Source organism: Aethalodelphis obliquidens, unplaced genomic scaffold, assembly GCF_003676395.1.
Source record: "Aethalodelphis obliquidens isolate GAN/ISIS:26980383/991018 unplaced genomic scaffold, ASM367639v1 scaffold25, whole genome shotgun sequence".
Lineage (NCBI taxonomy): Eukaryota > Metazoa > Chordata > Mammalia > Artiodactyla > Delphinidae > Aethalodelphis > Aethalodelphis obliquidens.
In genome coordinates this window covers 25,472,047-25,544,135 of record NW_020837969.1, presented here as the reverse complement: position 1 = coordinate 25,544,135, position 72,089 = coordinate 25,472,047, and the positions used below count along the sequence as shown (strand labels likewise).

Here is a 72,089-nt window from a genome sequence, read left to right as displayed (position 1 = left end):
CAAAAATAAACAAATGGGACCTAATGAAACTTCAAAGCTTTTGCACAGCAAAGGGAACCATAAACAAGACGAAAAGACAACTCTCAGAATGGGAGAAAACATTTGCAAATGAAGCAACTGACAAAGGATTAATCTCCAAAATATACAAGCAGCTCACACAGCTCAATATCAAAAACCAAACAATCCAATCCAAAAATGGGCAGAAGACCTAAACAGACGTTTCTCCAAAAAAGATACACAGATTGCCAACAAACACATGAAAGGATGCCCAACATCACTAATCATTAGAGAAACACAAATCAAAACTACAGTGAGGTATCACCTCACACCGGTCAGAGTGACCATCATCAAAAAATCTAGAAACAATAAATGCTGGAGAGGGCGTGGAAAAAAGGGAACCCTCTTGCACTGTTGGTGGGAATGTAAGTTGATACAGTCACTATGGAGAACAGTATGAAGGTTCCTTAAAAACTACAAATAGAACTACCATATGACCCATCAATCCCACTCCTGGGCATATACCCTGAGGAAAACCATAATTCAAAGAGAGTCATGTACCACAATGTTCACTGTAGCACTATTTACAATAGCCAGGACATGGAAGCAACCTAAGTGTCCATTGACAGATGAATGGATAAAGAAGATGTGGCACATATATACAATGGAATATTCCTGAGCCATAAAAAGAAATGAAATTGAGTTATTTGTAGTGAAGTGGAGGGACCTAGAGTCTGTCATATACAGTGAAGTAAGTCAGAAAAAGAAAAACAAATACCATATACTAACACATATATATGGAATCTAAAAAAAAAAAAAAAGGTTCTGAATAACCTAGGGGCAGGACAGGAATAAAGATGCAGACATAGAGAATGGACTTGAGGACACAGGGAGGGGGAAGGGTAAGCTGGGATGAAGTGAGAGAGTGGCATGGATATATATACACTACCAAATGTAAAATAGATAGCTAGTGGGAAGCAGCTGCACAGCACAGGGAGATCAGCTTGGTGCTTTGTGATCACCTAGAGGGGTGGGATAGGGAGGGTGGGAGGGAGACTCAAGAGGGAAGGGATATGGGGATATATGTATACATACAGCTGATTCACTTTGTTATACAGCAGAAATGAACACAACATTGTAAAGCAATTATACTCCAATAAAGATGTTTAAAAAAAAAAAAGAGTGATCAAAGCAGAGTGGATAGTCTCAAAAGCAGACAGTGTGACAGAGCAGAAAGTGGGATGAGGAAGGAGACACTTGAACCAAATGGAAAACAATATTTTGGAGCCATTTAGCATAGTGTCAAGTAGCCTTACACTTGTCCACATCCCATAAACATATATTTGATTTTCATCATGTTATGATTTTTTTTTCAAAATGATATCATTAGAAATAGTTAACATATTTTTCTTAGTAATGAAGGAATTGTGTTATAAATTTTATAGTGTGCCAAAAACGATTAAACTGAAAAGCAAATGTTAGTGTTATGGTTTGGATTAAGCTATCTAGAATATTCAATAAATCAGAATCACTCCTTGCCTGGTGATAGTATATAAAGGAACTTTTATTATAGCTTAGTGGTAAATTTATTCGGGTTGTTAAGGCCCCTCTGAAGAGTAACTGGGACTGAATGGATGACAAACTTGGAAAGATTATGAAGTTAAAAGGAAAAGGAGATAAAGCAAAAGAAATAAATCCTTAATCCTTTGTTCAGGAAATGTTTAGTCTTATTGTGTCCAATAAATCAGGGAAACACAATCAAAATGTCAAGATTCAATAAGCATCATCCTCTCTTGTAACTTTTTCTCCCATTTTCTTTCTTAACAACAGTTCTTTGTATTTCTGATTTTAACCAGACCAAGCCTTTTTGCAACTGCATGCATTTTAAGTCTCATTTATATTAGGGGATGACTCTAGGTTAAAAAATAAGGGAAGGGGCTTCCCTGGTGGCACAGTGGTTAAGAATCCACCTGCCAATGCAGGGGACATGGGTTTAAGCCCTGGTCCAGGAATATCCCACATACCACGGAGCAACTAAGCCCATGCGCCACAACTACTGAGCCTGTGCTCTAGAGCCTGCGAGTCACATCTACTGAGCCCACGTGCCACAAGTACTGAAGCCCGCACACCTAGAGCCTGTGCTGCACAACAAGAGAAGCCACTGCAATGAGAAGCCTGCGCACCACAGCGAAGAGTAGTCTCCGCCCGTCGCAACTAGAGAAAGCCCGTGCACAGCAATGAAGACCAAATGCAGCCAAAAATAGATAAATAAAATAAATAATTTTTTTAAAAAAATAAGGGAAGGAATGAAGGTGGGAAATAAGAAAGGAGGATAAGAAACAAATAAGGAAGGAAGGGAAGAATAAAAAGAAGAGAAACAAGCAACGAAGTGTCAATTGAAAACAATAGCAGAAGGATGTGCAGCAAACTAAATAGACACCTCCAGTTCCCAAACTCTGATTTACCCTTTAAAAGCAATTTTTTTTGACCCAATAAGAGCACATGTTACTCTCTTACAGATTCACAATGTACATTAGCACATTAAGGACTTGGAGAGGGAATCAGTTTAACTTGTTTAACTCAACATTTCCCAAACGTATGTTCATGGTATGCACATGGCTCCTTGTGAAACAACTATTAATGCCATAGAAATTTAATTCCCATGGAGCACACTTCAGGAAAAACTGGAGCTCACAAATTCAATTGCATGTATTACTGAATTTTATTTTCTTCCTCTTAAGCACAACTTCTCTTTTTTTTCCAGCTTCGTTGAGACATAATTGACATGTAACATTGTGTAAGTTGAAGGTATACAATCAGTTAATTCAATACACTTATATATTGCAATAATGATCACCACCATAGCGTTAGCTAACATTTCCATTACATTACACAATTACTATTTCTTTTTTGCAATAAGAACATTTGAGATCTAGTCTCTCAGGAACTTTCAAGTATATAATGCAGTATAATTAACTATAATCATCATGCTGAATATTAGCTCCCCAGAACTTATTCATCCTATAATCAGAAGTTTGTATCTTTTGACAAATTTTCTTATCTTTGGCTGGATTATCATGCTGTATCAGTTGTGAAGCATGTCATTATACAATGCTCAATATCCACTATTCCAGGATATACTGTCCATTAGATATATGTATCACATGCTTTCTAAGCCATGGTTCTTTGGTCTTTGAAGATATGGTTTAAATAAAAGAAAAAATGAAATGGGCTGAGAGGTCCCCAGGCCTCTATTTTGAAAGATAGGTAGGTAGAATCATGGCCTCTAGAAAAGGTCCTGCCCTGATCCTTGGAATCTATGAATGTGACTTTACATGGCAAAAGGGACTTTACAGATGTGATTAGGAGAAGAATCTAGAGATGGAGAAGTTATTTTGGATTATTTAGGTGGCCTTAACCTGATTGATCACCTGAGTCCTTAAAAGTAGAGAATGTTTCCCTGGTGCAAGACAACCAGAGAGATGGTAGCATGAGAAGGACCATTGTTAGCTTAGAAGGTGGGGGAAGGGAACCATGAGCTATAGAATGTGGCAGCCTCTAGAAGCTGGAAAAGGCCTTTGGAAAGGAATACAGCCCTGTTGATATCTCAATTTTATCCCAGTAAGACCTGTGTCAGACTTCTGACCTATAGAACTGTAAGATAATATATTTGTAAAGTTTGAGTCATCAGTTTGGGGGAATTTATAATGGCAGCAATAAAAATCAAATTCCATAAATAAGTATGCAAGAAGGTAGGATAGAAAATATTTGGATTAAACAACCTCCTCTAGTAAAAAATGATTTTACACACTTGTATTCTGGCACTGTCATAGGCAGAATTCTAAGATAGCCTCCAAGATTCCTGGTATATACACAATTTTCCCAGTTATTCAACCAAACACAGGTCTGAGTGCTGCTGCAAAAGTGCAGATTAATTGAGGTCCCATAATTGTTGACCTGAAAATAGGAGATTATCCTTTATGGGCCTGACAGGTTATTACCTGACAGGTAATCAGGTGAGCCCTTAAAAAGGATGGGGTTCGGGCTTCCCTGGTGGTGCAGTGGTTGGGAGTCCGCCTGCTGATGCAGGGAACACGGGTTCCTGCCCCGGTCCGGGAAGATCCCACGTGCCGCGGAGCGGCTGGGCCCGTGAGCCATGGTCGCTGAGCCTGCGCGTCCGGAGCCTGTGCTCTGCAACGGGAGTGGCCACAACAGTGAGAGGCCCGCGTACCACAACAACAACAACAACAAACAAACAAACAAACAAAAAGGATGGGGTTCTTGCTAGCGGAAGAGATTCAAAGAATGAGAGAAATTTGACACAAGGGGGATTCTCCATTGCTAGCTCTGAAGATCTCCATTGTTTGTTGTAAAATTGTGGGCAGTCTCCAAGAGTTGAGTGGGCCCCAGCTGATAGCCAGCAAAGAAATAAGGACTTCAGTCCTACAACCACAAAGAACTGTACTCTGCCAACAATGTGAATGAGCTTGAAGAGCACCCATCGTTCCAGATGAGACCATAGTCAACATCTTGATTTCAGCTTCATAAAATCCTAGGCAGAAAGCCCAGTCTTACTGTGCCTTGACTGTTGACCTTCAGAACTATGACTTAATAAATGATCTTGTTTTAAGCTGCTAACTGTGTGGTAATCTGTTACACATCAATAGGAAACTAATTCAGGCACATAATGACATAATTTTTAAAAGTTATCTGAAACTCCATTTCAGTCAATGATAGCATTTTCATGGGGCCTGAGGGAAGCACTTTCCGTCAGATCATATACCTTTGAGGAAAATTATTTATCCACGTATGTGTCACAGAGCCCATCCCCATGCACTGTAGACTCGAACGAATAGGTTTTGATTTGAGTTAAAAAGATTCCACACCCCCTATCTTATTGGGGATCATTTTAAGGGATGTTCAACTTTAAACACCTCTACTCTCATGATGCCAATTTCCTATTTTCATTTGGCAAAACAAGCCTACTCTGTTTATTGAAAAGATGAACTATGCTTCTATCAAAAGACTAATAATGATCATGTCTCTCGAGTATGAGAATAGACTTCAAGGCATTGCATCCGGGGGAATTGAATGGAGAACACCAGGTCTGCTCCAGTGCCCAGTGACTGGTAATGCTCCAGGGTGCTTGCTGATGTTACTAATAGAAGTGACCAGGATTTGGTGAGGAAATGCCCAGAGGGCACTGCATCTGAGTCAGGGGTCCGCAGGTCTTAAAAGCACAAGTACTTACTGACTTTTGTCTTGATTGATTCTCTTGGCCTCCGTGCTAGAAGTTGAACGAACCATACTAAGACAAGGGACTCAAAAGGAGAGGGAGTAGGCAGACAATACTCAGGAATAAAAGAACAATGCCAATGCGGAAGTCAGGACCCAGGTCTAAGAATAATAGACCATGCCACAGTGGAAAGAACCTGGTTCTCATTTTGCTCATTTGTGAAATCAGGTTTGGCAAGGGAATGCGTTGCAATCCCATTTAATACAGACGAGCAAAATTTCTTTTTGGTGGACCTCAACCTGAATTCCAGGTTGTAGATAAACAGGGACCTGCAAAGGGAAGTATGTGGTGGAAGCAATTGGTGAAAGTCTCTCACAACTTTCTCTATCCCAATCAGAAGTAGAACACATGTAGAAAAATATATGTTGTGTTAACATTAAACCATAGTAATAAGAAAATATTTGGGTGGATGATAAGACTTAAAACACAGTTGTCTTTTATCATACATGAAATTAAAACAATTTGTATCTAACAAAATGAAGAACTCGTACACATAAGAGTTTTAAAGGAAAGCAATTCCTTGCTCATATAAATATGTCCGCTGTGGCAACAGGAATTTTAAATCTGTGAGGAACTAATATTAAGTGACAGGTTCTCTAGATCAGCTCTGTAAATGCAAGGCATTATTTGATTTAGGTATAAGATTTTCGTCACTTAATCATATAATTCAGTGAGATATCTTTATTCTAACCTGAACTTCTTTTCAGAAGACTTGAATCACAAAGAGAGATATTGGCAAGAGATAATGATTTGTTAAATGTATGAGACAATTATTTTAGGGATTAACATTGTGTATATAAAATCTACTGATTGGACACCCGATTTTATAGCAAGTATATTTTGAGTTAAAAAAGTGAGAAAAAATATTTTTGTATGCTTATGGCACACACTGTCTAACATTTTTTCTTTTAAGGGTGCTATGTAAAAAACATTATCACTATCAAAAAGTAAAAGTTATTAGTTATCCAGAATTTGTTCAGTGTAAAGGTTGGACCTATTGTAATCTTTTGAGTCAAAAGTGAGTTGCCTCTGTACTTCGATGGAGAAAAATCATTTTCCAGTTTGGGACAATGTTACTAAAGTGATTCTTAGAGACTGAAATGGAATAATTCTTTTATATAGATGCATAGTAATCTATTTAGAAAACATAAAAGCACTAAAGAATATATGCCCCACATTTAACCTTAGGGAAGTCCAATGACCTCTAAAAGATGCATTGGCTCTGTGTATACTGAGGGGGATGGAGGGATGCCCAATGTCAGGACGGGTGTCATTGTCCGTGCCCTCACTGGAGTTGTGGGCAGAACATGTATGGCAGTAATAATGCTAAGCTGTATCTAGAATAATCTGGAATCTTCCAATTGGACAAATTTTTGATCAAATAAATCAGATTTGGATGTTCTTAGTTATAATACCAATTGAATCTTTGATGTGCCTCAGTCTTCATGGATGTTATTAATTGCATTTCACTGCTGTTACTTTGCAGCTATGTGATAGTGTGATGCTTGAGCAACGTCAGATAGCAGGGTTTGTGGAGTAACCAGACAGCCACACTGGAAGCACCAGTTGTGCTCCTAATCTTTCCCCTGGGTTTAGCTTTAATTTTTAATGAGTTTGCCTCTGCTGAAGAGCCAAATCTCTAATACCCGGTATGGGGAATGATGCGTGAGTTATTAAAACATATAAGAGCTTAGACAATGAGAAGGGAAAGGGCTACACCCTCAGTTGTTGAATTGGTTGTAAAACAAATTCCTGGGGATTTAATGAATAAAATTTCTGTTGGCCTCACATTTGGAATTAATGAGGTGGAAAATATGAAATAACATGTAACAGCCTTGCAACACAGAGAACCAGACCTAGGAGAGTTTATTTTGGAGAAGGAACGTTTTCTAATCTTAGGTTCCTGTTTAGACTTATGACCACTAGCTGGCATGTGAATTCTAGTTAAACTCAGAAACTGTTTATTTTTGTAATTTTTGTCTGGGACTTTTCTCAATTTTTTGACTGTCAATAAAAAGGCTGACTGGCCGAGAGCTTAAACCAGGCCCCGCTGGAGTTCACTGAAGAACTTCAGTCAACAACTATTTGTCTGACACTGGTCTCAGGCTGGGGAGAAGGTTGGGAAAAAAAACCACATTCTGGGAAACTGGAGGCCTGGGGTTAGTTCTAGCTCTACCACTAGTTAGCTGCAGGTCTCAGGACAGTTATCTAACCTTCCTGGGCCTTGTCACCAGGTAAGTTCCCCAAAGTTTAACTTGAGAAACAGTAAGCTCCAGGTTGACAGATCTGGTTTTCCTAACAGTGCCTCCATCAGACTGCTGCCAAAGTTTAGGAAACAAAGAATGTTTGGTCATCTGGGACTCGGGGCAGTTTCCTAACACCTGCAGGACTCGCTGCTTTGGAACATCCTTGATGGTACGTAGCAAAACACATGACGTATATAGATAATTCCAATCCAATCCAAAGCGGTGCCTGGCAAAATGTTCCAGAGCGTTCGTGTGTCTTTCTGCAATGTGACAGACATTCTCATGAAATTCCTGCAGCATATCTCTTGGACAGTTATTGATGTATGACGTACATAGAGGAAAGTGCTCCAATCTGAAGGGTCCTGCTCTCCTAGTCTTCACAAACTGAACACATCTGACTAATCGATTTCCAAATCAAGAAATAGAACGTAAGCAGGGCCACAGAACCGTGCTTGCTTCCTCTTCAGTCATCTCCTCGCCCAAGGGTAGCCACTGTTTCTAATGGCATAGAGTGGTTTTAAAATGTCCAAAAAAACCCAGATGGAAAACGGAGATTGCCAGGTCCTAATTTAGAGATCTTGACATGTCATTCAGAAATCTAATCCTTTGCCTGTGCCTGGATGAATAGGTACTACCCTTTTGGAAAACAGTTTGGTACTGTGTCTCAAGATCTCTTAACACATTTATTCTATTCCATTCTTGGATTATCCAAGGAAATCCAAGATTTCCAGATTATCCAAGGAAAATCTGCTTAAAAAAGGATGACTTCAGGGCTTCCCTGGTGGTGCAGTGGTTGAGAATCTCCTGCCAATGCAGGGGACACGGGTTCGAGCCCTGGTCTGGGAGGATCCCACATGCCGCGGAGCAACTGGGCCCGTGAGCCACAATTACTGAGCCTGTGCATCTGGAGCCCGCGATCCACAACTACTGAGCACGTGTGCCACGAAGACCGTGCTCCGCACCAAGAGAGGCCGCGATAGGAAGAGGCCCGCGCACCGCGATGAAGAGCGGCCCCCGCTCGCCACACCTAGAGAAAGCCCTCGCACAGAAACGAAGACCCAACACAGCCATAAATAAATAAATTTTAAAAATTCACGACATATGTCAACATTTAGCTAGTGTTGATGAATTTATTCTATTAAAAAAAAGGATGACTTCATATTTATGAATATTTTCACTTCACAGTTATCTGTAATTATTAAACCAGAAGAGTAGCTCAGACATTCAACAATGGCTGAATCATTAATGAGTTCACAGATACAAACAATGAAACATTAAGCAGCTGTTAAAAGGGAAGACAGGGAAAGTACTTATCTTGTAATGTGTAGTAAAAAATTGAAAACAAAACAAACAAACAAACAAAAAATTGAAAGTGCGAAATTACACTATCCTAGAACCATATCTTTGTAAAACTGAAATATATATGGACAAGAACTGGAAAATATTTATGGAGAGATGTTGGTTGCTTTCTATATCTGTTAAGTTGTAAAATTGTTATTGTAATAAAAGTCTGATGGGGTAAAAAAAAAAAAAAAAATGACCGGTAGCTGTGAACGATTTTAGTTCCATGGTCAATTAAGCCTTCACAGAAATATAAAAATTTGAGTCTAAATTAAAGTGACAGTCTGAGACCTGCCATTCTTGATATTTCCAGGTATTCAAATTCTAATGTAGAATTCACAGGAATATTTTCCATAATGGACATCCCCAGAAGCAAACATTTTCTTTTAAAGGGATCATCACAACCCTCTGAATTGTTTGTTTATGGTTCAGGAATCTTTACTGGCCTGTTGGATTGGCAGAAGTCTCCTCTAAGGACCTCAAAATTTATCCCTGCTGGCACTGCTGATTTGACCAGATTATGTCTCACCCAGTCATTGGCTGAGCCTCATATAGGCCTGTTTTCACAGTTAACTGTCAGCACTGGGCTCTTCCCAATTAATATCAGACTAATGCCACTTCCAGCAGCTTGGCAACCTGCCCCTTGAGTTTACCATCTGTCACTGCTGCTGTTTTTAACTGATAAACCCCCCATCTCAGGCTTAACCCAATAAGTGTATTTCTTGCCCGTGTCATTCTTAAACAGGTGTTCTAATTGGCAGGCAGCATCTCCTAGGCAGTGATGCTTCATAGATCGGCAACATGTGGTTTCCAAGTTGGCTGTCCTTGCTGGAAGAGGTAAGAGAATGAAGGATTCATGGCGGAGGTTTTTATGGGTCAAGCCTAGAAGTGGTGCGCCTCCCCTCCACTCATATACCATTGACCCCAACTTAACCACATGGCCAGATCTAACTGCAAGAGATACTGGGAAGTACAGTCTGTCTTTGAGCCCAAGAAGAGGAGAAATGGGGTTTGATGAATAGCTAGTTTCTGACACACATACAACTGTACAACTATTTTCAGAGTATTTAAATTTTTAAAATTACTTTTCCCTTTGTTGCATTATTCGTGATTTCTCACATGTGAATGTTAAAAATGATTCCAATTTGTCTCTGAAACATCTATTATAATTATAATTTTGCTGTACATTTTTCAAGCTATATATATACATATATATATAGTACACATATATACATGTAAAATATGTGTGTGTATGCATAATGCAAGGTTACATAGTTACATAGGCCAGATCCAGAACTTGAGACCAGGATTTATAACTGTGAGTCCACTGAGTGGTTTCATTTTACTATACTTCAATATCAAATATATAGAGAAGATGACAAAAAGGTCCATGAGTCAATACTTTTGATTAACATCATCTCTACTTTAAATTCCAGTACTGAGTAGTAAATATCTAGATAACTATCTTACATTTTAGAGCCACTAGGGCATCAAATATTGGGATCTTTTTGTAATTACCTTTGCTACTTCTTCCATTCTTTTTCTCTTAGTATTAAATATTTCTTTATCAGTTTGACTCAGAGATTTATCATAATCACTCTGGCAATTGAGGAGTTAGAGCGAGGCATAGATAGGTAAATAGATATGGCGGAAGGCTGAGCTTTCTAAAAATTACAAAGGTACAGAGACCAAACTCACATCATTTGCCTACCCCCTTTCCCCATATCCAGTAAAGGGTATCCAATGGGAGGACAGCAGAAAAAAAACAATGGTCCCTTTAAAGTACAAAAACTGATATGGTGCTTGAATCAGAAATCTGACTACAAAAGCAACAAGAGGAGTGGGCTGAGCTAGGTGGGTATGACAAGCTTTGAGCCATGATGATGACACCAGTGTCTCTGTGTCACTGCCCAGGCCAGACAGCTGCTTCTCATTATCACTGCCAAGTAGGATGCCAGGAGAGAGTAGAAAATTGTGCATAAAGAAACAAACTAAAATTCAGATAAACTCAGAGAGGAATTAGCTAGTTAGTGAAAAACGCTAAAAAGCCAGAACCATCTGGTGTAGGAAAAACTACCCTAAAAGGGACTGTCAACATTACAAATAGCAAAAGAACAGATAGTCTTCCCAGGGTAGAATGAGGGGAGGTGTTTTATTGTGGTCTGATAAGGTGAGTAATATAGAAGGATTGTTTCCAGGCAGCTGCTGCCCATTAGATGAAGGTGGTGAGAGACTCCACCGAGAGCCTTTCAGACAAAGTTATGTGAAAGTATGCACACACCAGAAACTATTGAAGATATTAGATTGATCATGCTCCAAGTTCTATTGTGGCTAGAATGTTCTCTGGGCAAAGGGAAAAAGGCCAGGTTTGGATTGACAATACGTCTTAAACACTTAATAAAAAATTATATTATATTAATTCCTTTATATCCTCTGTTATTTGTCCAAGAGACGAAATATGATTCAGATTGTCTTCACAGGACCCTACTGATTGAAAAAGACATTGCCTTGCTTTCTTTTTCTCTTTCAATTCCTTAATTTTGTTTTTTTTTTTTTTTGTTTTTTTGAATTTCAACTTTAAACTCATCGAAGGTAGAACCAACATTTATTGATGGTTTACTGCTTCCCAGACCTTGTCTCAATACTTTACCTCTTGTAACCCTCCATACAACCCTGTAAAGGAAATAACTGTAAAAATCACATTTCACAAATGAGGAAACTGCTTTGCTTAAGGATACAATAATTGGCAGAACCAGAAAATTTATTGTATTTCTTAGTGCAAAGGTCATGCTCTTTTCCTAGAAGAGATGTAAGGATCCCCGACACTGGGTTTGAGCTTGACTGATTTTTCAGCGTTTTCTCTTACAGTTAACATAGCAGCTTCTTCAATTTTCCTCTACTTTCTGCTCTTGGAGGCAACACTGGAGCCTCGGTCACTGTGTTTCTTGTAATCTTGGGCAAGTCACTTCACTTTGTCCAGTAGTAAAATGATGAGATTGGACTAGAGGAAATCACAGATCTCAACCAGCTTTGACAAATCTCCAGTCCAAGGACCAGGATGTGCCAACCTTTCAGCCACGCTTCTTAACGCGATACCTATGAAGAATCTAGGAGCATTTTCCATTGCCAGGTAATGTCTCCCCTCACTTCTCCCCTCTTTGTAGGTAACTCTTTTTTAAAAGGTAAAAGTGGGGAAACTTCTCTGTTTGGCATCCACACTCAGAAAGCCTGGTGTGATGGTGAACATCAATTTGCAATTCATCAAGATGAATTCAAGCCGTCAGTCATTTCACCCATCTGTAATCATCAGGAAAATACCTAAGTCTCAGTTGGAAGACTCATGCATTTTTCCAGAAAGTAGAAAGTGTTTGCCTCTTTTCTAGACTGGCAGCTGGCTAAAAGTGCTTACTCAAAAGACTATTGCTGAGAGGGGTGATGTCTAACCATTATGGGAAATTGGTTGCATATGTAAATTTACACCTCTCTTTATCCTTACTGACTTAGTGTTTTTGTGATACTTGTATCATCACAGGAGCAAATGATAGGAAAGCATGGCAATTTCACTTACCCATGGAAGCAATTCACAAAAACAAAATAAAACAAGAACAGATCTCTTTCTCCACTGTGCTTGTGAACTTTTTTGGGCAGATGAAGCATATCTTTCCTTTAGTATAAAATCCCTTTATACCTCACACGAAGTGATCTATTTGCTCAGTTATTTACTCAATATCATTAAATATCTGTTTAACCCATCTAAGGGGCAAGTTACTTCTCCCATGAAACATTTTCTTACCTATAAAGTGGCCAAAAATAATATGAGCTTATAGAGTTATTACATGAAGTAATTAAGAAAATGCATGACAGTGCCTCCCTTCTCTGTGAAAAGTACTTGTCAGTCATTGTATAGAGTAAAAAAAGATGATTTTGTAAGGAAATGGATCAAGTCCTCAAGAAGTTGCAGTCTGCTAAGAAAAATAAGGTATGTTCATCAATCCCCCAAAGTTACAGAAGAAAGTGGCATGTATGAAAGAAAAATACAGAAAAAATGCCATAGGAGTTTGGAGAAGAGAGGATACTTCTAGGATTATAAGACAATATTTTGCACAAGGCATTTGAACTCCACTTTTAAGGATGGATAGGATTTGGACATAAACAAATGGAGGAGAGAGAATAGAGTTACTTCCTGAAGGTGCAGCGTGAGAATAGAACTAAGAAATAGATGTCATAAGAGAATAACCAATGGTTCGGTTTGGTTGGAGTATGTGGTTTATGGAGGGGGCAATGGTAAATAAGGTTGGAAATGTAAGTATGACTAGATTGAAGATGGGTTTCAGTGCTTTTATTCTGGAGGCCAAGATTGGGGGTGATAGTGAGAATAGAGAGGTTATGAGGTGGAATGGATATGTAATGAAAGAGGACAGAAAGTTCAGTGAGGGACATATTGGATTTGAGATGTACCAAGAGCCTTCTTGTTGGATTGCTAGGGAGAACTGAGAACTGGGACACTGGAGGAGAGGTACATGGTGGGGTACCTTGGCTGTACCTTTATAGCAAGCAACTTCCAATATAATTCAGTAGACTAGAACTGCCTCGTAAGACTTTTGTAAACACAGAGCCTCAGCAATTCCATCACTTATCTCAATCCCTAGCCACTGAAGGGAGTAGAGGTGACATAAGAAGTGAGAGTGAGTTTATTCAAATTTTAAAATAAAATTTGAAAAAGATCTACTGAAGGTGTTGAGGACCAAGAAGTACCATACTGCATACATTTTGGATTCAATTTATAGTGTATTCATGATGGTCTGGGGTGAAGGAACCTTAATAAGCCCTCAAACCAATTAACTGAAATAAGTTATTGATAAGGACAAAAAAAAAATAGAGCAAATAACACACCTTAACTACACAAGTGCCAAGAGTGATCCCAAGATAAAAAATGACTGATATGTGAAAGGCAATACAATCCAAAGGAAAAATGAATTACTAACAAGTTGCTTTTTTAAATATTTTAATGTGGTAAGTTGCCATTCACATGGAAGGATTTTCTGATACGAGGATCAAAAGGAAATTTCTGGCAGCAAAAATTATTGACATAGAAAATTCAAGGGAAGCAGTGAAAATCCCATTAGCATGTCAGGGAGCCTTATCTGTAGTTTATTTTCTGCAGCTTGATTTTGTTGATGGAGACTGGCTACAAAGATTAGGAGCCATAAAGATAAGAAAAGTTGACAGACAGAAAAGGTACCTTGAAAACAGTATAGGATGCAGAATAATATCTTAACACCCTATAACTCTGAAAATATCAAATAAAAGACTCCCTGCCATAAAACCTCAGGAAAATAACTCTGTGCAGTAATATAGGGAGAATATTTATTGGAAGGACCAATTTTCTTCATGGGCTTTGGGCCCATTTAGTAATATAATGCGTATCAGAAATCTCTGCTATGATTTCTCATAATTTTGTGTCTAACAGGAAGACTTCCTGTAAAATATAAGGGCTTAGGCAATACACGTAGAGTGAATTCTCCAGAAAGTCAGAAAATAAAGTCAACATGACTTGTTTTCTCACTATTTAGGGTCTGAAATCAGAAGACCTGGCTGACACCGACCTTTGAGTTGATCCTGTGAGTAAATAAATAGTGGGAACAGAGACTAGAAAGATCTGCAGAGACTTTGAAATTCAGGTTTAAAACTTTTGACTTATTTTAAATAAGAAACAACAGGCCCCGAATAGAGTCACTTGTGCTCAGCCCCACATCAGCAAACCAAGATTTAATACCTAACCTAATTACTGTTTCTGTATCTTCCAGGCTTGACATTTTAAACCGATTGGCCTGGAATTTCCTGATCCACACTAATGAGGTAATCTTCAGGTGACAAGGTGACCTTGCCTGAAATAATCCTTCCTTTTGTTTTTGACTTCCTTGTCTCACTCCCCTTTTGCCTTTAAAAACCTTCCATTTTGTACAGGTCCTCAGAGTGCCATTCTACTTGCTAGCTGGGATGCTGCCCAATTCATGAATCATTGTATAAAGTTGATTCGATCTTCAAAATTTACTCATTTGAAATTTGTTTTTTCACAGATTATATCCTTCTGTAAAAAAAAAAAAGAAAAAGGGTAGCTATTGTTAGACCTCTGCGGTCTCCTAGGAGTTTCGACTTGCCCAGGAAACAACAAGAGTCGGAAGCCGATGCAAAACGCAAGAGGTTTATTGAAGGCCGGTGCACCGAGGTTCCTTGGTCCTCCCGCAGGAGGCCGAAGAAGGAACCCCCCCAGGGCGTGAACATACATTTTTATAGGTCTCAATTTCCTGTTATGCAAAGTGTGGATTCAATTGTGATTTTTAATGATAGGTTCTTAGCTTCGGTTCGGACCAGAGGGGGAACCTGTCCCAGGCTTCCTGATTGGTTCTTTGACAGATACCTTTTTTACATTTTGTTTATCTCCCTCCTTCTCGGAAGGGGGCCGGACATCCTGGAAATTCACCCATTGTCTAAGAAGCCCCTATTGTCTGGAGAGTTCTTAATCATTAGCTGGAACAATGTCCCTCGAGTCCCACACTATGTGAGGTCTGGGCGGGGGGTAGGCAGTAATATGACCAAATCTGTATTTTATAAATAGTTGTCTGACAGGTGTAGAATAAGCGGAAATAAGAAGAGATTTGAACTAGGAAGAAAGGTTAAGAAGTTTTTTGTTTGTTTGTTTTGTTCTGTTTTTTTTGGCTGCACTGTGAGGCTTGCGGGATCTTAGTTCCCCAACCAGGGATTGAACCCATGCCCCCGTCAGTGAAAGTGCTGAGTCCTAACCACTGGACTGCCAAGGAATTCCCAGGCTCAGAAGTTCTTATAAAGCCTGATCTAGACAGTGGCAGACAGCATGGTCCAAGAAGTGTTTCTCAAGTAGAATGATAGGGTTAGAGGAAAAAAGATCACTGTTATATCTTTTAGTGAACGTCAAAATAAAGTTTTTTAGTCTTCACCTAAGATTTTGCTCTAAATATTAAAGAATAATGTGATTGAATGTAATATTCTAGATTGACAGTTATTTTCATGCACACTTGGAACATACTACTCTACTGCCTCTGGACTTCATTGTTGATGAGATGTTTGCTATCAGTCTATCAATAACTTTCCTTTGCTAATTTTTATGATTTTCTCTTTATTCTTTATTTTCACTATGTGACCAAGGTATGGATTTATTTTTATTGTATTTTTATTTCTTGCTTGATTCTAGAGGTAAATTTTTGATCTAAAAATTCAGTTTTTAATCAATATTCTGGAATATTCCTAGCAATTAATTCTCAAAGGTAGCCTACCACCATTCCTTCCTTTCTCTGCTTCTGCAGTTTTTATTAAACATTAGATATTAGGCTTCTCAATCTATCTTTCATGTCTCTTAACTTCTCAATATTTTTTTGCCTTTTACTTTCTAGACTGCATTCTGGGTAAGCATCTCAGTACCATTTCCAAACTCACTAATTAGCTCTTTTACAGATTTCAAGTTAGAATGTATCCCACCTACTGCAGTTTTAAAACTTCAAGGATTAATGTAAGTTTGATGTTCAAATTGTCTAATTGATTCTTGAAATCAATTGATCCACATGATTTTGTTTCATTTCTGTTTACGTTGTTTCAAGACTTTATGTTCTTTTCAAGATTGCAGTTATGCCTTGGTTTATTTCCTTAAACACAATGTACTTATTTTAAAGTTTTCACCAAACTGTTCAATGAAGAGAATTTCATATTGAGTATTTTGATTTTTGATTGCAATGGTTTTCTTAGCATTAGAATTCTTCAAGTGTTTGTAATATTGCCCTGCAGGCCTCTCTCTCTCTCTCTCTCTCTCTCTCTCTCTCTCTCTCTCTCTCTCCTCTCTCAGATACACACACACACACACACACACATACACACACACACACACACACAAAATCTCTTTAGAGTCTGGAGTCTCCAAAATGAATAAAAGAAAGAAGATGCATGGGAGTTACCAATTCAGGAGGACAAGTTTCTCTTACAAGGACTGACAGTTTGGTAGCAACCTTAGAAGTCTCTCACTACTGATAGTTCTGGGAAGTATGTAAAACTAATCTTTTATCAGCATCTTGTATAGCATTTACCTTGTGTATTATATTTATCAAATATGTATTAAATACATATTTTTGAACTCATTTCTTAGTAACCATGCTAAAGAAAATTGCAAAACCACTCAAAATCATACCTACAAAAGGAAACTAAAGCCCTATAATTATATAGAGGTCTTCTAGAAGCATTGAAAAGTTATACCATTTCCAGAAGGAAAAAAATAATAAAACGTTACTGCAACTATTAATCCAGGTCTGAAACTCCCATGTACTATATTAGGAAAGTAAGAGACCAGAGCAGATGTAGTCAGGATGTGCTCATTATCATAAAGTCTGGGAATGTGAGCCCCACAGAGAAAAGGTTGACAGCAAGAGAAGAAATGAGCAGAAAGGAAGAATTAAGGAGATGCTAAAGGGTTTAACATGAGGAGGGGTTTACAAAAGACGAGCTATGTTAATTGGAAATATAGAAGCGTTAATAAAAAATGAGACTGACTGAATGCCCATAGAAGATGTTAACCCAAGGTCTGGAGAGATTTAGGAAAGGAGGATACATCATAATAAGAACTATAATATATTATATTTGTACAGCAAATTACTTTTTATGAAGCATTTCTACAAACTTTATCTTATGTGAACTTTACAAGTACCCTATGAAGTAGAATAATTATTATTTAGGTTCACTGGTAGTAACATATATTGAGCAGCTTCTTTGTGCTAAGAAATTTCACCTGTTTATACAGTTTAATTGGAGTCAGAGAACCTGGATTCAAATATCAGCTCTTCTATTTATAAGCTAGGAGGCCTGGGGCAAGTTACTTAATATCTCTATTCTTCCATACCCATTTTTTCAGATGACACATGTATGTGTTAAGATACGATATTTGTTTTTCTCTTTCTGACTTACTTCACTCTGTCTGACAGTCTCTAGGTCCATCCATGTCTCTGCAAATGACCCAATTTCATTCCTTTTTATGGCTGAGTAATATTCAATTGTATATATATGTACCACATCTTCTTTATCCATTCCTCTGTTGATGGACATTTAGGTTGCTTCCATGTCCTGGCTATAGTAAATAGTGCTGCAATGCAGACAGAGAGAACAAACATATGGATACCAAGGGGTCAAAGGGAGGAGTGGGATGAATTGAGAGATTGGGATTGACATATATGCACTATTGATGCTATGTATAAGATAAGTAACTAATGAGAACCTACCATATAGCACAGGGAACTCTACTCAATGCTCTGTGGTGACCTAAATGAGAAGGAAATCCAAAAAAGAGGGGATATATGTATATGTATAGCTGATCCACTTTGCTGTACAGTAGAAACTAACACAATATTGTAGAGCAACTATACTCCAATAAAAAATTTATATATCTCTGGTCTTCCTTACATATAAGATGGATCTAATAAAAGTTCTTATTGAAAGGGTTGCTGTGAGGCCTCAATGACTTAAGACATTTAAAGTACTTACAACAGGGAATTCCCTGGTGGTTCTGTGGTTGGAACTCTGCGCTTTCACTGCTGAGGGCCCAGGTTCAATTCCTGATTGGGGAACTATGATCCCACAGGCTGTGCGGTGCAGCCAAAAATAAAGTACTTAAAACAGAGCCTGGCACATAGCAAGGGCCTTTTAAATGTTATATATAATCATAATGATGATAATAATCATTATTTTCTTTTCTGATGAAGACATGAGGTCCTGAAAAGTCATGTTCTTGATCAAGATCACATAATTACTCGTGTTAAAAACTCAAAGCTGGATTCTCACTCCAAATTCTATGCTTTTCTAGGAACATTGCATATTGCTTCAGTTGTAGTTTGTGACGATGTTGAGACAGAATATTAATATAAGAGATGAAAGAGTATGTGATGTATAAAAACAAGCTGGAGACATCCATTGGGAGAAGAGTCCTCAGGTCAAGTGAGTACGTCAAAGAATGTAGATGAAGAACCTTACAAAGAGCTGTTTTAGCTTTGTGTTCTTAGTGTTTGGTACAGTATGTGACACCCCCTAGGTGAAACTGAATTACTTTTTGGCCATCTAATAACCATTCTCCATTGAAAAGTAAGACTCCAAATGGCCTTTGGGAAACCACCTCTAACCCACTCTCAGTCATGGTATTTGGGTGAGAATGACTCCTAATCACCCCCTAGCTACAGGGGTGGATGGTAATGATTTGATTCATCTCCTCAGTATCCTATTTCCCTTGTCACAGCAAATGGTCATAAATGGGCATGTAAGTCAGTCCAAGCCAAAGAAAACCAAGGAGAAATTTGCTGGAATTTGGCAGGAGGAAATTTCATTTCCCCTTGGAAATACCAGTAGGCGCAGTTACACTTCTCTTAGATGGGGCCCTGTGAGAATGTGAGGGCTGGAACTACTGCAGCCATTTTGCAATTATTAAAAGAGCATGAAAGAGAATAGAGGGGGAGGAAAAGTCTTTGGTGACATCAGCTGCTTGTTGTGTGAGCCCATGAATTGAGTCTTGTCTGAAGCCAGTCTTACTTTTGGACTTTTCAGTTATACAGCTCCCACAAAGAAATACATACCAAAACAAATCATAATCAAACTTCTGAGCACTAAAGACAAAGAAAACTTTTGAAAGCAGCCAAAGAAAAATGACACCTTACCTGTAGGAGAAAAACAGTTCATTTGACAATTCAAGTTAGATTTCTTATCAGAAAACGTGGAGGCAGAAGGGAGTGGCACAATATTTTTCAAGTGATGAGAGAAAAGAACTGTCAACCCAGAATTCTATAGCCAGTGAAAACAACCTTCAGGAATAAAGGGGAAATCAAGACACTCTCAAGAGAAGGAAAGCTAAAAGAATTTGTTGTCAGCAGATCTACCCTCAAATAATGGCTTAAGGAAGTTCTGTAAACAGAAGGGAAATGAAAAAAGAAGAAAACTTGGAACATCAGGAAGGAAAGAAGAACAAGAGAGTAAAACTATGAATTAGAATAATTTGCTTTCCTTTAGTCTTTAGTCTTCTAAATTATATTTCATGATTGTGGCAAAATTAGAACAATTTCTGATATGGTTATCAATGTATGCAGGGGAAACTTTTTAGATAATTATATTATAAATGGGAGAGGGTAAAGAGAGGTAAGATTTCATTCATACTGGCAAAATGTTTGTGGTAGACTGTGACAGGGTGCATATATAATGTAATACCTAGAGTCTTTACTAAAAAGGTTATACAATGGGATATACTTAGAAACACTATAGATAAATCAAAATGGAAAAAAAAAAGTTCAATTAACCTACATGAATGCTGGAAAAAATCAACTAAAACTGAAACAAAAAGATGAAACAAACAGAAAATAAAAACCAAAATGACAGACACAATCTCTCACCTATCAGTGATATGTCAAAGGCATTACGCTGAGTGAAAAAAAAAAAAAAGCCTTTCTCCAAAGGTTGCATACTGTATAATTCATTTTTATAACATTTTCAAAATGAACAATTATACTGATGGACAAGAAATGAGCAGTTGCCAGGGGTTCAGGATGGGGGGTGGGGTGGGTGGGTGTAACTACAAAAGGGTAACATGAAGGAGATCATTGTGGTGATAGAACAGTTATGTAACTTGGCTGGGTGGTGGCTTCATGAGTCTACAGATGTCATAAAACAGCATAGAACTGTAAACACACATTGTACCAATGTCAATTTCCTATAGTTTTGTAAGATATAACCACTGGGGGAAACTGGATGAAGGGTACAGGTGACTGCTCTGCACTATCTTTGCAAATTCCTGTGAATGTATAATTATTTCCAAATTAAATGTTAAAAAGTTGTTATTCAAGAACAATGTTTTGAAAGTTATGAAGTAAATATGCACCTAGTGCTGTCGTAATGAGGAAACACAGGGCCTAATTCAATGTAAACAAATCAGGACAACTTGACAGAAGAGGCAACATTTGCACTGAAACTTGCAGGACAAATGTTTGTCAAGCAAAGCGCAAAGCTGACTGGAGCATTTCAGGGTTATGGAATCGTATGTGCCCAAAAGAGGAAAACATCCGGAGGAGGGCGCGCGGCTCATTACGAACAGGCTATGCGGTCCCGTGGGAGAGCGGCAGTTCTAATGAATGAACATTGACACCTCCACAGACATTCCATGGACACAAGTTTATTTGCCCATGTATATGCTGACTTATGTCTTTCCTCCCCAGTACAGACTGTATCACTATGATTTCATGAGAAAATATTGAGAAGCAAGACACGTTTTTCTTTTTTTACATCTCATGCCACTGACCTTCAATTAATTATCCTTTTTTATCATGGATGCATGCTCAAAATTTTAATAGAAGAAAGATGAGAGAAGAAGCCAGGTAGATGCTGAGGAAAGGTGGAAGTGGATTTTAAACATTTATTAAATAATGGGTGAAGTTACCATTAAAAAAAGTACAATGACTACCAAAAACCATGGATCCTGTGGGATGGAAAATAGCTACAGTGTCCATCAGGGGCTGGATGTACACAAATGCAGGATCTTGGGCCTTGTAAGAGGTTCCATTCAGGGAGACAATACGCTACCATCAGAAAATCAATACAAAGCTAACTTTTTCTTCTAGTTCCAAGTTACATTCGAATGATTGGAAGGATTGACCTGCATCTGTAGGAAAAAGAATGAAGCTATTGTTTGTCAGTATGGGTCAAATATTTCATTAATTCATTCACCCTTTCCTTTATCCAATATTTCTTGAGTATTCATGGTGTGTGAGGCATTCTTCTAGACACAGGGGCTTTCAAAACTTAAAACCAAGGAAAGAAATTTGCCACATATGAGTTTCAGAACTTTTACATCTAAAAAATATGGAACATGATTATGATATTCAACAAACTGGGGGAAATGTTGGCCCCAAATGGGAAAGACAAATGGTTACTATCCTTAAAATACAAAGAGCTCATATAATTTTGCAATTGAAAAATTGGTATAAAACTAAAATAGATAGTTCAACGAACTATATAAACTTTTTTTTTTTTTTTTTTTGTACGCGGGCCTCTCACTGTTGTGGCCTCTCCCGTTGCGGAGCACAGGCTCCGGACGCGCAGGCTCAGCGGCCATGGCTCACCGGCCCAGCCGCTCCGCGGCATGTGGGATCTCCCCGGACCAGGGCACGAACCCGTGTCCCCTGCATCGGCAGGCGGACTCTCAACCACTGCACCACCAGGGAAGCCCAAACTGTTAATAAATATTGGAAGTGATGCTCATTCTCACTATTGAGCAAAATACTTTCCACTATTACAGGAAATAAAATATATACTGTCATACAGAGTGAAGTAAGTCAGAAAGAGAAAAACAAATACTATATGCTAACGCACATATATGGAATCTAAAAAAAATGGTATTGATGAACCTAGTGGCAGGGCAAGAATAAAGACGCAGACGTAGAGAATGAACTTGAGGACATGGGTGGCGGGGCAGGGGAAGCTGGGACAATGTGAGAGAGTGTCATGGACATATATACACTACCAAATGTAAAATAGATAGCTATGGGAAGCAGCCGCATAGCACAGGGAGATCAGCTCGGTGCTTTGTGACCACCTAGAGGGGTGGGATAGGGAGGGTGGGAGGGAGACGCAAGAGGGAGGAGATATGGGGATATATGTATATGTATAGCTGATTCACTTTGTTGTACAGCAGAAACTAACACAACATTGTAAAGCAATCATACACCAGTAAAGATAAAACAAATACGCTGTTGCCAAGGGTGAGTAGATATATGCACAAATAAGTTCAAATTTTTGAAAAGTGTTTTCTCAACATGAGTTCAGAGTCTAAAAATGTTCAATAACTTTGCTCTAGAAATGGTACTCTAAGGATTTTTCATGAAGAAATAATAAAAAGGCAGACAAAGAATTATATATGTGGATATTCATTTAGATATTAGAATAATTTTTAAACAACCTAAATTCTAATGAGGCAGTGATAAAATAAAGAACACCAAATTCACAAACGGTACTATTAAGTAGACACTGACTTCGAAGACTGACATGGTAAAATACATAATCTATAAATATCAAATAAAATGTCAGGATACAGATGTATGATTGTTTTGTAAAATACTGTTAAGTATATTTTTATTTTCCTTTCTATACTTTTCTGTATTTTCTAAATTTTCTACAATAAACATATTTTACTTTTGTAATTGGTAAACCAGCTATAATTTTAATATAATTATATGATAGCTCATTAAGGAATTATGTATCAAAATTAATTTTTCTAACAATGTTTCAGTAACTGAATATAATGTTTCTTCATAGAAAATTATTAATTCCTAATTATTATGTATTTATTTGCTTCTTATCTATCTTCCTTAGTATAATGTCAGTTTCTATCTCTGTATTTGTACTACAATTCTATGTAACAGAACTTTCTGCCCCAAAGGAAATTTTCTATATCTGTACTGTCCAATACAGTAGCCACCAGACAAACACATGTAGTGACTGAGTACTTGAAATGTGGCCAATGCAACTGAAGAACTGAATTTTTAATTTTATTTAATTTTGTTTAATTTAAATGTAAATTTATATAGCCAAACACTGTATTGAACAATGTAATTCTAGAGCCCAGAATAGTGCCAGGTAAAGAGTAGGTGCTAAATAAACACTTGTATAGTGTTTGGATAGATAAGTGAAATTATTTGATGATTTGGCCTCTTTTTTAAAAAAATTTTTATGGGAGTATAGTTGCTTTACAATGTTGTGTTAGTTTCTACTGTACAGCAAAGAGAATCAGCTATGCTTACACATACAACTTTGGCATCATTTGATGACATTGGGATAAGAACAGAGATAAAGTTGATATTATCCAACATATAATATTAATATTCCAGTTTGGAAGTTGTTGTCCCTAATATCAAAATGAAATGGGAAATGGTGGCTCTAATGATACTTACTAATAAATGCTTAATAGCACTATAGATATGAAATCATTTAATCCTCCCAATCTCAAAAAGTAAGTAAAATCATTTCCCCTCATTTTACACATAAGGAAACAGAGCACAGAGACGCAAGGTTACTTACTCAAGCACACACAGCTAATGGAGCCAGGGTTCAAATCCAGGTAGTCTGGGTTCACCTGTGTTCTTAGCCTCTGTAATTTAATGTTTAGATATGTTTCTAATGACTAGGGCGGTGTTTGGTGTCAAAGCTACAGGTCTAACATTACAGCGGACCAAGATGGATTTGGATGGATTTTCTAAGTTGGGCTTCCTGTATTTGAGCACAGTAACATAATGCATAGTGTCTTTGGTTTGGTTTTCAATGCATCTACACAAAGTCTTAAAATTCATCCAACAAACATGTACTACATGAAACTAAGTGCCAGATATTGTGCTAGGTTCTGGAGCTACAAATATAAAGAAGCTATGTTTTCTTCCCTCCAGGAGTTCTTACACTAGTAAAGAAAGGTTCATAAAAAGAGATTACAAAATGTGGTAAGTACAAAAATGAAAATATAAAAATCGCATTCTGGGAGCCCAGGGGAGAGAGAGAACATTTGGAAAGAATTGATATTGAGGGCTGAGGGTCCCTATTTCCACTCTACTTTCTGCTTTGCAAATTCACCCTGACCCTCATTCATGCTGTAAGACACCCAGGGTTATGGTCAGAGCTTGTAGGTTTGGGTTTGACGCACATCTGTCATTTACTAGCTAGTGACTTCTGGGCAAGTTGTTTTTGGGTTCTATAATAGGTTCAAACATCCCTACCCTGTAGATCTTATGGATTTTCTAAAATGAAAGTCAAAATGAGATTTTGCCTGTTAAGTCCAGTACAAAATATAAAGCACTATGCCAGTGTCAGGAATTACTCTGATTTGTTAATCTATACCATCTAAAGGGAGTGAAAAGGCAAGGCTTTTATCCTAAAAACTCTTGGGTGACTAAATGACAAACCCGTGCATGAATAATGAATGGAGTAGGCTCCCTGGAAGGTGTCTAGACTTCAGGGGAGTATCTGATCTAGCATCCCAAAGGATCTCATTTGCAAAACGTACTGTCAGTGACTGAGTTGGCGTAAACGGGGTTGCATTACAGAAGTCTGGTTGGAAGATGAAAGATAAAGGACAGCAAATGGAGGGTGCAAGGTGGTGTCTGGCAGGCATCGCAGGTATCAGTGTAGATCTACATTTCATATTAGTGGATCACAAGAGGGAGAAAAGCAGGGGGTCCAGGAATATTTGAAAAAGAATAGAAATCTGTGAGCTGTGACTTGAATGAAGTTCATCAATTTGGCATTAAAAAAAAATCACATTTGTGAAACACCATACAGCTGTAAAATATACTTGCAAAAAGATTTTCCCTTTATCCTAAAAAAGAAAAGAATAAATAAAACCCTAACACCGGACAGTTTGCGTTAAGCACTATCACCCAGATTTTGTAAGTAAAGAAAGGAAAAAACCTAGAAAGCTTAAGTTATTTGCTCAAGGCCTCACAATATAACCAATACATAAGAAAGAATTTCTGACCTGAAGACCAGTCATTTCCCCCACACCGTGGAAAATAGGTATAGTAAAAAGAAGTTGGCCAAGTTGGTTGATCTCACTGGAGAATAAAGTGAAATTGCAATTTAACAGGAGAATCAGGCCTGGATAAGCTGTGTTGCCAGCACTGTGGACATCTTAGACCTATATATGACCCCTTTAATTGGGATTAATATTTGAAATCTACTCAAGATTTTCAGTGAGTTAAACAGGGAAATAAACACAGGAGTAGAGCTTTACCTCTTTAACCTTCAACCAGATTCAAGGATGTTGGGCAAAGAAGTTATTGCTTGGCCTTTCCCCAGGCAAACTCACTTTCCTGGAGGCCTGTCTGCAATGGCCGGAGGCTGTCTTCTTTGTAGCCAGAACTCTGAGAATTTGCCTTAAAACAGAAGTGTCTCGGGCTGCCCTGGGGAACTTGGCATCTCTTGAAATCCTCTTATGAAAGACAGCTTTTGCCTAAAGCTCTAAGTAACTCATAAAAGGCAAGGGAAGATACTGGCAATTATCCAAGGGATTTCAGCAAGAGAAATGAATTTCAGGCAAAAATCTCTTAGAGCAGTGCTTCTCAATTTTTATTGTGCAGGGATCTTGTTAAGATACAGACTTTAACGAGGGATCTTGTTAAAATGCAGATTCTAGTTGGTTAGGCTTGGGGTGGGGATGGAGCGTCTGCGTTTCTTACAAGCTCTCAGGTGATGCTGATGTAGCGAGCTTTTAGAGCATCCGCTTCCTGACAGAATTTGCCCCAATTCTCCACTTGCTATCTTTGGAGCAGAGGATCTCAGAATTTAGGTCACATTAGAATTACCTGAGGAACTTGGAAAAAATGCAACGTTTGATTTGGTAGGCCTGGGTGGGCTCTAGGAGTCTGCTTTTCTAACAAATACCTCAGCTGTCCCATTTTTCTAAGAAAAGTTGCTTTAGGGGAAGTACAGTGGTGACCCAAGGTACCCAGAAATGCCCCAGAAATGCACAATAAAGCCAGTACACAGCCTTAGGGACCAGTAAGTCTTAGCTAGTGAGAGGTTTCTTTAATTGGGGAACAATGTAAGATTCAATTAAAGAAGTTCAGCTCATAATTCAGCAAAATAAAATAAGGTTATTAGGGGTTTCACATGGGCTTCTTCATTGCTAGGCAGAGAAAAGGAGTCTCAAATCTCCTCTGATTACACTCCTGCTAATTTCATGCTGAAGGACCTGCTATGTGACACAAGTAGGAGCAAGCGGAGAGTGACAGTAACTGACACCCGAAACCCCAGGAAGAGGGCATGTATAAGAGCCCCTAGAGATCCAGACACCCCAGTAAGAAGTAAGAGGACACATGTAGCTCCACAGCCAAAACTGAGTCATATTTTTTACTTTCAGAAACTGTTTCTATGGAAACTCACTAGAAAGGTCTCTTGGTCTCTGCAAGCAGAGATCATTTTGAGAGATGTGTGGGGTTTTTTGTTTGTTTTGTTTTTGTGTGAACGTAAAGTAGCAATATAAACGTGAGTAAAATTGATGCATGATGTAAACAGAGTTGTGCTCCTCTATGATCTCCTACTTAGATAACCCCTTGGGGAGGAAGAGATGACATGGTTTCAGATGGCCATCCTGAACTACAAGAGGACACAAGGTGATGGAGAAAAACAAGGTGAGGCTGAAAGGGCAGTGAATCAGAACCCAAAAGATTAGTTGCTGCAGTACTGGCTGAGGGCAAGAGGAAAGGAAGAATGTTTTTCACACTGCAGCCCTGGGTCACGTGCATGGATGCAGAAGTCCTGTTCCAGCTCTGACATCACCAACTGAAGCCGAATCCGGCCTCTGTACCCTGACACCAAATTAAATCTCAGAGACAGAGTTTTGGGTGAAGTAGAAAAGAATAGCTTTATTGCTTTGCCAGGCCAAGGGGGCCACAGAAGGCCAATGCCCTCAAAACTGTGTGTCCCCCCCTTGGAGAGGGTAGTGAGAAGTTTCATAGTAATGGTTCAAAGAGGGCGTGATCAGCTCCTACGTTCTTCTGATTGGCTGGTGGTGAGGTAAGTGGGAGTCGGCATCCTCAACCTTCTGGTTCCAACCCATCTGGGGTCTCCGTGCTTGTGGGCAGCACACAGTTAACTTCTCCCACCCAGCGGGGGGGGGTTTCAGTATCTGCAAAACAGCTCAAAGATATTGTTGTGTGTATCCCTTGAGGGGGAACCAGGAACCTGCCCCAAGGCTGCACTATTGTTTCTTTTGACTGTTCCTCCCTTGTCTCTGCATCAGCTCCCTTCCCTAATTAACAGCTGCTTGAATCTGCCCATTGGAACTGAGGGAAGGTCATGGAGGCTGAACGAAGCTTATCTCCTGTAATCAAGAAATGGGGGATGCAGAAAGGCTTTTGTGCCCAGGAGCCCCACAGGGCCCTGCTTGGTATCACAACTCTGTGAACTTAAGGGAACTTACAACCTCCCTGACTTCCAGTTTCCTCAACTATCAAATGGAGACAGTAATACTAAGCTCCTAGGGTGGATATGATAATTAAATGACACATATAGAATTTAACAGAGCCTGGTTCGAGGTGCTCAGTCAATATGAGCTAATGATAATGAAAATGGTGTTGAGAGTGAGTAGGGGTTGATCTACTGGAAGATGGAACAAACTGTGGAGATAAATTCTAGGGCCAAATCCAAGCAAGAATAAAGCCTAACTTGGGAATTAAGGGTCGTGGGGCATTTTCTAAAGTTAACTGATTTCAAATACTTTCAATCCACCACTCTTTTAGTGCTTCACTTGTCTGAAAGCCATGAGGTTTAGGATCTGTTGTCTGATTATTACGCTTTATAACACACTCTCAACAAAGGAGATGAAAGGGAATAAATTATTTTGTAGTATTTCTTTCTCCAAGGTATCAACTGCTGATTTTGAGACACATAATTATTAAAATTATAATTGGCTATTGGCAAGTAGAACATTGGAAGCAAAGAAATGAATTATAAAAGAATGGAAACTCTGTGGATCATTTTTAGTCTTCTGAGTCATTGGTGCTACTTAGCGGCCCTCAGAGAAACAAATCAATAACTATTGTTTAGAACTTCCCTCCAGCTTCCAGTGCTTTGGGAGCCTTTTTTCTATCAGTGAGCCGTAATTTCATCAATATGGTATCATTAGCACACCACAGTTAGCAATTAACCTTTATCCAATAAGCTCCTTTATCGCTTTAGGAAAAAAACCGTCAGTCCCAGGGAATATACTCAGGTTTCAGTGGTACAGCTAGTTCTATTTAGGAGAGATGAAACAGCTGTTAAAGTTAGAGTCAGAGCTAGAGTAAGCATTGATTTGTAAGAACCAATCTCCTGCTTTTAAGGCATCCCGAGGAACGGAGGGGGTATCCATATCCGTCGTTTTTAATTTTGGTCAGAAGTAAAGTGCTCCCCAATAGGGGCACCGTTATACTCTGGTTTCTTGCAGGGCTCATTAACAACAGCTCCATTTTGGATACCAAAATATGTATGAGTGTTCCAGTAGTTACGCTCCTGTATAATTACTTCAAATGATCCTCACATCAACACTGGGAGGCAATGATAATTACGCCCATTCTTCTGATTGGAAAGTAAAGCTCACAAAGGTCAAGTAAACTGCCCTTCCTCCCACAGCTATTAAGTAGTACAAACCCTGGGTCATTCTTACTCATTTTCATGAGTACTTTTGAGCCAAAACATATTCCTGGATCCTTGCCCCAGATCTACCAGTAAATTTCTGGATGACCTTGAAAGTTGCCTCTCTGGTTTTCAGTTTCCTCAGCTGTAAAATCAGCTGTAATAACAGGGAGTTGGTTCAATGGACTCTAAGCTCATTTCTAGATGTGAGATCTATGATTCCAGACGTCTCCAAATTAATTTTGTATCTCAGCAAGAGTAGTATTAATTTTGTGTGTGTGTGTGTGTGTGGTACGCGGGCCTCTCACTGTTGTGGCCTAGTATTAATTATTGGTGCAATTACATCATAATGTCCCAGTCATTGTCCTAGAGTATATTTTGTAAGAGTAATGATGTTTTTAGTAATATGAACACCCTATGCGGCCTTTGTCTTTTACATTTTTGCAGTGTGTTTATTGGCTCTTTTCTTTAAAATAGTGTCCAGGGTTTACAGATTATACTCATAATAATATTAACCATTAATTTCTTCCTAGATCTAAAAAATTGCTTCTGACATGTATTATAAGTAACCGGAATGATTTAAGTAGTCAGAACAAAATAATTAAGAGATGGATGACATAGGGATTCATTCCTGCTGTTTACGTTAATGTGAATTGGCTGGCATATAAAATGTCATTAGTGAAGGCAAAAAAGATTCCAGAGACAGGTCTATGAATAGTCTATGTATTAGATGAAAACATTCCAAGTAGAGAAAGAAATGTCCCACTTTAATTTGTCATAGACTAAATTAAATATAGAAAGACATAAAAGCTTTTGTTAAGATTTTTTTGTTTCATATACAGGGACAGTTGGTCTCAAAAGATTAAAATTGAATACAATCCAGTAGAGAAACAGTAACTTTTTAAATTCACAAAAACCTTTGCAGAGGGAAAAAGGAGAAAACAACCTATGAAATAAATTTAAAACCCTGGAGAATGTTCCTTGGTTTGTCTAGCTCTTGAAGAAGAATCCTATGGCCCTTGCTCCTTCATCGTGCTAGAGGTGAGCTCTAGAGGGAGTTAAATTCTCCTCAATTGCATGTTCCACTTACAGCCATGAGGTCTGAAAAGGGTTTAACAGGAATGGAGGAGGGCTGCAACACAATGATTGCTGTGGTTGGCACACATTATTTATTTTTATGTTATTTTATTTACTTTGGGGGAGGGTGCTTTATTTTAAATGAAGGAAATTCCTTGAGTCATTTATTCAAAATTCCGTTATCACTTCTGTTGCAGGTTTTAATAATGATACATACATATAGGTTAATGATGCCTTTTTTTTCTACCACTGACATGCCAACATTGTTTTTCCTTGTCTTTCACATCAAATATTATATTATACTCCTGTAGTCATCAAAGTTATTACTATTAGCAGGATTTAAAGCTTCATAATTTCAACAATAAATATAGAGAAAAAATAACTATCATGGAATTTAAGATATATAATGGTCCAGTATATATACATACACATACATGGATGTTTATGTACATGCAATTCTTCTTTTAATAAAAATCTATGACCTCAATACATACCACAGTTAAAAGGAGAACCACTGTGACTGAATTGGGAGTAAAGCCTTTTGAACTCCTTCTTCCCTCATTTCCGGTGGAGGTCACTGAGACACCACCCAAGTTTGAAAACAAATGATGTAGTTCATGTCCTTTCCACTTTTTATACGTGAGGAAACTGAGGCCCGAACATGTTAAAATACTTGGCCCCATCACAGTCACTCACTCACCCACCTAGACTGGGACCTCACCCCGAGTTCAGCGATAGGATGATGGCAAACCCTTTCTTTCTGAATATCCAAAGTACTGCCTTGTAGTCACCACTGTGCTAGTGATTTGGGTCTGTGACCTTGAACACACCCGTTGACCTCATTGGACTGATGTTTTCTTGTCCCAATACAGGAAAGATGATAGGAAATATTAAGACAGGAAAAGGAAGAGCAGATCTTCTACAGGACAGTTTTATTTCTACAAAATGACTTCAGGTGCAATCCTCCAGACATCACCAAAGGCTTCAACTACAGAAAATGAAATGAAACAAAAGCACTAATACGAACTTCAAAGAAAGCAAACAGTAAGAGAGATCCACTGGTACACTGGGTATCTACAATGGCATATTTCTTAACTACAACATGGAACATTTGCAGTAGAACAATGTGTGTTTCACTACTGCAATCCTTTTCTAAAATTTCCATGGTAGTGCCTCTAACAGGAGAGAAATGGGAATGTATTAGCCCTTCTTTTTTTTTTACTTTACTTTATTTATTTATTTTTTATACAGCAGGTTCTTATTAGTTATCAGTTTTATACCTATTGGTGTATACATGTCAATCCCAATCTCCCAGTTCATCCCACCACCAGCACCACCGCCCCTGCCGCTTTCCCCCGTTGGTGTCCATACGTTTGTTCTCTATGTCTTGTCTCTGTTTCTGCCTTGCACACCGGTTCATCTGCAGCATTTTTCTAGACTCCACATATATGCATTAATATACGGTACTTGTCTTCCTCTGTCTGGCTTACTTCCCCCATAGGACAGTCTCTAGGTCCATCCGCGTCTCTGCAAATGACCCAGCCTCGTTCCTCCTTATTAGCCCTTCTTACTCTAACACCAGCTGAATTTATAAGCCAACTATATTCTCATACTTTATGTATAAATATGTAATCTTTAGCATCTCATTTCTCAATTTTGCCTTTACTTTTGTAAGTAAAATTATGAATTAACTTTAATAAAAAATAATGTGTCTCTACTTAGCTATACTGCTAAGTTTTACAGCAGGACCATAGGGAGGGGAAGAGGAGGAATAAAGACACAGATAATTCTAAAATAACTTTTCATTTTATGGTTAAGGATACACATGGAGCCCAGAGGATGGTACAAATATTTTCTCCATGATTCACCTTTCAGATCATGTTAATTTCACCCAAGGTGAGCATAGATGAATCCTTCTTTTCTGTTCTCCTTCGATCCCATGGATTACTATATGCTGATAGGCATTAATAAATATTTTCTGAGGAATTTTAGAATTTTAAAATTAATATCCTTTTATACCCAAATATTTTTGTCATAAAACTTTTATCATGACCTATATAGACAAATAAACATCTAGAGAAATATAGGTTAGATGCACATTAATACATGAATTCGATTTTGCAAGCTATTATATGTTCTTTAAAAAGTTTTGTCTATTGTTAATAAGTAGAAAAATATACAGTGTAAATGCATACACAAAAACTTAAGTAATGATTACATATTAAGAGCAAGACTTTTGCACAAAGAAATATATTTCTACTTGGTTGAATCAGAGAGTAAAAGGAAAAAAAAGAGGCCGGTGGGGTTAAAATGTGCTGAAGGTGGCTTCTGCTAGTTCTTAAGAGTGAGTTGTACACATACCTTCACATCTCTTCCAAGCTCCTCATTCAATGACATCATGTTGGTAGTTTGAATCAGCCTAGGTGGGAGGATTTACACCGCAGGATTCAGCAAACATTCCAAATCAGGATTTGTTCAACCAATTCTGGAGCACTGATCGTTAAATAGTAATCAACACATCACTGTCTAAGACCCTGAAGAACCTAAAGAGGACCTTCACAAGCCTTCATCTGTTATCAAGACTCCTTAATTTATATCATGTACAGATTGTCTTACTTCACTACTTTTCTTTCCTTCCAATTGTTTGGGTTTACACATTTAGATGTATTTGCAGCAAATTTAATAGCTAATATGCTGCCTTAAAAATTGTATTGTGCTATATTAAATACCAGAATGTTCCAAGAAAACTATAGTCATATTATACAGGTTAGGAGAAAATAAATAATAAATACTTGCATAAAGATGAGAATTGAGTTGCAGTAACATCAGCAAGATGGCTGAGTAGGAAGCCCTGGACCCTCCTTTCTCCCATAAACACAATTCAGCAATAGCTTATGGACAGATTTCCTTGGTGAGAAATCAGAAAATGTAAATTGTGACAAGAGTAACATAAAGTGTGTGTGTTGGGGGGAGGAGTCATTAAAGTTTAGAAGTTTTGCATGTGATTGAACTTAAGTTGTTATCAGCTTGAAATAAACTGTAATAGCTATGAGATATTTTATATAAGCCCCCCCATACACATACAAAATACCTATATAGAAGTTGCAGAAAAGAAAAAAGAATCAAAACATATCAATACAAAAAAATGACAAAACCAAAAAGAAGACAACAAGAGGAGAGACAGAAAAAAAGAACAACAAGACTAACAGAAAACAACTAACAAAATGGCAATTGTATATCCTTTCCTATCAATAACTACTTTAAAGTAAATGAGTTAAAAGTTCCATCAAAATATATAGAGTGGCTGAATGGCTAAAAAAATAAGACCCAAGAATATGCGGACTACGAGAACATCACTTTAGATTTAAGGACACACACTAACTGACAGTGAAGGCATGAAAAAAGATATTCCATGCAAACGGTAACCAAAAGAGTGTGTAGGTGGCTATACTTATATCAGACAAAGGAGACTTTAAGTTAAAAACTGTTGCAAGAGACAAAGAAGGACATTTTATAATGATAAAAGTGTCAATCCACCAGGAAGCCATAACAATTATAAATGTAAATGCATCTAACATAAGAACATCTAAATATATAAAGCAAATGCTGACGGAACTGAAGGGAGAAATAGAGAGCAATAAAATAATAACAGACTTCAATACCCCACTTTCAATAATGAACAGAACACCCAGAACAGGAAACAGAGGACTCAAATAACACTATAGACCAAATGAACCTAACAGACATGTACAGATGTACAGAACATCCCACCCAGCAGCAGGGGAGTACACATTCTTCTTAAGTGCATGTGGATCTTTCTCCAGGATAGATCACGTGTTAGGTCACAAAACAAGTCTTAACAAATTTTAAAAGGTTGAAATCATACTAAGTATGTTTTCTGACCATAACGGTATGAAACTAGAAATCAGTAACAGAAGGACCATTGGAAAATTCACAAATATGTAGAGTTTAAACAATGCACTGTTGAACAGCCATTAGATCGAAGAAGAAATCAAAAGGAAATTAGAAAATACCTTGAGACAAACAAAAACAAAAGCACAACATACCAAAACTTGTGTGATGCAGCAAAAGCAGTACTAAGAGGGAAGTTAAAATGCCTGCATTAAAAAAGAGGAATGATCTCAAATAAACAACCTAACTTTACAACTCAAGGAACTAGGAAAAGAACAAAGTTAGGTCCAAAGTTAGTAAAAGGAAAGAAATAACAAAGATTAGAGCAGAAATAAATAAAATAGAAAATAGAAAAACAATAGGAAAAAAAACAATGAAATTGAGTTTTAAGTAAACAAAATTGACAAACCCTGAGTTAGACTAAGAAAAAAAGAGAAGACTCAAATAAATAAAATTGGTAATAAAAGAAGAGACATTACAACCAACCCAAAAAGAAAAGGTGTAAGAGACTACTATGAACAATTGTATACCAACAAACTGGATAACCCAGAAAAAAATGGATAAATTCTTAGAAACATACAACCTACCAAGACAAAATCATAAAGAAATAGAAAGACTGAACTTACTTATAACTAGTAGGAGATTGAATCAGTAATCAAAAACCTCCCAACAAAGAAAAGCCCAGGACCAGATAGTTTCACTGGTGAATTCTACCAAACATTTAAAGAAGAACTAACACCAGTTCTTCTCAAACTCGTTCAGAAATATGAAGGAGAGGGAACACTTCCAAACTCATTTTATGAGGCTAGCATTACCCGCAAGCCAGACAAAGACACCACAAGAAAAAAGAACTACAGGTCATCCTTGATGAATAGATAGATAGATAGATAGATAGATAGATAGATAGATAGATAGATAGATATAGATGCAATAATCCTTAACAAAATATTAGCCAACTAAATTTAACAGCACATTAAAAAGATCATACACCATGACCAAGAGGGATTTATCCCTGGGATCCAAGGATGTTTCAACCTATGAAAGTCAATTAATATGCTATACCACATTAACAGAATAAAGCATATGATTGTGTCAATAGATGCAGAAAACACATTTGACAAAATTCAACACCCTTTTATGATAAAACTGCTCAAAAAACAACAAAGAAATTACCTCAACATAATAAAGACCATAAATGAAAAGTCCACAGCTAACATTATACTCCACAGTAAAAGACAGAAAGTTTTTTCTCTAAGATCAAGAAGGCAAGTATATCTACTCTACAGGTACCACAGCAATTAGGCAAAAAAAAAAAGGAAGGAAGGAAGGAAGGGAGGGAGGGAGGGAGGGAGGGAGGGAGGGAAGGGAAGGAATCCAAATTGGAAAGGAAGAAGTAAAATTGTTCCTGTTTGTAGACAGCATGATCTTATATATAGAAAACCCTAAAGACTCCATAAGAAAAAGCTATTAGAAGTAATAAATGAATTCAGTAGAGTTACAGGATCCAAAATCAACATACAAAACTCAGTTGTGTTTCTGTACACTAACAACGAACTATCTGAAAAGGAACTTAGGAAAACAATCCCATTTACAATAGTGGAACCTTATAGTACTTATACTTCATGTTTTATTTTTTTAGTGGCTGTTCTGGGATTTCCAATATACATCCTTAAGTTATCAGAGGCTGCTTTCAAATACTATGCAACTTTGCATACAGTGTAACAACTTATAATGGTATACTTTTTCTTTCCTCCCTCAAATCTTTGTGCTATCTTTGTTATACATGTTACTTCTATATATGTTATAAACTCCACAGTGCATAATACATTGCTACTACTTTTGCTTTAGACAATTATCTTTTAAAATGGTTAAAAGTAAAGAAACATGTCTTCTATATTTATCTTCCTTTTTACCGTATCTAGATATCTTTACTTCTTTGTGTAGAACCACATTTCCATCTGGTATCATATTCCTTCAAACTAGAAAGCTTCCTTAAACATCCCTTGCAGTGCAAGTCTTTGGCAATGAATTCTCTTAGCTTTTGTTTGTCTGAAGAAGTCTTTATTTTATTCATTTAAAAAAGATATATTCATTGGGTAGAGAATCTGGGTTGACAATTTTTTTCTTTAAATACTCTGAAGATGTCACTCTACCATTTTCTGGTTTGCATAGTTTCTGAAGGGAATTCTGCTGATACGTATGTTTCACTCTCACTGCCTTCAAGATTTCCTCTCTATCCTTGATTTTCAGCATTTTTACTGTGACATGTTCTGGTTCTGGTGGGTTTTGTTTGTTTGTTTTTAAATTCTCTGGAATACTTGGATTTGTTCGTTTTCTTTCATTAAATTTGGAAAATTCTGTGAATTCGTTTCGACAACACGTGGAAACCAGCAAGAGAACCTTGAATTGCAATGGATTGAAACAAAGTAGAAGTTTGTTTCTCTCTCATAAAAAGAGTCAGAATGTAGGCAGTCCAGAACTTTCACGGCAGGTGGATCATCATCAAGGGCCAAATTATTTTTATTTTTTGTTTTACAACATTTTTACGGTGCCTTAGGGTCTAACATGGGTGCCTGAGCCTCAGTCATTATTTCAGCATTCCAGCCAGCAGAAAAAAGAAAAAAAAAAAAATGGGAGAAGGAAGAAGAATGTCCCCTCCCTTTAAAGACACCTAAGAAACTTCTTGGAAGTCTCATCTGATAATTCTGCTTATGTCTCTTGGCTAGAACTTAGTCACATTGCCCACACTGAACACAAGGAAGACTGAGAAATATACTTTTTATTCTGGATGGCCATCTAGCCAGCTAAAACTCAAGAGGTCTCTAAGAAAATAATAAGGAATATATAGTAAGGTAGGAGGCGGGTAGCAGTCTTTTCCACAGCTGTGCATGAAAGCCATGTCCTTAGCCTTTAAAAACTACAGATAGCTGGTGTTTCAATTACCTATTGCTGTGTAACGACCACTCCAAAACATAGTGGTTAAAAATAACAATATTATCTTATTTCTCATAATTCTGTGCTTGGCTAGGCTCAGTTGGACGGTTTTCCTCATCTACATGGTGTCTGCTGAGGATCACACATGAGGCTGATTTCAGAGGGGAGCTTGGCCAGCACTGGAATATAAAAGACAGCCTTGCCCATGTGTCTGGGGTCTTGGTAGGGAAAACTGGGATGTCCACAAGGCTGCAATATCTCCTTCTTTCTCCATCAGGAGAGCCAGGTCTCTCTACATGGTGGTGAAAAAGGCTCTAAGAAAGTAGGTATAAGATGCCAAGTGTCTGAAAGCCTAGGTCCAGAGCTGTCATGATGGTACTTCTATCGTATTCTATTGGTCAAAGCAAGTCACAAGATTATCCCAGATACAAGAGCAGGAGAAAGAGACTCCGCCTTTGTATCGTAGGTGAGGCAAGTGCACAGAATGAGAGGACGAATTGCTGGTGGCCATCTTTGGACTCAGATCACTACTTCACTTAGAGATTCTCCATAGGCTAGGAGTTTGCTGAAGTTGTCTGTTCTTAGAATGAAAGGAAGAGAGGAAACTCATAGGTGGTTGGGTTTATGCACAAGAGTAAGAATCACTGGCTCACTCTGGTATCACTGCCAGAATCCCAGCAGACCAGATCTTGGAAGCCGCACAAAGAAGTACACATAATTTCTACATAGAGAAGCTCCTAAAGCAACGAAATTACTCTCAGACAGTGTTGTCAGCAGTTTAGACTGGTATAACCTTTCTAGGTAATAGAAAGGTTAGAAAAATGTGTGTCCCATTGACTCAGTAATCCCAATTTTAAAGACTCTATCTTAAGCACATATTTTAACAAGTGTGAACAAAGATGTGTAATGCAGCGTTTTGTATATGGATGCAAACCTGGAAATAATTGAATATTTATTAGAAAGGGGAGATTTATTTAGAGGGTTAATAGAATACACTGCAGTTTTAAAAAATAATAAAGTGTGAAAAGTCTTCACCATATCTGAAGTAAAAGCAGCCTAAAAAGGAGACTATAAAATTGTATGTGTATAAATTGTATATAATTTCATTTTCTTTTGCAAAATTATGCATAAGAAAATGTCTGGAAAAATATACATTAACAGTGGTCATATTACGGTTTCTATTACTTTTTCTCAGTTGTATTTTCTAAACAAAAATTTTTTTACGATAAACAAGCATTATTAATGTACTAAAATAATATTATATACAATATTAAATACTAAAGCAGCTGCATAGTGTCCACTTGGCTTGGTTTATGTTTTCCAAACATAACCATGTGAGTAACTTTATGTGGGTTCTTTTTGTTCTTCCCAAGGAACAGAGAATTATATTCAAACATTCCCTTTCTGTACATAATTTTAATTTGTGAGCCCTGCCATCTGTGTGAGGCTTGTTGCATCACTCCTTACTAGAGGTTATTGTTCAGGCTTTCCCACTTTGGAATAATTACAACAGAATAACCTTGAAGTTATCACCTCTAATAGCAAAAGAAAGCAAGGTCCTGGGAACCTGAATATCTTCTAAACCAGCATAGAAAGCCAGAGAATCAGAAGGAATGAGAATCAGGGTGTAAAGATTTATTAGGCTAACACATCATTTCAAAAGGTCAAAATTCCACATTATTTCATTAGGTTTGAAGTAACTCATGAAGGCCTTCCCACTTATCACGTGCCCAGTTTAGGAAGGTTGTTAAATGAAATAGGAGGCATGTCCCCTGGAGAAAGAGAGAGAGAGAGAGAGAGAGAGAGAGAGAAAGGGAGAACACAGACACAGAAGAAAGCCACCAGGAGCCCTTACAAAGCAACCCACCCACAGACACTGACACGAGGGTCCCAAGCAGGCAGAGTTTACAGAGAGCTCATTTGTAATCTTCCAGACTCAATCCAAATTCTGATCTTCTTAAAATTCTCTCTAACCTCTGCAAATCGAACATCATCATTGTTATACTCCTATCTTCTTAATGTAAGGGCTGGCTATCTATTTGATATCATCTAAATATTACTTTGAATCTGAATTGGTATCTTCAATATTCTACTTTGGGTTGTTACATTTTTTTCAGTTTTATTATAAAATCACTTCATATTAAAATTTACATAAGTAACATTCAAATATATTTTCATCAAAATGCAAAATAATAAAGGTTAACATTGTTGAGCACTTACTCTATGTCAGGCATTTAAAAAAATTTACATGTACTTCTTCAATTCTTGAAACAACTCTATGAGGTAGCTTATGTTATTATCTTCATTTTGCTTAAGGAAAGCAGGGTACACAGAGGTGAGGTAATTTGCCCAGAATGTCTCCAGAGCTAGAACTCTTAACCTCTATATTATACTATTTCTCATTAATATAAGATAACATGGAATAAAAATGGGAATGGTACCTGCACAATTATGTGAGACAGCCCTGCCTCTGTTACTCTCTGGTCATTTGTCTTTCCAGAGATTTATCTATTCATTTGCATGTTCATTTACATGTATGAGTACCAAGTATGAGTCTCACTCCATAAACTATGCATGTACAATGTAATTTTTCTATAACTGAACTTAATTGGTCTAATTTTTCTTACGGCACAAACATATTCTTTTTTAATTCCACGTCTCCTTGACACTTTTTCCTGGATTGTCTGTAGGTTCTTCAGGGAATGCCAGGTACTACATTATGGGGAACCATCGGGGGTCTCCATCCTGAGACATCCATAGTTCCATCTGATCCTTATTCAGAAGGATCACTGTCAGTGACAGAGAGGCCTCTCCAGATCTGTGTCTTTCTTAGCTATTCCTGCATCCCGCAAAAGCAGATTTAAAATTATCCCACTGTTCCCAAACTCCCCTTGGGCTGCAGTAGGAAACCAGGTGGGGCTGCAGAAGGCCCTTCATCACCCAAGCACTGCTACTCAAGTGCTTCTGAATCCTCTTGCAGCAGGGGGAGTTCTGGGGCCTTGTCTTAGAACCCTTACCTGGGAAGGTCCATGGAGAGCAGTCCAGGGTCACTGGCACTGGATTCCTCAAATGTTGCTAGAGCTTCTATTATTTCTCTTCTCCTCTCCGCTTCCTCTCTGGCATGGTGAGAGGCTCTGTCTCAATGGATATGTAACTCGTTTACCTTATTTCTTTGATGCTTTTATTCTCCCACTTCAGGGAAAAAAATTGCTCTGATTGTATTTTTCCAAATCCTCAAAACTCAAAAGCCAAGATTTAGAAAACAGTTATAAGGTTTCACTATTATATGTGAGGGCTGTGATAGGATTCTTTTATGTAATCTTTATCAAGCTATGGTGGCATCCTTTTACTATCTATTGAGACTTCTACTATTATCAAGAATGGGAGTTGAATTGTATCAAATGCTTTCGAAGCATCTATTGAGATAACCATATACTTTTCCTTATATACATTCTAAAGTAGTAAATCACATTAATAGATAAGCATATATTCAGTCTTCTGCATTTCTGAGAAAAGGTCTCCTTTGTCCTGAATTATCAGCCTTTTTCATGTGCTGGTGGCTCGAGTCACTGAGATTTTGAAAACCCGTGATTGAGATTGAGCATTTTGTAGGTGCCTGACTCCGATCAAGTCACTTAATTTTCATTAACTTTAGTTCCCTCAAGTGCAATATAAGTACTTCCATCCTAGTCACAAAGTAGGTGTTAGGATTAGGTAAAATTGTAAAATTCTTATACAGTAAAAAAAAAAAAAAATGTTGTACAGATATCATTTATTACTTCAGGTATTCAAGAGAACTGAGTGATTATACTTGTATCCTTACCTAGCATGCTGTTAATGAGGATGCACTAGTGCATTGAATTACCACTTCGTGCAGCTCTCCTTTTTTCTAGTGGCAGTGGCTCCACGCACCAAATGGGTTAGGAGCCCAAGGCACACAGGATGATAAGTTAATTTTCCCTAAGACTGCATCAATGTTAGAAATGCTGTCATGGCTTTGTGTGAGGGTCCAGGGATACCGACCAATAGTTCTTGGTTAGTAGCTGGAGCTACTTCTTCAAGAATAACGACCGTATTTTGATGGGTAGAAAGAAAATGGCCCGTGGGATGATATTTTGAACGTTGACCACTAGATGGCATTATGAGCCTATCAGAATTGTTTTAATGAGGCATTTATTCACCAGTTAAATACTAATTAGTTAAAGAAAGATATTAGTAAATGGAAGTTAGTGATAATAACAGCACTATCTTTGAGAAAGCTGTTTGTCCTCCTTGTCTGAATATCAGCTAAAGGTAGCAATAATATCTAGAGACAATGTTATTTAGCCCTCATTTCAAAACAATCACCTCCATAAGGAAAATAATTACACTAAAGCAAATGGAAAGGATACACTCTTAGAAACAAAAAGTCAGTGAGAAATTCTATCAAAAAAAAACCAAACATATTTTTGTTCTCAACTGAATTGCCTAAACACTTTGTGAGATAAATGAATTCCAAAAGAGTTTAGATAACTTGACTTCAAAAGGAAGTGGGTAGGATGACAATGAGGAAATAATTTTAGGTTTAACTCAGAGAGGGCTGCTTCTCCTGTCATCTCTTTGGGGTTGCTTTTGGCAACGGAACACTTAGATGGATGGAATTTAGGTAGTAATAAGAACAAATATTCGAATGATTATTAATTCTTATTTTAATTCATATTAACTATCATGACAGGAAGTAACTGAACTTAAAGCTAGGACTTCTTTGTTGGGGACACTCATAGTAGCATTTACTGACGCTAAACAAACACTGGCTTTTCTGGTTTATTCTGCTTTCCTATCATCTCATTTATCCCCTCCATGCATCTCCACTTCCTCCAGTACACCTTCACAGGTTTCCCCAGCTATCAGAAAGTAGAGTTCCTATGGACCCTTTCACGAGCCACGATGCTGTAAAGCAAAGAAGCAACTACCTTTGGACACATCTTGCTAATGGAGGCACAAAATAAATGGAGATAAAGCACAGATGCTCACAGACACAGTTCAAAGCTATGGCGGCTGCTTGCTGAGATCCTGAGTGTGGTTCTGGGGAAGGAGCTTGACGGGGCCATTCTCCCTATTCTGGGTGCACAGATGCCTCTACTAAGTCTCAATGCAAAACAAACGCTGGGGTCTTCCCTGGTGGCGCAGTAGTTGAGAATCCGCCTGCCAATGCAGGGGACACGTAGGTTCGATCCTTGGTCCAGGAAGATCCCACGTGCCACAGAGCAACTAAGCCCGTGCGCCACAACTACTGAGCCCGCACGACACAACTACTGAAGCCCACGCGCCTAGAGCCCATGCTCCGCAACAAGAGAAGCCACCGCAATAAGAGCCCTGAAATTATTCTGGAATTTCAGGGGGTTTTGTTTGTTTTTTTGTTTTTGTTTTTTAAGTACAGCCCACAACGAAGAGTAGCCCCCGCTTGCCACAAGTAGAGAAAGCCCACAGTAGAGAAAGCCCAGCAAGGAAGACCCAATGCAGCCAAAAATTTAAAAAAATTAATTTAAAAAAACCCCAAAAAGCAAATGCTGAATGCTATTTTTGCTTTTTACCTTTTATCATAAAAGCGAAAATCCTCTTCAGATTTCTTTCTGTTAGATAAAATAGGTACTAATGCAGGTTTTTCGTAAAAGCAAAGTGGCTTAGAGAGAACTTTTGAAAATTGGAGGATACCTGCACTCACTCTCATAGTATTTTAAAGAACGAAACACCTCTCTCTCTCTTTAATCTCTTGAGAAAGAAAGAACACTCCCAAGTTGGCAGCTCACACTGCTCAGAGTGAAATACAGTGGTCTGTGGGTGCCGGAATCATGCCTGGAAATACTGTCCCCAATACACACATGTATAACATCAGCTGTAAGTACAGCTTGTGTCTGGTCCTCAGTCCTACTTGGAATGTTTGAGATGATTGCCTACTAGGGATCTCTTTACAACTATGAAATAGTAGACTTTTCATCAACAATTATTTCATAATTTATATACATAGATAGGCTTGATAAGGAAGAGACCAATTTCTAATGGCCAGGGAGTTTTAGGAAAGAAGAAGAAGAAATACTCCCAAAGACTTACTAGTGCATAGTAATCCAATATCTAGAGCTGAGATCTGACAGAAAAGTTCATAGATGTCAAGGATTCTAAGAAAATATGTTTACACAGTTTTCTTGGGTCACATTTTTGGCTTCAAACTTTATTTCACGGTTTTCAGGAATTCTGTCTTCACAGTGAATCAGTAAATGGTCAACATTTAAGACACGCCACTCTTCTGAAATCAATCAAAGTTCAAGTAGAACATTCTTAGTCAAGTGTTGAGTCATGCTGACTAAGAGGCAATGGTGCAGGGAGGTGGGAGAGAGGATTGAGGCCCTCACAGAAGTCACTTGATTAACAATAGCTTCATTCTAGGACTGGAGAGCTCTCTAGGTCCAGGAGTCAGAGTTCCTAACCAATGGGAGAGACAGAAGCTTGAACAGCCCCCTTTATTTCAGTGGGAGAAAAATCTCTGGAATGTTATTTGCATAACTGTGACCTCAATTCAATACAACATGTCCAAGCAGGTAAGACAGAATCCACTATACTGGAGGTCGAAGTCTCAAGGGTATACTTTTAACATTTCCATTACAGAAATTCTTATCATGGAATAATGTTCTCATCTACACAAGGTGAGACTATAAGGTAATGTGATTCATTTAACAAAAACAAGCATAACAGAATGCATGCAATGAGATGAATGTGGGCTCTTGTCTTTGGAGAATAGATTTGAATTTTGGAAACAGCCAAAATGTCAGTAGCTTGGAGGTAGGGCAAGGGAGAACTCTTAAAAAGCTGAATAATTGGGAAGATTGAAACTGCAGTGCGCAATCTCTTTTTTCAAACAGGAGCTTCTTTTGGTTTTCACAAAGACCTTCCCTGCCTGAGGTAAGGTAGCTTGAGACAGAGAGCTGTTATTTGTGATATGGTCACGTGTGGACATTCCATGAGAAAGAATGCACAACTTGGAGAGTCAACTTGATAGACCTTGAAAAGACTTAATACATGATAATTGCATAGACTAATTGAGGATGTCTATATCTAAAGAATTGAGATTTTGAGTCACGTGCCGTTTTAAGGAATTCCAAGGATCCACTGAATTTATCCTATTCTGGAATTTCAGTTTTCTTTGTTTGTTTGTTTTTGTTTTTATTAATACAGCCCAATAGTCTAGGTGTATGTTCTGAGATTGTTTCTTAATGTGAAATTTGCCTTATTCTTTGCATTTAGGATAATTGGATTTGGCTTATAAGAAACATGAGAAAAGAAGATTTACAAGCAACCTATGCTAGATTTAAGATCTTCTACAGAGAATTGACTTAATGTGGCCTCCATCTTCTCCACTGACAGAATCCCATGATTTGGACTAGTGCACAATGAGAGAATTGGATTAGATGTAAAAGGTTTCTAGAAAAAACTCTGAGTCTTCCGCCCTGATGATCTATGAGTAGGAAATGTGATAATATAGCAGCCTACCCAGAGAGCTTTATTCCATGCTGCCTATTTTCAGAAGGAATAATGACTTCCCAACTGGAGAGTCACCATGTTCATCACTTACAGAGGCTGGGTACTTGGCAATCTCGACCAAAATATTAGCTAAGGATACCTGGGTAATAAAGGAAAGCCTTCCTTATTGATATTTGCAAATTACAACAAGTCTTGATGTGGCTTTGAGTTATATATCACCTATATGATCTATTGTAATTAGCTATATATATGACATATAACTGTACATATGACAGGTATGCACACGACAGATATGTGTAGATGTATATTACCTATATGAAAGAATATTTGGAAAATTTTCTTTTCAAGAAAGTATTTCTGTAGATTTGGAGACAATTTTCTTGCTCCACAATTGTGTATTTCTCCTCTTATTCAGAATACTCTTCCGTGTAAGAAAGTGACCAAGGGGACTTCCCTGGCGGTCCAGTGGTTAAGACTCTGTGCTTTCACGGCAGGGGGTGCGGGTTCGATCCCTAGTCAGGGAATTAAGATCCTGCATGCCGCGCAAACGCGGCCAACAAAGAAAAGAAGAAGAAAAAAAGAAAGTGACTAAAATACAATTGTCTTCCTCATCAAAGGAAATTAGATTATTTATATTATAAGTCTCCCTCTCTCCACCAAGTCAAACAATATTAGCCTCCCGTTTCATCCTAAAACAAAAAGGCTTCAGGAGCAGGGGTGAAGGGGCCACAGGAAAGAGGTACACTGGAAAGAACCCTGAAATGTGGGACCCATTTCCACCTTTGCCCTGGAGCAGCTGTGTGCCTTTGGGCAAATCATGTGACCTCTTAGGGCTTCAGCTTCCTGGTCTGTAGAATGTAGAGTTGAACCAGAGAGTTTCTTAGGCGTGTGTGCACAGAAGAATCACGTGTGTCTAGCCAGTGTGCACAGAAGAATCACCTACAGTCTTCGAAAGAGATGAGTTCCTTGAAATGGGTAATGGTGTTTTAAACCCAGAGCTTACCACAGGATGTGACACGTAGTTAAGGTTGCCAGATTTAGCAAATAAAAACACAGGATGTTCAGTTAAATTTGGATTTCAAATAAATGATAAATACATTTTTAACATGAGTATGTCCCAAATATTTATCTGACAACCTGACACATAAAGGAAGTCAAAGTTTGTTCATGTGATGAACTTACATCACCAAGCCTCTACTGGTGGGAATTTTAGATATAGAATGGGAAGTGGTAGGGGATGTGTGTTTCAGTAGTTTTTCGGTCATACCACATGGGGAGTCTCTTGCTTTTTTTTTTCAAGTTTTATCAGCCTTGATTGGAGTACTTTTTCAACCTTCGACAAGAACTATGTCAACTGAAATGCTTTAGGCTGTGAGTAAAGTATACCTCAATTAAAATAGTTCAAACAATAAGGGAATTTATGGATTGACTTAACAAGAGGTCTGGAGCTGAGATGAAGCCATCAAGGACCCAGGTGTTTCCATCTTCTTTCTGCTGGGACATCCTAGGTGTGTTGGCTTTCATCTTCAGGACATTAGAGGGGAAAAGGAAAAACAGTATATATATATATATATATATTTTTGGCCATGCCATGTGGTTTGTGGGACCTTAGTTCCCTGACCAGGGATCAAACCCATGCCCCCTGCAGTGGAAACAGGTGGAGTCCTAACTACTGGACTGCCAGGGAAGTCCCTATACATGTACCTTTTTAACTGAAGGGAAAGGAAAACATTTCTAAGGGCTTTCTATCTCCAGAATACTTCCCGTTCAAACACATTGGCCAGAATTGGGTCACACGCCCGTGCACTAGCCCAAAGGGAGGCTGGAATGCAAATTTCAGATGTTTTCACTCTTCCTGGTAGGAGGCAGTTTCTGTAAGTAATGAAGGAAATGGTTGGAAATAAATATTGTGGAGGCAACTGAGTGTCATCCCTAACCATCACATCTGGGATAAGCCTCTTCTTTTTTTTTAAGCCTTTTCTTTTCAATGACTCCGACACACTGATGGATTCTTGCCTGGTGGACCAGTCTGAAGGAGTGGGGAATGCCTCACAGTTTTAGGTGTTGTTCTTTTGAAGGCCTTTATGCATTAAACCCTGACCCCAAACAAAGACACATTTATGTTGGTCCCAACGTAGCCCTTTAAATGTGTTCTCCTTTAGCCAGAATGATTAGAACTTCAAATTTCACAATCACTTTCCTTTTTGCCCAGAAAAATATTTTTTTAAACTTGAAGAATACTTTTTCTTTTACCCATTATTCACTTCAATTTTTCATGCCAAGCTTATGGCACAATATCCCGCTGAGTATACGCACAACAGTCTTCGAAATGGCAGAATCCTCATTTCAGAGGGGACTTTCTTTCGGTTGGATTTCATCCAAATGTACTTTCATTCTTAAGTATGCTATTAGAAGGAAGGTAAAACAGATAATGATTTTCTTTTGATGCTCAAGATTGCCCAAGATTTTTAAAGCGCTCTGCACACTGATTTTAACCTCTCATCACTTCGATCAGGTGAAGCAGGCCAACGTGCAGTGTTTCAGTGTGGGGAATACTTAACTAGTCTCAAGACCTGCAAAAGAGGTTTGGCCCTGATTTGCACACAATGTTATATACTTTTGTTCACCATGTAAATGGGGCCTGTAACTGGGGTAAATTCTTTCACAATGTTGCTAAAGCACAGATATTAAAGTGCATTTTCTCAAAGCTTACATAAAATTCCAAGTGGTGTACAAAATAAGTTTTAAATGCTACATATGGAGAAAAGAGAAGAGAAAGAAAATTAGTATTTAATGAATAGCTTTGCTATTCAAGACATGATGCTTAAATGTCTGACATCTTTACATTTATATAATCTTGAAAACAACTTTTTGAGTTATTTTACAGGCTATTGATTCATCCAAGGTTATACAATCTAATGAACATCAGAGACAGAATGAGAATTACTGCCAAAGACTATTCCTGCAAAGGAAGCGATGTGGAGTTTTTACAAACACACACTTGATAAGGTAGTTTTTTCTTAGTCTTTGCCTGTTTATTAAAATAGAATTTCTGTTTAGGGTTGAGTTGCAGAACAAGCTTTAAATCCAAAACAGCACTCTCGTGATCATTAGCAGGATCTCCAATCAGAGATATTTTCTTCAGAAAGATTTGTACATTTTCTCCTGCCCACTGGTAAGGATAGGCACGTCCTCTGGAACTCAATGCATTACACATTCCAAGCATAGCAAATCAATCATTAATTATTCTCAGGAAGAGTGTTCAAAGTTCTCTTCCTTCTTTGGGTGATATGATACAACATGAAAAACAAAACAAAAACCCTGGGTACTTAGTCCTTAGGTAGTACCTGATCAAATACCCCGTTTGTTACAGATCCTTCAACTTCTACACTGTTCCATCACTTCCCAAGATAAAAAGGGGGGTAGGGGCTTCCCTGGTGGCGCAGTGGTTGAGAGTCCGCCTGCAGATGCAGGGGACACGGGTTTGTGCCCCGGTCTGGGAAGATCCCACATGCCGCGGAGCGGCTGCGCCCGTGAGCCATGGCCGCTGAGCCTGCGCGTCCGGAGCCAGTGCTCCGCAACGGGAGAGGCCACAACAGTGAGAGGCCCGCGTACAGCAAAAAAAAAAAAAAAAAAAAGGCGGGGGGGAAGACTATGGATTTCTGTACTGAGGGAACTTTTCTGAGCTAAGTAAATCTGAATTGTAGCACAAAATAGCAGTGTTAAAATCTTGAGCTGTATGTTAGTTCTTCAAAAAGGCTTTGAGGTATGCATGAGTTTATAGTGACTGCGAAAAGTTGTTGGGCTGGTTTTTTTTCAGAGAGAGCAGCCACTGGGGTACATTTTTGTCCTTTTGGGCCTGGCAGGCTGGGAGCAGAATACAGACAAAGGCACTGGGGCATATGGGCCTGTTATGGCCTGGAATTCGGGCTCTCCGGGTGGTAACTGAATGGGTATGCCAGGGTGTGTAGGGACTGGACTGATCCTCCCAGAACTGAGAGAAGGGCCCTTGGGATGTGGAAGCAACGCAAGTGTTGGACATGGCACTGGTGCGGGAGAGGGGTCACGCAGTGGGCGTGAGATTGGGTGTGCTGGCCTGGGGTCACCCTTCGGGCAGGGCGTGGTGAAGCTTGTTGGGCCCTGGCTGTTGGCTAAGAAGCTGGATGCCAAGGGCTGGGAGAACTGAAAGGCCCGTGAAGGTATGACTGCCATCAGCCTCAGCCCTGGGAGAGACGGAAGAGTCCAAGGTGAGTCCTGCGGCGAGGCAATGAGGGGGCAGGTCTGGGGCTCCCATTCAGGAATACATGGTCAGCTGCAGCCACTCCTGGCTGTCCACCTGGATTTGTCCGGTGCCACGTCTGTCAAGAGGTTTGAAGGCCCAGCAATCTGACGAGTCTGACCAGACAGCTGATGAAGCTGTCAATATCCATGTTCCCTCCCCCATCTGAGTAGCGTCCGATGATCCTGTCGTAGAGATGCTCATTCAGGCGGAACCCTGCTGCCTCAAAGGTTCCTGGGGAGTTCACCGCTGCCCATGGTCCCTGAACGGTCAACGTCAAACTGTTTGCCACATTTTGATGTTGCTCCACAAGCACTAGAATTCCTCGAGGCCCAGCTTGCTGGTCGTGTCACTACCCATCACGGTCACCATGATGCAACAGGATTCAATGCTAAAACCATCAGGCTTCAGACCGGGAGGTCGGGTCACGACTTGGTTGAGAATGTTCGTGAATTCTGTGGCACTGACTCTCTAGCCAGCTGGGCAAAGACTCTCCGGCACTGCCGGACCTCCTCACTCTGATTGGCCCGGATGATGGCGTAACGAGTGCGTGGGGCGGGGCTCTGGGTGTAACGCGCAGGCGCCTCACGGGCGACGCCAGTAACCCGGCCGGGAAACGCCGGCCGCGCTGCGGATGGCCGTTCCGCCAGCACCACTGCCCTTGGCCCTGCTGTCCTCTGTACCACCCACCCCACCCCAGCCACCGTCTCCCCCTGACCCCAACCAGGGTCCCCCCTTCTTTCCCCTTCCCCCTTCCGCTCCTTCAAGAACGAGTTAACCAGGACCGTGGCTGTGACTCAAGATTACGCCTCAATCACACGCTCGCCGGTCTGCTCACCTGTGCGGCCTCCCTAGCGTTGGACTTCGGGGGAAGGCTGCTTGAGAAAACTCTAGAAAATTAAGCAACAAACTCCAGTTATCTCCAGAAAAAAGAAGAAAGGAAAACTTCAAAGGTAAAAAAAATTAAGCCAGTAAAAAATTTGCTGCCTAAAGGTTCTTTTACGAGGCCTGTGGGTTTTCATCTTTCCGTATGCCAATAACTTAGACATAGTGTTTAATTTGCTGCTTTATGGTAGAAAATTCTTTGATTCAACAATGATTTGTTCAATAATAACTTCTTCAACAACTTTGTGGTGAATACCGGACGTGGATATGGGGGCAAAATAGAACTGTAAACTGGGATAAAAGACGGAAGATGCCACTGCAAAAAACAGCCAGGTACCAAAATTCAAGAAAAAAGATAGGAATTAATTCTAAGGGATTTATTCTTCAGCGTGACCCATGAATGCCGGGTCATCCATATAATGTCCCACCCACTTATTGTACAAACTGAACAGTGAGGCCTAAGGTCCTTGAAAATTCTCCTCACTTAAAAATAAATGCGTCTACCTTTGTTGCACATTTAATAGTGTGCAAAGAACCTGTGAGAAATGTGTTTTTGAATAGAGCTGATAATAACAAGGAGTATTAAAAAGTGTGATGTCGGTTCTTTAAAATTGTTTTAAGTCAAAGATCATCTGCTAGCATATGGATTTCAACTTTGCTACCCTAAAGAGATGGCTTCAGATTACAGTGTTTAAAAAATTTAGTTTACTCTCTGAACTCCAATTTAATATTAACTTTCGCTTAGAGAAATGTCTTTTGAAATCTAACCTGAGCTAAAGGAAAACTTCCGCTGACAATTCCTTTTGGCGGGGAACCATTCTTTGCCACTCTCAGTGTTCCCCACCTTGATCCTTCTGGTGTCTATTTCTGTTTTGTTTCTGAACTCAGAGAGGGTCAGAGTATGATCCGTTCTTCCTCTAAAACCCCAGCATCACCTAGAATTGCAGACCAGGCAGGCGTACAGCAGACCTGCCCACACATGCCATCAATGTCAGGCAGACTCAGACCAGAGAGATCCTTCTCTGATCGTGGAGAGAGATCATGAAAAGTGTGTAAAAACTAGGCTTGTACCCTGGTTCATTACAGTCACCTTGGCTTACACAACTAAAAGAAGAGGTTCCCTGATGGCTCATGAAACCCGGAGGAAACCTGACCTTAAAAATGCTAAACATATGGATTACAATTGAACACCATATTGTCCCAATATTCAGAAAAGTGATGAAAGATTTTCAGTTTTAATCCCAGTGTTGGTCTCCTGAAGACACATAGAGTTTCAAATAGTGCAGGCCTCATCCCTGAATTTTTTTACATGAACTTTTAGCCAAACAGCTGGTAAACAGGTTTCCTTGAATTCATTCAAATATCTCATTATCTTTTCAAAGTTTCCCTTTGAACGTTCATTTCTCTGCTAGTCTAACTTCTTATCACTAATTTCTTCAATGGGTATAAGGATCATACTCCTTGCTCCTACAATATTATGCAGATCTATAACACTCCTAAAATGAAAACCATAGTGCTAGACTTGCTGTCATAATTGTCATAAAAAGACTAATTTAGTCTCTCTCTAATTTAAAACAAGATACTAATATATTTTAAGGATTCTAGAAAAGAGGCATTGCTATTTTCACTCATTGTTACTGACCAGTCTTCTTAGAGTTTTAAGTCTTGCATCTGTTTTCTCCATGTTTTCTTAACTGAAATATATCCTATTAAAACTGGGAAGCAGGGCTTCCCTGGTGGCACAGTGGTTGAGAGCCCGCCTGCCGATGCAGGGGACACGGGTTCGTGCCCCGGTCCGGGAAGATCCCACGTGCCGTGGAGCGGCTGGGCCCGTGAGCCATGGCCGCTGAGCCTGCGCGTCCGGAGCCTGTGCTCCGCGACGGGAGGGGCCGCGGCAGTGAGAGGCCTGCTTACCGCAAAAAAAAAAAAAAAAACAAAAAAACTGGGAAGCAACCATCCTAGGTTAAGATTTCAATACATGTTTCTCTCTTTTCCTTGCCAATGTATTTCTCTGATTGTCCCTTATTTCCCATAGCATTTAATACCCATATAATGCAAAAAGATCACCATGTTACCTAATGGATTTGTACATGTACATATGGTACATATCTTGAAACAGCTTTTAATTTTATATAGCTGTGCAGTCAGCTGCTGGTTTCTACTGCTTCTAGAAACCTTGCCAGACCATCTGCAGACCTCTAATACTTCTGACCAGAGGGTAACTGGCAGGAATTAAATGTTACGACCGTATTCAGCAAAATTTCATGATTCCAATGCCCTAACTCAGAAGCAATACTAACTGGCCTTCAGAAAGAGACAGAGGTTAGCAAGACCTCTACGTTAACTACAGTAATGCTTCTCTGAGTCAGCAAATATTATTGACACGAGTAGCAGAACTCAGACCCTACACAAATATCAATCATCAGCTGGTCAGAATAATAGGACTGGGTATGTGGACAATAGCAGAAAGATGTTCTAGATGCTGGGCATACCTTCTTGGAATCAGGAGGAATTATTGTGACTGGCTTTGGGAACACAGCAAATTATAGGATCAGGCTAACTAATTGCAGCTTTAAGGAATCCCCACTAGCAGAAAATACTCACTAGACCAGGGGTCCTCAACCCCCGGGCCATGGACCAGTACTGGTGTGCAGCCTGTTAGGAGCCGGGCCGCACAGCAGGGGGCGAGTGAGCTGCTGCATCTGCCGCTCCCCATGGCTCCCCATCGCTCGCATTGCCACCTGAACCATCCCCACCCCCACCGGTCTTCCATGAGACCGGTCCCTGGTGCCAAAAAGGTTGGGGACCTCTGGGCTAGACTGAAGGAAACAAGCTAGTTTAGCTGAGCTTCTGTGTAGCAGGTGACCTGAAGGTGAGGGTGTGTAGGACACCCGTGAAACCTTGTAGACCAGTTTTTTTTTTTTTTTTTTTTAAATCCAGTGGTTTTCTTTCTCTCTTTTTTTAACATTTTATTTACTTATTTATTTTTTGGCTGCACGGTGTGTTAGTTGCAGCATGCGGGCTTCTCTCTAGTTGTGGTGCGCAGGTTCCAGGGCGCGTGGGCTCTGTAGTTTGCAGCAGGCGGGGTCTCTAGTTGAGGCGCTAGAAATCAGTAGTTGCAGCGCGCCGCCTTACTTGCCCCACGACATGTTGTGGGATCTTAGTTCCCTGACCAGGGATCGAACCCGAGTCCCCTGCATTGGAATGCGGATTCTTGACCACTGGACCACCAGGGTAGTCCCTGCACACCCGTGTTGATGTAGCTAATCTGAAAATGGTTGTCCCCTTCCTCCTCAATAATCCACTCCAAAGTGACATGATTTGTGTATCATCACAGATTCATAGTTAGCTCCTACAATTCTTTATTCCCGTCCTCTAACCATTTAGTTATCACGTATAATGATTACATCACTTGCTTCCTTGTATAGCGCCCCCCATAAAGGGATGTTTTGGGGGAAAGGGCGCACATACGCCATGCACACGTGCTGCTGTGTTTGTTGTTTCAGGGGGAGTCTAAAGTTGTTGCATTAGTCAGAAGGGAACTTCACACTTTTATTTTGTGGGTGGAGTGGTAGACAGAGTGAAATGTGGAGGTATGCATGACAGGAAGGAAAGGAAAATGGACAGCGAATGCGTTCCTCATTGTGTGAGACTGTGAGGTAACTGATGTTGTTTGGAAAGTTCAAGTTCAAATTCCAGAGATTGGTGGTTATATGTAGAGATGTAGGTATATGGAGACACATAGCATTGGGCTAGCCTTCTTTGTTTTTGAAAATCAACTTTATTGAGATATCATTTACGTACAATGTAATGCATCCATTTAAAATGCACAACTCAGTGTGTACACATGAGGAACTACTGCCACAATCAAGATGGAGAATATTTCTATCATTCTCCAAAATTTCTCCTTGCTTCTTTGTTGTCCCTCCCTTCTTCTACTTTGGCCCCAATCAAAACAGAGCTGCTTTTTGGTCACAGATTTTTTTAATTTTCTAGACTTTTATATAAATGGAATCATACTCTTATGTCTGGCATCGTACACGCAACATAATGATGTTGACATTTATTCATTTTGGTGTGTATTTAGCAGTTTGTTTCTTTTTATTGTTGAATAATATTCCACCATGTGCATGTATCACTTTCTGTTTATCCATAACCTGCCGGTGAACATCTGGATTGGTTTTGATTTTTGATTGTTGTGCATAAAGCTGCTATGGATGATTTCCAATTTAGGGTTATTGTGTGCAAAACTGTTATAAATACTTGTGTACAAGTCTTTGTGTGGACATATGTTTTCATTTCTTTTGTGTATATACTTGGGAGTGGAACATCTGGGTCATATGTTTCACTTTTTCAGAAATTACCAAAAGGTTTTTTTCTGAATGATTGAGCCATATAATATTCCCAGAAGGGGTGTATGAGGATTCCAGTCGCTGAGCATCCTCACCTCCATTTGGTTTTGTCCATTTTAATTATAGCCATTCTAATGGGTGCATGGTGGAATCTCACGGTAGTTTTAATTTCCATTTCCCTGGTGACTAGTGTCATTTACATCTTTTCATGCAGCTTGTATACTGTCATTAGTGAAGTGTCCGTTCAATTCTTTCACTTATTTTTTAATTGGATTGTTTCTCTTTTTATTATTGCATTGTAAGTGTTCTTTAAATAGTCTGGATACAAGTCCTTTGTTAAATATATGCTTTGCAAACATTTTTTACATTCTCTTGGTTGTCTTTTCATTTTCTTGACAATGTCTTTTAAAGACCCCAATTTTTAAAAATTAATTAATTAATTAATTAATTTATGGCTGCATTAGGTCTTCATTGCTGCATGCCAGCTTTCTTTAGTTGCATCAAGTGGGGGCTACTCTTCATTGTGGTGAGCAGGCTTCTCATTGTGGTGGCTTCTCTTGTTGTGGATGACGGGCTCTAGGCACATGGGCTTCAGTAGTTGTGGCACTCGGGCTCAGTAGTTGTGGCGCATAGGCTTAGTTGCTCCACGGCACGTGGGATCTTCCCAGACCAGGGCTCGAACCTGTGTCCCCTGAATTGGCAGGCGGATTCTTAACCACTGCACCACCAGGGAAGCCCTAAAGACCCAAATTTTTATTTTGATAAAGTAACTTACTGGCATTTTCTTTTATAGCTCATGGTTTTTCTCTCCTATTTAAGAAATCTTCACAAAACCCAAGGTCACTAAAATTTCTCCATTGTTTTCTTCTAGAAATTTTATAGTACTAGGCTTCACATTTAGGTCTATGATCATTTCAAGTTAATTTTTGTGTATAGTTTGAGTTGACACTTTTTTTTTTTTTGCATATGGATATCCAGTCATTCCAGCATCATTAGACATATATGTGTGGATCTCTTTCTGGACTCTATTGTGTTTCATTGTTCCTTTTGTCTATCTTTCTGTCAATACTGCACTATCTCGATTTTTGTAGATAGCATAAGTTCTTCTTACACTATCAAGGTCCATCTTGTTCTTCTTTTTCAAAATTGTTTTGGCTATTCTAGAGCTGTCACCTTTCCAAATAAAATTTAGAATGAGCTTGTCAATTTCAGGGAGAATACTGGCTGGGATTTTGACTGGGGTTACTTTGAATCCCTCAGTCAATTTGAGTAGAATTGAAACCTTAACAGTTGAATCTTTCAACAAACCTATGAATTTTAACGTACTATGAATCGGAACCTTCCAATAAACCTATGAACATGGATTATTTCTCCATGTATGTGATTCTTCCTTAATTTCTTTGAGCAATGTTCTATAATTTTCAGTGACGAGTTCTCACATATCTTTTGTTAAATATATTCCAAAATATTGTTTGTTTTTAGGTACCCTTGCAAATCGAATTTTTATTATTTAATTTTCTGATTGTTTACTGCTGGCGTACAGAATACAATTAACTTTTGGATGCTTCACTTTGTACTCTCCCACCTTGCTAAATTTACATATTAATTCTAGTAGCTGTCATGTAGATTTCCTTGAGGTTTTCAGCACAAATACTCATGCCATCTGTAAATAGAGTCCAATTTCCTTCTTCCTTTCTTTGCTTTTGATATTTATTTTGGTTTCTTTTTTTTTTTCTTACTTCCATTTTATTGTTTTGTACTCAATTTTTGCCCTCGTTGCTCACTGGGGATGACCCACCGCTACGTTAAAATCCCTGATCTGGGGAAATTTAGCAGAGATCTCAAACTAAGGCAGGAATAGGGCCAGGAAAAGAGCTGATGGATTAAAGAAGAAACAAAAAAGAGACACTGTGAAGAAATATAGTTAGCTAGAGGCAAGCCTGCAGTTTTAGCTTTGCTCTGCTGCTGCTGTTGCTGGTCACGTCGAGGTCTTTTTGAGCTGGTTGGAAAGAAGGAGAAAATGTGTGAGAGCTGTGAGTGGATGGGTCTTAGCTGTGGCTGGAAAACTCTGTGGACGTTAGGAACTCCTAGGATTTTCAAGTGAGGAGGCCAGTATCAGTCATAGGCCAACATGCCAATCAGATCCCAGTTCCCCCTCCCGTGCACATCCACCCACTGAGTCTCTGCCTCAGTTTCTGGATCCTTCCCAGAGACCTTTCCTTCTTCCCCTAGCAAAAGCTCTCAGGAAATATCTGAGCCCCTTTCTGTGATTAAATTCTGCCCCATCCCCACACCTCACCCGCTGTTACGTTTTAACAAGGTGTATCCGAAGATGTTTTAAGTCCCGAACAATGACAGCACAAACACAACAGCAAAACATGTAAAGGAAGAAAATAGCATTTATTGAACATCTACGAACCCTATGATGCCCCACGGTTATTATTTAATCATAATAAGGTCTAAAATAGGATTTGTGTCCTCATTATAGATTAAAGGACTGGGGTTTAAGAGGTTCAGCCTTTTGTTCAAGGTCATATAAAAATTGGAGAATAAATTTGAACCTCAATCTGAGTTTAAGTATAGGCCTTTTCCACTGCACTCATCTGACCCTTCCATATTACTGAACACTTTGTGTAATATATTTGCTGACTTATCACTGACTCTACTATACTAGATTGTACATTTCTTGTCTGCAGGAGTGCACTCACCATTATACACCCAACCTCCAGCACAGGGCACGGCAGATAGTAGTTATACAGTGCCAGCTTGTTGAATTGATTTAAATACCAAGAGAACAATGTGTCTACTTGCTTTATTTATTCATTCATTAAACAAATACTTTTTTGTGGTTAGACACATAGATCTAGAGTGGAAGTCACATAAGCAAATAAGCAATTAATTCTACACAGTGTTACAAGCAATGATACAGGACGAATAAAATATTGAGGAAACACAGAAAAGAGATACCCAGAATGGCCTTGGGATGTCAGCAAAGTCTCCCTGAAGGAGGAGGGATATTTTGACGTTTGATGTCGAGAATGATGCGTTGTGAAAGAAGGAAGATAATCCAGACAGAGAGGGCAGTCATGTGCAAGGTTGGGAGTGAGAGAGAGTGTGACACAGTCAAGAAAATGTCAATAGCTCAGTGTGGTTGGGACATAGAAGGTGAGACATGGAAGGATGAGAGATGAGGGCAGACAATGAAACAGGTGTCAACTATGAGAAGATTATCATGTTCTGTTAAGGCTTTATCCCAAGGGAGCCACCGAAGGGCTATAATCTGCAGATGGCAGAATCTGATTTCTTATTTAGAAAGACCATCCTGGCTGACTTCTTTGTGGAAAATGATGGGGGTGGGGCAGAACACCATTTGGTAAAGAATCGCTGAATTCTAGGTGGAAGATGATTGTGGTCGAAACAAAGATAAAGAGTATGGGATTTGGGAAAGTGGGTAGATTTGAGAGATAACAAAAGTAAAATGAATAGGATTTGGAGACTGATTAATTTGGGAGTAATGGAGAAAGGATTGATGAGGATGTCTTAGGTTTGGGGTTTGGGGAAATGGTGGACAGCCAGGCCATTTATGAGCTCTTGAACCCAGGTGAAGTATTCGTGTGAAGAAGAATACCTCCAATAAATATCATCCCAGATGGTGTACCGGAACCTTAAAAATCATCATAATTGTTTCAGTAAATTATTAGCTTCCCCCTCTCCAGCTAACTCGCCACATCTCTCTATAACACCATCATTTTCCGAGTCAATTAGGCTGCAAACCTCTTGAGCACCGTTGTTTCCTCCTCTCCTCAGCCATCCCTACACTTTCAATTAGTCGCCGAGGCCTGCTTGTCATCCTCACCAATGTCTCTTGAATCTGCCCTGTCCTTCCCTTCCCACTGTCATAACTGCAGTCTGAGCCCTTATCACTTCATGCCGGAACTACCTCTTAGCTTGAGTAGTTTCCTAACCCGTCTTCATACCTCCAGTTGCTCCCCAGTGCAGTCCATCTGGGACCCCATGGCCAGAATGATTTTCTTTGTACGCTGCTTCCATCACCTCTCCCAGCTCAGACTGAAGGAGAGCTTGCCTTGAGCTCGGACTAAAGGAGAGTGGCTCCAGCAGACTGCAGGCTAGGAAGAGAAAGGAGGCCCCTGTTCACTTCCTAGTCCCTCCTGCTTCACTGCAGTTGTAGTAGTGGCGCCATCATCTGCTGCAGAAGCACCTGCGCCTTCTCCCATGGCTCCAACGCTTCAGGCTCCAGGAGTGCCACTCCCTCTGTGTGTTCTCTCAGACTCCAGGGTGGTGACAGATCACTGCTGTCGCTCCTCCCAGCATGTCAGCATCCCTCGTGGTTCCCTTCACCCTGCTTCTTCATTCAGCTTCCTTTGCTTGAACTCTCGTTAATGTGCCACCTGTCTGCCTCATGGACGCTAATTGATGCAAGGCTGTCTGGAAGAGCACCCAGACTAGTCTTTGCCTTCGTAGGGGTGCATCTGGGTACATTGATCTCTCCCATGGCACCAAGCCTGGGGACGGGCCACTAGAAAATCGCTTGTTATCCTAGATGAAGAAAGATTATTCATAAGCTGGACTCAGTTCTTTGTGTGAATACAGGGTTCCTGTTGACAAACCAGACTGCCAGACCTGACCCCTGTTAGCACGGGGCTATTATTGATTATTGCCCAGTGGGCTTGACCCTATACCCCATGGGGTTCCCAACTGATAGTGAAAGATCAAGATGACATAATCTTATTTATTGACGGGTGCCCAATGGATAGACTCAAAGGCCTGTCTAAAACCCAGTGGAATATCTCTGCCATCTTCCAGCTCTAAATTCTAAATTCTGGGACTGATACCATTCTTTATGAAGCCAGCATGTTTGTCACTGTCCTAGAGGATGACTCTGGCAGGAGTTATTCCAAGAGGGCTGATGCTTCAACACCGCTACCTTCAGGGTGATTTGGAGGTGACTTGTTCACAGTGCTCTTTCTGTTTAACAAGGGCAATGTTCATTCTCAGAAGTGGAAGAGCCACTAATCGTCTGCTATCATCAAAGAGAAACTCTTACCAGATGCCTTAGCAGAATTTGCTGCTTTGCTGCTTTCTGGAGGCCTCAGAGATTCTTGTTTTAATTATCCTTTCTCCACACATCATGTTTTTGAAATTCCCAACATATTTCCAAGTTATTTTAGCTGGGTATCTTCCCAGCTGATCTTAAAATCAGAGTTCCTACTCTTGGCTTCTTGATGATGCTTACCAGTGGGAAAAAAAAGGGGTGAAAGGATCTCAAGATCTTTTCCCTCAGGAAGTAGTGTAACTATCTCTCGGGGAAGGAGTTTTTTCATTTCAGTGTGAAGTGCAGGGTGCAGAAGGGCCAACACATGCAAATTTGAAGCAAACGTTTCCAGAGCATCAGTCCTTCACACATGCGTAAAACAGATCATCCAATGGGAGCAGTACATAAATCACTCAGAAGAGAGTGCCAAAAATTTCCACCGCGTGCCTTCCAGAATTTAAAACCCAAACATGTTAGAGTTCCAAGCCCTTACCTAAAAAATCCTGAAGGGAAAATGAACTGTGAATAACTATGGAGAAAGTAGAAACAATTCATCCACCTGATGGGACCACCTGCTAATCAAAGTTCCCACAGTATTTCGTATCCAGCTATGAATCAAAACTCTGGAGCTAAGTTTATGGCTTAAAAAGCCAAAGACTCCTGTCATCATCATCACTGTTATTTACCAGTGACTGAGCCAGAATCTGCATGAGTCTCGATGTTTCTTAAAGGATGTTGGTCCATTCGTAAAGGATGTGTCTGATTTGGGGGAGGAGTGTGGCCTGGTTCCAGATGCTGAGGTTAATGGGCAGTGTGGTAAATCACAGTCACAGAAAAGAAAGGCCTTGGAGTGGGTGGACGAGTGTTTTAGTTTCTTAACCCATTGCACACCCACGGAAGAGAGAATTTGACATGTGTTAGAAATGCCTAAGAAGAGGTACTTCCACACATTGTTTTAGGAAAGTGTTCTTGTACTAGACACAGTGCTTAGTGCAGAATGTTTCTAAAAAGGATTTATCGAGGTAGATGGGAAATAATTCTTATAGCAAAATGTCTTCCATCTTACATGCAGAAAGTAAGTGGGGCCGAACATGAGGAGCCCCCCAAAAATTGGAAAAAGAATGGGTTCAGCTATCAAACCAATGCCCTGAAATAGTCTGGCACACAGTCTGGCCCTGAGCTACAAGACTTGGTTCAATGTATTTATGTATCAGTTTGCCATGGCTGCTGTAATGAAACACCCCAACTGGGTGACTTAAAACAACAGACATGTATTGCCTCACAGTACGGGAAGGCAGAAGTCTGAAGTCAGGATGGCAGCAGGGCCATGCTGTCTCTGAAATGTAGAGGGGCCTCCTTCCTTGGCTCTTCCTAGCTTCTGGTGTTTACCTGCAATTGCTTGGTTTCTTGGTTTGCATCACCCCAGTTCCGTGTCCGTTGTTGCATGGTGTTCTCTGTGTGTCTCTTTCTTCACATGGCTGCCTTCTTATGAGGACACCAATCATATTGGATCAGGGGCCCACCCTACTTTAGTATGACCTGACCCTAACTATTACATCTGCAACAATGGACAAGTCACATTTTGAGGTACTGGCAGTTGGGATGTCAACATCTTTTTTTGGAGGGGGAGGACACAAGTCAACATGCAACAACTTTATTGAAATATGGCAGGAATAAGATTTACAAATTAGGAGCTTTCTTCTCTGTTTCTGTTCTCCTTTTTTCTTGCCTTCCTTCCTTCCTTCCTTCCTCTTTCCTTCCTTTCTTTCTCTCTCTCTTTCTCCCCCCCTTCTCTCTTTCTTTCTTTTCTTGTTTCCCTAGCCATAGCATCTTGGTGAGGAGTGAAGAACAGAACTAGGAGACACTAAGTTGGTGTACATAAGAAAAGGCATGGTGATACCTAGAGAAATACAACTCGAAATGAGAAAGGCGGTCTGCCTGTGTGATGAAGATATCTCATATACAGCATAATGGAATTTTGAAAGAGGAGAAAGATTTAGCAGTGTAACATGCGTGAGGGAGCTAACGATGATTTTCAGAAGTTGGCTGTGTTGCCAAGAGTAGCCATCCTTTACCACCATTGAGAGCACCGAGTCCATAGCTATGTTTCACGTCATGGCTTTGGAGTCACTTCTGTGTTCCGTTCAGCTGTGTCACTGTGATGAGCTGGCTCTGTGGAGGGAGGAAACAGGACCAGATTTGTTCATGCTACATGAAGCCTGAGGGTTAGCCTACTGCATAAATCTGATGGGGAGTCTTTATCTACGCAGGCACAATAACAAAAGACAGAGAGAAGAAAAGTGTGGCAGGGTCCATTCAAGCACAGCCCAAAGGACAAAGAAGCTTGTCTGGTGGCTTTTAATATTATGGCTCCTCTGTAATAGACAACTCTGTCTTATACTTTCTCAGCTGAGAATTAGTCCTTCACATCACCCAAGGAAGCCCACCTGTTCTGTTCCTATGCTCATTAAACAAACTTCCCACTTTAGTTTATACTGCTTCAAGGAGAGAATGTGTTAATTGTATTAACAAAAATATTCACATCCAGAGTTCGGCAGACTTTTTTGTAAAGGGCAAGATTGCAGATATTTTCAGCTTTGCAGGCCATAGCAGCTCTGTGGCCATAACGCAGCTCTGCCGCTCCTGGGGGAAAAGCAGCCCCAGACGATACGTAAGCCTAGGGCCTGGATGTGCTCCAGCGCAACTTACTTTACAAAAACAGGCGTCAGGCTGAGCTGGCCCACAAGCCATTGTTTGCTGACCCTGTTTTAGACCATAGGGCAATATATATATATATTTTTGCCTTTTTAGTAAAAATTTGAATTTCGCTTTTATATGTAAATCTCAGTTTGGTTACTGAGCACTGCCTTTGAGAAACAGTTCCACCTTCTATGTGCTGACAAATTCAAGATTCTGAGTATGTGAGACCTAGGGTCAGACCTTCCAGCACGGTTAATTCACACGCTCGTTGTTACCTCATAAAGCATCATGGCAACAGTGTGCTGATTTCTCCTCCAAAATGGATAGGATCTCATGATACAATTTTATTTATTTTATTTTTTTCTTTTGACCACACCACGCAGCATGTGGGATCTTAGTTCCGTGACCAGGGATCGAACCTGTGCCCCCCTGCAGTGGAAGTGCGGAGTCTTAACCACTGGACCACCTGGGAAGTCCCTCTCATGATACAATTTTATATCAGCGGTTTTCTCTTTTTGTTTTTCCTTCACTCAGTGGGGCCTCAAAGGTCAATGAGACTAGTTTTGTAAAGGAGAGTGTGGGTCTTAGAAATGTGAAATGACTTAGAAATGAAAACTGGAAGCAAGGCTGAGTATCCAGGATTCCCAACCTTAGGTTTGGTTTCCCAGCCTTTGAACTTGGCTGCTAAAAATTATCACAAAAGCTGGAGACCCGGGACTTAAGTCTCCAGACAGCAGTTATGTAGTGTTGATGATGGGGATGGTGCGTAAGCCACTGGCTTGGTACAAAGAAGCCAAGATTACTCACGAGCTCTCAGGACGCCGTATAGTTCGTGTGATCTCTTTTAAAAATTTGAAATGCCATTAAACATTTATTATCCATGTATTTATCTAAGCCTGTCTTGAACCTGTCTATGTTTTGGCTCTACAACTAGTTCAGGTAACAAATTCCATGTGTTTACTTGTCTTCTAGACAAGAAGCCCTTCTTGTTGATTTAAAGCTGCTTTTTATTAAAACTGATGGTGATGTCATCAAAAGATGCTCAAGGTGGATTATCCCAGAGAGCTCTTAAAGGGAACACATTCCGAGGGTGTCCTTTGCAAAAAGGGTCTTTGGGTACCTTACATACCACATCACCCCAAAGTAGCAAAGTTATACAGTGGTTTCCCAACATTTTCAGCCACCAAAACTTGCTAAAAAATCACGTGGGATCTTAGATAAAATTGCTAACAAATGCACTGGTCTACTTGTAGGCCATTTTCCGCAGAGAATTCAACGTCATGTCACACACTATCATTTTTTTCTTTTAATTTGGCTGCCCCCCACTGGAACATCAGCTCCACGGAGTCAGAGCATTTGTCTGTTTATCCACAGTCACTCAAATAGTCACTGATGCATAGAAGGCATTCAGTAAATGTTGTTAAGTAAATGAAGCAGCGTGTGAGGTCCTGAAGCCACACCTGAGCCTGAGGCTTCCTCCGTGAAGCCACACCTGAGCCTGAGGCTTCCTCCGTGATTCCCTTTCTCTCATCAGGTACCAAACTTGGGCGTCCTCCGTGAAGCCCTTCCTGGGGTGTGAGGTGGATTTCGATTGGCATAGAACCTTGCAGTAAAGCTCACACACACTTTATCTTATTGGGGCCTCTCAGTCACCCTAATATGGTGCATATTGTTACCACTCCCAATTTGTAGTTGAGAAAATAGACTCGGAGACCATAATGGACTTGGTCACAGTCACATTGATGGGAAATGTTAAAGCCGTAGAACTGAGACAGCTCCAGATGCACTACACCAGGATTTCAAACTACTTTGCAACTCATAGGAAGGAATTTTTAAGTATAACCCAGAAAATACACACACACACACACACACACACACACACACACACACATACAGTTAAAGCAAAGGTTCTACAAAAGAATGCCTCTACTAATGTAATATACGCTGATATTTTTATTCTATTCAAATAAAAAAATTCTAATTGCAACCACAGACTGAAGAACAGCGTTGTCTGGCATCCATATTTTCTTGCATAATTTCCCCTCTCATATCATCTTTTCCCTCCATTTTGAACATGAAGGGATAATTGCTTTCTTCTCCTGCCGGGCTTCCCAGTCTCTACCTGAAGTCAGCGTGTCTGGGAGCGGGAGTCCCCCTGAGCTGGAGTCCGGGGACGCGGAACAGCCAGAACACTGCCTGAAAGGCAGTGGAAAGCTTCTCCGGGGGCACGGGCGGAGAGAGAATCAGATCCGAAAGCCTGGACATCTGGGGCAGGAAACAGTTAAGAGACCACTAGGTGTTTTGAGCTGACGAGACCACCACAATGTTCCTGCAAAGATTAGGCAGAGAGCAGATGTGCAGTAACTCGAGTTCTTCAGAGTAAGATAGCGACGACATAAATTAACCTCGTCCAGGGCCTGACAAAGGGACCACGCGCTTTTGGAAGTCTTCAGAGGGAAGCCATTTTTTATGGGCCCTTCAAGGTTATATACCTTTATCCAACAGAACGAGTTTAATTAGAGCCGCTTGTTTACAGGGAAGGGAAGCGAGCCCAGTAGGGGCTGTCAGGGTGACTGGACAGAAAATAAACGAATGAGCCTGCGAAACAGCCAAGGTTTCCTTGAATTCTCGTCAGCTGGTCAGTTTTCCTTCACCCCTCGAGATGACTTTTGTCTGTTTTCCCGAAACTGGAGAAACAAAGAGGTAAAGGCGTTCCAGACTCCCGATCCTCCGGTTTGGGAGGATTGTGTCACCATCTCCTTCGCAGCTGCCTTTTCTGAGGGATGGTGAGGCGATGCCACACCCAGCTGCTGGAGGACGGGCCTCCAGGACCACTCACCCGCGCACCAGGAGACGCCCCTTAGAATGTGGCCGAGCCTTATCAGTGGGTATTCAACCTGAGGCTTTGAGGAGGGCCTGGCGCTTCAGCTCCCCAAAGATAAATTCTCTACTCAGGGGAGGCCCAGCTGGGGTGGGCTTTGGGCCAGAGATGGCTCTGCTAGGGCTGTGTCCCAGAAGGAGATATGGGATTTGGCTCACCACTGATAAGAGCCTGGGATTCGGAGGCCTGCTAGGAAGTCCTGATCGGATTCCTATGAGAACCTGAGAAAGGGCAGGAGCTGCGCCTGGTGGGCGGCAGAGGGGTTGCTAGAGTCTGGACCAGGTTTCCCTGAACATCCACAGAGTGCCGGGCCCCTGGGGAAGGAACAAGAGGATAGAGTGAGGTTGGGAGTGGGAATAAAGGGGGACAGGAGGGTGCTCCGGCTGAGGGCCCCAGGCTTCTCTGAGCCCCTGGCTGGACAGACTGGGCTCCGAGGCTGGGAACTGGTTGGGGCAGACGCGGGTCCAGAGCTGTGCTTACCATGCTGCGGGCAGCTGACTGCCACCGCCCCCTTCCAACCGGCCTTCCAGCCCTTCAGGAAGAGATGCAGATTTGCCCAGGCCAGCCCAGGGCTCCCCATAAACTGGTGGATCCCAAACAGAGAACAGCAGAGGCTGTCTCCTCTCAGGTGGGAGAACTGTTTCTTCTTTTCGTTCCCAGGGCCAAGTTTATTCATGGGTGTGGGAGCCTGTGTGGTTGTGGAATCTAAGGACCGTTGAAACAAGTCCCCACCCTAAAACATCCCTTCCAGACTGCCTGAAATGCTACCTATAATTTGAGTTAAATGATGCTATTAAAAAAAAAAAAAATCAGGGCTTCCCTGGTGGTGCAGTGGTTGGGAGTACGCCTGCCGATGCAGGGGACGCGGGTTTGTGCCCCAGTCCGGGAAGATCCCACATGGGATGAGCCATGGGCCCATGAGCCATGGCCACTGAGCCTGCGCGTCCGGAGCCTGTGCTCCGCAACGGGAGAGGCCACAGCAGTGAGAGGCCCGCGTACTGCAAAAAAACAAAAAACAAAAAACAAATAGGCCTCAGGGAGATTGAGAGAATTGTAATCATTCCATCTTCCTACTCACTTTGCTCATCTTCCTCTTAACGTTGGGCTGAGGTCTTCATGGTGGAAGGGATGGAGGACTTTCTGGGGGAGGGACACAGTTTTGAGTCAGAGGCATTGCTGGGAAAGGCAGTCCAGGGGAAAGTCCGCTGTGGGGTCTTTGGTGAGTGTGTGTGTTTGCAGGGGGAGGGTGGTCAAGAAGCAGATTTTAGAAAGGAAAGGATCTGGGAGAATCCAGTGAAAGGGGTGAGGATGCGCCGACAGGGCCGTACTGTGCTGACTCAGAAACTGTCCCTAAGGCTTGCCTGGCCCTGCTGTTCCTTCAGCTCCTTGGTCCTGGGGGGCTTGAGTTCCTTCTGTGTGAGATGCTCTTGCCCAGGGCAGGAGCGGAGACCTTTCTGACCTGCAGTCTGAGTCGAGCTGAGACGCTTACCAGCAATTCTGAGCAGACTTTACAATGAGCCCTTCTGTGTAGGGACCACTTCTGAGTCCTGTCTGCGTCATCCCCACCCAGCTTAGGAACATTGAAGACACATAGTAACGTTTGCCCGAAGATTGATCCACCCAATGGATGGGGTGTGTGCATTTCACACCCGTGTGTGGGCCAGGGCCTCGCTTCTTGCTGTCCCTTCCTCGTGCAGTGCTTCCTGCTCTCCTTCCCATACCGTCAGTAGGTGCCCGCCTTGTCACCCCTCAAGACGCAACTCAAATGCCATGTCCTCTTTGTAGCCTTTTCTTTCTGTCTTCCTGTGATTGTGCTTGTGTAAACACCTTGTAATACATGCCACAGTGGATTATCATTGCTGACCTCTTTCTTAATCTTACCCACTTGACGTTGACCTTCTTGAGGTCATTTGTACCATATTTCCAGCTCATAGCACAGTACTTGGCACCTAGCAGGCTCTTAGTAACCTTCCAGTGAATTGATTGGACCTTGTATAAAATTACTTCCAAGGGGCCTCACCAACATTCCCAGAGGTTTTTTAGCCTATGTAGGGCCAGATAAGTACTCAGCAGCAGAGAAAAACCACACCTGGCGTGGAATACGAGGAGGTCTGTCTGCTCGTTTCAGTTTGCCACGAAGAGCCAGTTCCCGCTCCTCATTGAGTCAAGTTCCTCTAAGTTCTCGTCTAAACACTTTCTGAACTTGGCCTCTGAAATGGCAGGTGAGTAATTTGGCATATGAAGAGCTGACATGCATTTCTGGGACTGCTGAGTAGTGAAGGGTTTTCAAAAAATAAAAGAGTCTGTACAAGGATTGCAACTAGAATCCATGAAATAAGAGCCCATCTGGTTGTCCGTGATGAAGCTGTGCAGCTGGGCGGCAGATGTGTTTGCCTTTCGAGTGGCACAGAAAAGATGGACAGAGGACTGAACACGTGGGGCAATTTGATTTGTCTGATTTTCTACCTTTGGATAGATCCAGACCCTCATTGCTGAACCTCTCAAAAGGGGTCACTTCTTCCCAAGAGCTGAGGCAGTTGGTGTGACAGTTTCTGCGAAAGTGAAAGACCCATCCATGTTAAACGTAGGGTCAGAGGGTGGGTCCTGGTTTACATAGACGTGTAAGTGCAGAGTGTGGAGTGTGGAGTCCTTTGCTGTGGTCACTCTTCATCCTTGGTTTAGGGGGGAGCTACCAGTGTTTCTTTTCCATAAGACTTGAGGCCTGCCTTCCTTCCTTCCTTTCTTTCTTTCTATTCTTTCTTTCTGTCCCTCTCTTCCTTTCTTTCTTTTTCTTCTGTCTTTTCTTCTTTCTTTTCTTTCTTTCCCTCTCTCTTCCTTTCTTTTTCTTCCTTTTTTCTTTTTCTCTCTCCTTCTCCTCCCTTCTTCCTCCCTTCCCTCCCTCCTTCTTTCCCTTCCTCCCTCCTTCTCTCCCCATCCTTCTTTCTTTCATTCACTTTTATTATAACATTTAAAAATATGCGTAAATTAGTGAAGATACTGTAACAAAACCCCCATGTTCCTGTCACCCAGATTCAGTAACTATCAGCATTTTGTTCAGTTCCTCCTGTGACCTTCAGATCACAGATCTGAGGATGTCTGAGTCCCTTCCAGCTCTAATAAGATAGGAGTTTTTCTTCATTTCACAAATTCCTGCACTAACTGTTTTTTCTCCACTATATACAGTATATAAGGCGGTACGTGTATATTCAAACTGCAGTGGCAGATCTAAAGTGCGAGTTGTATGTATGTGAAGGTGCTTTTGACCCTCCAGTTTTTATCAATGCCCTAAGGCCACCCAAATAAAGATATAATTTACAGTAAAAGTAATGTGCTTTCTGTGTGAATGCAGCGCCCAGACGAGCTCCTAGCTGCTGCTTCCAGCAGGATGGTTGTTCCTAAGTCACTTCCCTATAGAAATTCTGGTGTTGCCACCAGTAGTGGGTGATATCAGAGTCCAGCTTCTAGAAGGCAGACATCACAGTCACTTACTTCAGCTTCAAGAGCTCATCTCTTTCCTTCATTTTTCATTCTCAGATGTCTCTTTAATTGCCTTGGTTTGCAAGGAGGGCTACTCAATCTGTTTTCGACTTTTTTCTTTTACTTTCTTCTTCCTCTCCCCTCCTTCTCTTTTCTTATGGTCAAAGCAGCTATTATTGAGCATTTAAAACTTTTAAAATTAGACTAAGTGATTAAAGTTCTCTAATGTATTAGTGGTACTCAAAAATGACTTCATATGTGGCCTTTGATCTTTCCAGCCATCTGTGTAGTTAAAATGCCTCTGCTTAAGCAACTTGGCATTTTTTATATCTTCTTGATAATTCATAGTTTTTGTAAATAATGTCAGTGTTCTTAGAAAACTGAGCTACAAGAAAAGTGGGTGGGAGGTATATGCCACTTCAGCATTTTTCTTTTTGTAACTTTCAACTCATCCTTTGAAAATCTTTACATTAAGATAACACTGTGTGTGGCTCTTATGACTGTTAAGTGCTTTACAGCCACTCATTAATACTCAGATTGAAAACCAAGTCATAGAAGAAAGCAATGGCTTGACTAGCGTTGCAACTTGGTAACTATCAAGTTTAAAATCAAGTTAGGGAATAAAGGCAGAATACAATATATATATGTGATTTATGTATATATGAGTTTAAGTCCAAATTCTGTGTCATAGAATAAACTAATACATGAGGTAGGTAAAATCCCTCCATTAACTGAATTGCATGTTTCTATTTCAAACTTATGGCTTGAATTTGGAGTTTCACTTTTAATATGTTAATGAGTAAATTAATGTGCATTTACATTTCTATAACATGTATTCTACTTTGTCTCAGCTCTGGACTTCTAGAACTTTGGGGGAGAAGGTTACTTCTCCCCCAAAGAGCTTCCATGTAACCTGTCTGGAATCTTGTTCTCATGTGTTAAAAAAAAAAAAGAGGACAAAAAAATATATATATATTTTTTGCGGTACGCGGGCCTCTCACTGTTGTGGCCTCTCCCGTTGCGGAGCACAGGCTCCAGACGCGCAGGCTCAGCGGCCATGGCTCACGGGCCCAGCCGCTCCGCGGCATGTGGGATCTTCCCGGACCGGGGCACGAACCCGTGTCCCCTGCATCGGCAGGCGGACTCTCAACCACTGCGCCACCAGGGAAGCCCGACAAAAATATTTCTATCATTTCTTTTGCTTGACATGCTGTACTTTAAAATCAAGACATTGGGCTGAGTCCGTTTTGCCAGGTGCTGATAGCTTCTGACAAGGACATATGCATTAAAATCAAATAATTAAGTTGCCTGGAAGCTAGAAGTGTAAACATAACCATAAATAAGAGATGCGCTTGTTTATCTTTTCTGCTGTGACTGTTAGCTTACCCCTCCAGGTACGGTGCATCACACACATGCATTTTGGATGTGTACACAGAGTGAGAATTTGGCCCGCTGTATGTAATAAAGCAAAAGTACTTGGTATTCAGCTCTAAAAAATGTTGGAAGATTTTTTTCCTTCTTCTCAAATGAGTGTTGCTTGGGGGAGGTATTTGACGTGCCAGTTAATATGTAGACTTTTCCAACGGTTTAGGCTTTTTTTCCCCTCAGAGATTCAAGGCAGAATGTCAGGTTCTCTGCTGCCAGTCATTTTCCATAATTTTCCTGTTTATTCTAGTGTGTGCTCTAGACTGTGTTCTCACGGCAGGTGCATATCAATGTACCATATGGCAGCCTCCTGGATCAGCTCTGTCACCAGGCCCTCCAGGAAACGAGACCCTATATTGTTCTCAGGGCATAGCCAGGCCCACATTCAGACAGAAACCGCTGCTCCTTTCCAAACTGCTGACTGTCAGACTATCACAGAATTTCACCAAACAACTGACAGTGGGGAGGATAGGGGAACATTGGTGAGCCCCACATCAGGAAGGCAGGCCATTGTTCATTCACTGATTTCATGAATATTAACTGAGCAGCCAGGAACTGCTCCAGGGAAGGGGATATAAAAGTTAAAAAAGACACAAATTCCAAAAAAAATAAGCAAGTAAAGAAATGATCGAGAGACTTTTGATGGAGCTAGACGAAAAAATTGAAATTGTGGTAAGAGGCTGAACGGCCGCCTTGGAGAGCGGGTTAGCATGACCAGACTGAGGAAGTTGTACGAAGGCTGAGGGTTGAAAGTCGGGAAGGGACCTGACGTGCAAAGGTCAGGAAGGAGAGAATTCAAGCGCAGAGCACAGCAAGCACGGAGGCCCTGAGCCAGAAGCTGCCTGGTATGTTTGAGGAACAGAAGGGAGGTGGCCTGCTTGGAAGGAGTGAATGGGAGGGAGTGTGTAGGTCAGAAGGCAGATCGGGGAGGGCTTCCTAAAGCCAAGGTGAGAAGTTCGGATCTTGTTCTCAGGATAATCAAAATGATCGGAAGATATTATCTGAATCGTTGTGCTACAACAAACAAGCAAATAAATGAATGAACGGATAAACGAATGAATGAATGAATGAATAAATAAAGGGAACTGGACTAGTCCACGTATCTAGAATGAAGTGTCAGGATTGGAAGTTGGAAATTCATGTATTTTTTAGCAAATATTAAGAACAAGTGTTCATATCAGTCCCTGGAGAAAAATGAGACTTGGATATGAAACTGAAAATGGCTGATTTTGCAGCAAGGACCTAACCCCATCCTCCACTGGCGGCGAAAGGAGAAGTAATCCTGCAAAGGTCCATTACTGAGATGGAGAAGAACACTGTGCTCTCCACAGACGCCAGCCTAGAAGAAGGAGGTCTCTGCCCTAGAGAACTTGCAGTGTCAGGCAGTATGAGTGGACCGACAGTCAGAATAAGTGGACTGACACGCCTAAAATATGGTCGATAGTAATAGAAGTTGGCCAGAAGAAGCCGAATCTGAACTCTGTAGCAAACACGCAGTTCTAATCCTTCCCTTCCCCCTCTCTTTACGACTTAATACTTGGCAAGGGAAAGGTCACTTGACAATATTTATTAGCTCATTAACTGTAAGTGTCTTTGCTGCCAGGGGAGATATTTTTTATAACAATTCTATTGTTTTCTACAAGCTACGCTGCAGGTGTCTCTCCACTGTGTAAATGAAATGGTGAGCGCCAGCTCTCTCCTGGCATCCAAGATCCATAACTAAATATTACTTTTTCTGCAGCTGGTAAAAAGGAACATGATCAGACTGAGTCTGGCTTGGCTGACTTACATGAGGCCAACTAAGCAAATACCAGTGTTGCCTGCACATGAGCATTGCTTTGAAGATCGTGAGCTAGGGTTATCTCGTTGCCCCTGTTCAGACCCCCTGTCCCCAAGAAAAGGGGAAGGAAACAATTAACATGCACTAAGTGGCAGGTACTAGGACCTTCATATACACGGTTGAATGTAAGTCTCCCGACAGCTTTATTAACGGAAAGGAATTTTTGCTACTCATAAACCGGATGAGGAAACCAAGTCTCAGAAAGGCTACTTTGCTCAGTCACACAGCTGTTACGCAGTTAAGCTGGGTTTTAAAGCTAAGTCTGTGCTTTTTCAAACACATACTATTCTGTGTTAAGAAATAGTATAGTGCCCTCAAACGTGGCGCACGTTCTCATTTGCTTTCCAGTAAAGTCTGAGCTTGGTTGTAGATGATTTCATAGCAGCCGTAGAATAAAACATCTTTGGACTTCTGATGAAAAAAACAATTATTTTCTTAGAATTAGGGGCACTGGTTCTGTAAATAAACCAAAACATATTTTTCTAATTAATCATTTTGAAATACAAGTGTGATCACAGTTTAGTTCTTATTTATGTTTTATTTTTATTTTTTTTTTGGTGGGGGAGGGATCTGTAAGCCCACCAGCTCTAACTGGTAGGTATATAATACCCACCGACCAAAAAACACCAAAAAATCCATTCACCCATTAATTTCCAGTGTTTACACAGACTCCTCTT

The 72,089-nt window shown here is 40.2% G+C and overlaps 1 pseudogene; it reads right to left on the bottom strand.

Annotated features, from left to right (window-relative positions):
* Positions 1-48,814: 48,814 nt before the first annotated feature.
* On the bottom strand, positions 48,815-65,346 carry LOC113628954 (calpain small subunit 1 pseudogene; annotated as a pseudogene).
* Between the last annotated feature and the right edge of the window lie 6,743 nt (positions 65,347-72,089).